The 72089-nt window shown below is 47.7% G+C and overlaps 1 protein-coding gene and 1 pseudogene across 3 annotated transcripts; both read left to right on the forward strand.

The window, feature by feature from the left end:
* The first annotated feature begins 29156 nt into the window (after nt 1-29156).
* LOC144126402 (U2 spliceosomal RNA) lies at nt 29157-29255 on the forward strand (annotated as a pseudogene).
* Nucleotides 29256-34515: 5260 nt separating this feature from the next.
* Nucleotides 34516-52014, forward strand: LOC144125999 (uncharacterized). Of its 3 annotated transcripts, XM_077659860.1 has the most exons (5): nt 34516-35579; nt 36698-36822; nt 46750-46964; nt 47455-47990; nt 49131-51177. In XM_077659860.1, the coding sequence occupies exons 4-5, from the start codon at nt 47494-47496 to the stop codon at nt 50593-50595; spliced, it is 1962 nt and encodes a 653-aa protein (XP_077515986.1). In that variant the 5' UTR covers nt 34516-35579; nt 36698-36822; nt 46750-46964; nt 47455-47493; the 3' UTR covers nt 50596-51177. The 3 variants fall into 3 exon arrangements, with proteins under 3 accessions (XP_077515986.1, XP_077515988.1, XP_077515987.1); XM_077659861.1 differs by lacking the exon at nt 46750-46964 and having other exon boundaries at nt 34554-35579; nt 36698-36809; nt 49131-52014; XM_077659862.1 differs by lacking the exons at nt 36698-36822; nt 46750-46964 and having other exon boundaries at nt 34531-35579.
* Nucleotides 52015-72089: the final 20075 nt, after the last annotated feature.

The following is a 72089-nucleotide window of genomic DNA, read 5'->3' on the forward strand; positions in this document are numbered from 1 at the left end:
ATCGCGAAAAAATTCTGTCGCGATGTCGATGCCGATGTTGTGTCGCAGGGATGAAAGCGGAAGCAACGATTGCTGCCTTTCTCTGTTAGTCGAGAGAGCGATGCACGCTCGCGCTGCCGCTCCCTTTTGGGAACAGCCTTAAACGAGTTGACTCTGGCGTCTTTATTAGCAATGTCCTCCGGGCGTAGTCACTGACGCCGCCCTTTTTCGGCACGACTAATTGGCCTCGGCAGGCTATAAGCTTATCTCTTGGCGAAGACGGGAGGGGTGCTTTTGCGTCTCCTTGTGCTCGCCCGGAGCCATTCTCGCGGATTCGGTGTACGGTGCAGGGTTCCTCCCGTTCTTGCTGCTTCTGGAGTATCAAGGCGGCATCAAGCCTCTGTCGCTCAGTGCTATCGAATTTCTCTCTGCTGTTCCAATAGCAGCTATAACAATTTAATATAAAAGAGATGGTTGAATCAAGGCGTATAGGATGCAAGAACGGCGCTAGAATATTTTGTATTCTGCCCATTTACGTCTCAGTTTCAATACATAAGTAACAACAACAACATAATAATAATAATAATAATAATAATAATAATAATAATAATAATAATAATAATAATAATAATAATAATAATAATAATAATAATAATAATAATAATAATAATAATTGGTTTTGGGGGGGATAGGAAATGGCGCAGTATCTGTCTCATATATCATTGGACACCTGAACCGCGCCGTAAGGGAAGAGATAAAGGAGGGAGCGAAAGAAGAAAGGAAGGAGGTGCCGTAGTGGAGGGCTCCGGAATAATTTCTACCACCTGAGGATCTTTAACGTGCACTGACATCGCACAGCACACGGGCGCCTTAGCGTTTTTCCTCCATAAAAACGCAGCCGCCGCGGTCGGGTTCGAACACAACATAATGTGCGCAAATTGAAATTCTAATGGCTAGAACTAAATGACACCGACCTATTAATTTAGTTTAGATTCTTTTTAAAGGGGACGTCGATGGGCAACCCGTGCTCACAATGCAATTGGCATCACTGATCACATGCAAACATGAACTGCTATATTTCACCTATTAGGAGCATGCTCAGGAATGCGAAAAAATGAAAATATAGTTTGTTTTGATTCATGCAAATACTACAGGATTTATTGTATGACCATGGCATATAATTTTAGAGCTGAGTGCGTGCAGGAAAGTATTTTCTGCTGGGAAGGTGGTAGAGCGATAACGCAGTGGGGTATACTGCGTACTTTGACCACTAGGCTTGCCGGCTGCCCCGCGCGGAAAAGGCTTACAAAACGGGGTTCTTTTTTTTTTTTTCGATCAAGACATAACGATTGACAAAGAACATGTTCCCAAGCAGCCAGCGCGCGCATGCATGGCTATCACATCTGGTACGAATAACAAAAATGAGTACACAGAAAAAGCGGCCATGCACGGTGTTTTATAGGGTGGCAAGCGCAATAGAAAGCAATGATCCGTGGTGGTGAGACCAGTTTCCTTGAACAGAGAAGAGTCTTTCAAGAAAAAAAAAATGAAGTGGACACCTAAACTCTGTATTAAAGGTAGGGCACGATAGAGTAATGGGTAAATTCCCATATATTCAGAAGGTCATTCTCTACTTTATATCTATATATCCCTGGGAGTCCTCCTACCCCTCCTGGCGGAGTAATGCGGCGGTTGAGTGATGAGCCACTGCCCCGCGATGGCAGTTGCGCCCAGCGGTGGGGCTTTTGCGGAACAGGTTGCTCTTCCCGAGCGACCTCTCGCGACCAGTCATTAATTTAACTGGCACCTGCCACGCTGGTCAGTGTGGTCAAAATCCGGAAGGCAGGTTGCCACCTGCCACGGTGGGCCGGTTGTGATGACGTCACAAGGTTTGCCCTGCGCCATGCGTGACGGCGGTCGCCATTTCCGCTTGCACGACCCCTTCTAATGTTAATGCATTAGTTATTGAAAAATATATTGCGACATAACTTTTACAAAAGGAAAAAAAAAACCTAGAGGGTTGTTTCTGGTAATGCCAATGACTGGTAATGCCAATGATCAACGCTGTCTGTTTGCGTTTGGTTCTTCTCGGATTTGCATTTTCTTTTTTTATTTCTTCATTTATATTTGCATTTGATTTTACGCTGTGTTGCGGCTTGGTTTTCCAATGTTAAACCTGCGGTCATGGTCGTACCACCGCCATCAAACAGTTGACGTTTCTGCGCCCTTGCCTCTCGCTTACCCTGCGGTTACAGTTTTTTTTATTCATTCATTACACTGCTGTTAGCGGGACTGAGCTATCACGTCGACACTTTGGAATTGCCTGCTACTTCAGCGTGCAGGTTGCATTTAAGTTCGGCGGCACTCTTTATCTACGCAGTGGCGTCGCTCTGCTCTGCGGAGCCTACCCGCCTTAGCATGCGTCCTTCTTGCCTGCCTTTTCTGAATTTTTTTTTTCACTTTTGCTCGAGACCCTGCCGCCTCTTCTTCCTGCGGCTTACGCATTTTCTTGTGCTTCTGTCCAGCTTTCGCGGACGCGTGCGGGTGACGGCGGTCGATGTTTGCCGCGAATTCGACATTCTTCCTACAAAGGCTAGAGCAGTAAGGCAATGTTTACACAAAGCAAACCAATAGGCGCGAGGTCAACGCAATGCAATAACAAAGATATCGGGATAAGGAAAGCTCGTTCTCATGAGAAAGTTTTTTCCTGGACAGCTCAGTTCTTCGCTAATCTAAGAAAACTGCAAAAGCTTTGTCGTGATGACGCACTCCACAGCTTTCTGTCCGCGAGGCAAATTACGGGTAAGTCACCCTCACCAGGTGTTACGCATTCAAGCAGGGTCGCATAACCCAGGAAGAGCACTCCGCCCCTTTGATCGCTGCAAGCTTCAGGGTACGCGCAAACAACACGTCAGAAAAGCTGAGACAGCGAGGCAAGGAGAGAGAGTGAATTGTTTTAATGAAAGGCGAAAGGGCAGCACCTGCTGCTTGGAGCGCTTGCCTGCTCACAAAATATAAGGCGAATAAAGAACAAAACACAAGTGACGACGAGAGCGAGCGGAGGTCGTTCGAAAGCTGTCGCGAATTCTTTTGCATTTTGAGGTACCTAGCAATGCTTTTTCAGCTCTGCAGCCGGTGAGAGGCGTCCAAAAAAGGCAACGGGTCTTGCTCTGCAGCAACTCACTGGCAGGTCAGAGTGGCAGCGTCGCGTGATCCCGCTCTGCACGCGAAGCGGCTGGCACCACCGTCACTTTCTGTTGATGCTCCCGCAGCTGAGCACGACAGCACCTTCCGTACCTTCTTCCTTTCTGGGCCTCCTTTCCCACTCGCCGCTGTCCAGACACTCGCATCGCGGCTGAATGCGACGCGACGCGACAAAAGACTCGTCCTTTCATGCATAAGGAATGCGCCAGCGCGTCGTTTCCGCTCTGATTACGCGTGTACACCGGCCGAGGCACGAGCACGACATAAGCATACCCAAGAAACAGCAGCGCGCACCGCGTCGCGGGAGACGACCTCCGCATCGTCCACTTCGCCATGCTTTTGCGAGAAAGCATTCACGGCAACGAAAGAATACGATGAGAGCCGACGCGCACCGGGGATCGGGGGGCGAGAGCAGGCGTAGCCCACACGCGCGTAGGCCTTCACCAGAAACTTTCGAAGCGCGGCGCTTGAATTGTGACGCGCTTTTTCCTGGTTGCGCTGGAGGCATCCCGAAACGGAAAGCCACATATGTAAGCGGCGACTATATGACGACGACTCAGACGACGACAGAGAGATCCTAAAAACAACGACGTTGTTTTTTTTTTTCGGTTTCTCATTCGTTGCGCTCGCTTCCCGAACTTGGCAAGTTGAAGGGGGGGGGGGGGGGACACAGGAAAAGTAAGGCGAGGGGGATGGCATCTTCTCGCCCAGATAGCGAGAGCGCGGCTTGGCAGGCGCCTTCAAGGCGTTGTCGCGTCGCTTTCCTGAAAGGGCGCCTTTTCCGGCGTCTCGCGCGACGTCGCAAAATTGAGTTACCGACTCCCTCGTTTCCTCTCGCTCTCTGAATGCACACTCGTACCAAAACTGTGCAGCCCACGGCTCGCTAGCGTGTCATATAGGACAGACGTTCTCGCGATGTTAGCGCGCACCTGCTATAGAATCTCATTTAGTTTGCACGTCTGCTTCAGTAAGGTTCAAAGATGTCTTATGCTGAAAACGGCGGCACCGAGTTGTTCTAAAGAGGCGGCCAGTGATAATATGGCACGAAAATTCTGCGACGCGTGAGCGTGTGCGCTGTTTTCAAGGACTTGCTGCGTGTATATCAAATTGCGGATTTATATGGCGTTGCAGATATCAAACATTCAGTTGTTTGCGCACGCAGAACGGAGCCTGCGAGCGTATGTTCTGTCTAGATGCACGTTGTTTAATGATGAGCTCAAGAGTAATGCGTGGCAGTACGAGACACGAAGCTCGACGTTCTTTGTGATCGGAGCATCTCTGAAAAGGCGTCATTTAAATAGCGTCGAGCCGCGAGGGATAGGACGATATTTCACGTTTTTGTGAAAGCGAGCTTTCTTGTTTGGTTTTAGTGTTGCATGCCTGGGATAGTTTAACGACCGCTTCCGCCTTACAGTTGCCAAGCACAGGAGACGCGTCGCAATTGTGCGAATTGCTATGGAAAACTCAAATGCACCGCGGTCGGTTTCCAACTTCTCAAGGCAGTTACTAGCACCACAATCTACGTGAATATTTATGTCGGCTGTCCATTTAGTGAACTAATCATGGTGCGCTACGAGTACACCGAGTTAGCGTTACGCGGACAAAACGAGTATTGTTGACTCGTATTGACGAGCAGGGGTATTTTACGACAAAGTAAGGAAAAAAAAAACGATGGGGACGCCTAAGCCACCTTAGAAATGGAACGCGACGTCGTTACATTTCACATTTGCCGCAGTTTCTGGTGCAATTTCTGTGTGTGTTCGCGTCATTTTTTTTTTTTTGCAGTTGTCGCTCCATCAACCGCCATATTCAGACTGATAGCTGAAGGTGCAGTATGCTGTGACGGTTGCGACATTTGCATATTTCACATGTTTTTTCCGAATTTTGATTCCGATTCTTTATCTAGTTTACTGTGTATAAACTGGGTTGCTCACAACCCGATGGACATGTTCTGATGACATCACAAGTTCACGTGACCTCTCTCGACCAATCAGAGAATTTCGTAACACCGTACGTTGCCGTAGTTTTGGTGCGGCGACAACTCTAATGCTATTCCATTACAAAAAAAAAAAAGATGGCCACAGTGGTTCGCACATGTTCACTGGCCTCAAGGGCACTATGTTTTGAATTTTGCCGCCGCTTAACGGGGAAGAAATCGCGTAATAATGAAGCCCGAGTAGAATATGAACGAAACAAACGAGCGAAATCGGAGGCCGAGAAGACAGTCGACGTTGTCAGTAAGCTGCCTTTCCTCCTGGTTCGGACCTGCCCAAGCGGCTTGCTCGGGCTTAACGGAAGTGTCCCGCAGGGGTTGGCCGGCTTTGTGCCTATCGACTTATGTCCCGGCTCTCGCGAGCCTTTAGGTATGTTTGCTTCTGTGCCTAAAGACTGATGCGACATGCACCTTGCTATGCGTGCAGTCTTGTGAGGAGAAGCTGCGCGACTTTAGTTCCTTTTTTCCCTTGTCTCATATGTTTAGTTGCCTCGGTTGCTGCATGTTAGCACTGCTCTCTCTCCCATCTTTCTACGCCATGCCATCTCCCACGCATTCGCTGAAATATGGATTTCAGGATAAGGCGGAACTTCCTGTTGTTCTGCGCCTTAATCTTGGCGTTTCGCCGCTGCGCAAGTTATTTTTTTTATTTATTTTTCACTTGCCTACAGAGCACGTGGGATATGTAGGAGAGCTAGCTACGAGCAGATCCTCTGCGACACGGCGCATAATAATGAGCCCGCTGTGACCGGGCCTGCTCGCGATGGCCGAGGTACTACAGGGCCTCAGGAGGCGCACTGCCCCCTCCCCTACTCCCCATTTCCTACCACCCCCTCTCCCGCTCGGCCCCGGGGGCTTAAGGGCCCCGTTGTGGAGAGGAGGAGAGGAAGGGATGCTCAGAGCGGCTCTTTTCGCGGCGCTGTCGCGTCCGGTGTTCTTCCGCCGGAAGCTCGAGCCCTTTGTTTAGCGAGAACTTTAACGCCGAGAGTAATCTGCAAGGCAGTGCCAAGAAACGCGCCGGCTGCCGTACGCCTCCAGGCACGACGAGCGGCTCATATGGCGCCGGCCGCTTGTTTTGTTGGCCGCTTAGGCGAAGAAAAGCGGGCCTTATAATATGCAGATGACTTGTTGGCCTCGAGAGACATCGTCGATGGGTTTAGAAAACTCTGGGACGACGCTGCATGGCTTTTTTTTTTTGTGAGCAAGACCGCGTGAGATATTGACGTTCATCTTTTCACGCAGGACTTGGACTGAGCTTGCAGCGTTCCCACTTTTGTCGAAAAGTTTGTCCTGCGTGGTGGATCGTTCTACCGCTTCTGTATTATCCTTTGTCGTCTCACAGCGTCTGGAAGTCGCGCAGCAGGGAGTAACAAAGCGCGGGAGCCCAGTAATGACACCAAACTGCGCAAAACATCTCTACTAAACACCAGGGAAATATGCGGAGACTACACATGCTGAGCAACAACTGCTTATGATTTTCAACAGCAGTTTCAACATTACAACCCGAATGTCGGCAAAATGTGTCCATCCGTCGGTCTGAAGCCTTTGTTGGCAAAGGGAAAGGGAAATGGGGAGAGGGAAGACAGAGAGTGTATGGGAAACGACGGGTGGGGGAGAGTAGAGTAGGGATGATGTGTCACACTGATTGCTGCACTCGATCGGGAGTCTGGGGCGGCGGTACGGCGCGTCACACGGTGACTAACGGACTCAATCACGCCACCCGCTCGCACGGTCTGAACGCGTCAGCGGCAGAGGCTGGCTACTCCGTCCGGGGGAACACTGATGCTAACGCATACTGTACTGCATCAATGGCATTGATCGCTTAATATTTTTATCAGCATTGTTAAGCATTTTATTACATATACCAGCCCCAAACTTCTCATGTTAATCTATTGCGCTGCCTAGTTTCACATGTTGGTGCACTACCCTATAGCTTGATCGCAGTTCTGTGCCCTCAAACCAGAACGTGGACAATGAAATCCTTGTGTTGTTCATTCCTTCTTTACTGGTCTGGTCTCTGCCATGCTAAATCATCATTATCACTCTTCTGATATGTAGCAAAATCTTACTTCTAAAATGTTTCTATCGATCGCTTCGAGCAGTTATGACTGCCATAGAAAACCAATGGGGAACGCTTCTGAAGAAAGCAAAATAGCTAATAGAAAAAAAAAATGCAAGACTGAAGTCGGGTGATCTACGCATATATTGAGTGTTATTGTGAAATCTTGAATTACATGAATAGATTGCGTTGATAAACGATTTGTAGCTCAAAAATGCTTTCGTCCAGAATTACTGGCTATGAAATCAGTGGATGGCTACAGCGCTCGCACCAGCACATTATGAATGCATGGAAGGTGTGTGTGTGTGTGTGTGTGTGTGTGTGTGTGTGTGTGTGTGTGTGTGTGTGTGTGTGTGTGTGTGTGTGTGTGTGTGTGTGTGTGTGTGTGTGTGTGTGTGTGTGAGAGAGAGAGAGAGAGAGAGAGAGAGAGAGAGAGAGAGAGAGAGAGAGAGAGAGAGAGAGAGAGAGAGAGAGAGAGAGAGAGAGAGAGAGAGAGAGAGAGAGAGAGAGAGAGAGAGAGAGCAAGAAGGTTGACCATGCAGAAGAACGTTTCGGTTGGGAAGGTATGAGAGTCGCCTTTGCAACGGGCCGATGGCGGGCTCTACCATGCTTTGCCACCTTGGTAGGTGGCAAAGTGGAGAGAGGAAAATCCTTTTCTCCACTTGTTTGATATGTGTGGTTGTGCATGGAAGCTCACAACGAGGTTCTTATGCTGTCGCATTGTCACAGCTAATGACAATTGGGTGCCCTCCAAGTCTTTTTGTTTAATTCTTAACCACATTTCAGAACAAGAGTTACTAAACAACTGAGTACAACCCGCAGCGTTCCCGTCCCACACGTTCTCCGTACGGGCATCTATGACCTGATGGTTATCGGGCTTTTGAACTCTCTATTCGGTGGCCCCGGATCACTCGCCTTACGCGTGCAAGAAGCAAAACAGGGCCGCACGTCTGGGGAGCCCCGGCAGGTCGCGCTCTCGCCAGAGCCCGAGCGAGCATCCTTTGTGCTCCCTAATGTGGATCTACAGCAGGCGCGGGCCCCCGGGGACGGGGCCTCCCGTTACGGCGCCAGCCGGCGTTCAAGCGCGAGCTCTCAATCCCGCGGACGCGGGGGCTAAGCCTCTGCTCCCACGCCGTTCGCTCCCTGCGCTAACCGCCAAATGACCCCGTTCATTTTCGTAACCCTTTGCTCGTATACTTCGCTCGGCGTCGCCTTGGCTTTGATCGGCTTAACTTTGCCGCTTCGCGCTCTGTATATATGCATGCGTACATTCTGCCAGACACGTGCCCTTCCATGCATGTTTCTGGGGCGGTAGTTGCTTATGCTCGCGCGCTAATGCCGGGCGTGCCTTTACCCCGGGGACTAGTTTGGAACAAGAGCCGGAGACTTCTGAGCTCGGCTAGAGATGCCGTAGGATCGGCTTCTTGCTCATTTGTTTCACTGTGTCGTGAACTTCGGTCGCTATTAGCTGGGAGGGATTATAGGGTTTGGGTCGCGGGGAAAGCAAAATGGCGACGCACAACAACGGGGCGACAGGTCGGTGCTTGGCGCAGGGCAGACGAAGGGAGAAAGGAGCGTGTGGACTGCCGTCCCGTGATCGCACGCCTCGCCACTGGGTCACGAGAAGGGTATGGGTCAGATTAGCGACTACTAACGGCCAATCCGAGTGTTTTCGGCATGAGGGAACGCCACTCTCGTCGTACTAAGAGAGGCTAATTAAAGGCCTTTTGTCTGCCGTCAGTGAGAAAAAAAGGTAGCGATCCCGCGCAGGTGATCAAACGCAAATAAAAGTTTTGTTACAACGCCACGATAAATTTGCGCAGTTTTGAACGTGGTTAACAATAAGCAAGGAGTTAAACGTCTAAGTGAGGCTTAAACACTTGTACAGCTAGAGCACCGTCATAACTGCCGTAGATGTTAGTAGGCCACGATTTCTGATACTATGCACCTTTCCGAGCCTGCACTACACTGCATTATGCGCTATCGTTAAAATTTGTACCGGCTGACATCATAGATTCGGTTCTCCAAAAGTAAAGCGCTCCTCTCGCATCTTTCATAGCCATTCATTGGGCTCAGAAACAATAAGGGTAGCAATATGTCATAACGTTTCCTTTTTATTTTGGTTGTCAGGTCAATATGGTAGCAAGCATATCGGTTGACACTTTACTGCACAAGACGCTTTTACGTCGGCCGACAATAACAGCGTCGAACTACGAGCTGAGTAGGAAAGTGTTGAGTTAAATAAAGGCAATAAGAGCAGGAGGAAAGTTCAACGCGACGTCTTTCTCGGTGTCCGACGGAGGCTTGCAATCAATCAGAACAAAATAATTTCTCTACACACAGGAAAACTATACCCTGCACATTTGCTTTTGTTCCTGCCCATTTCAGTGAGGACGATGTATTCGTCCACACGCTTATTTTATTTATTGTCTGCCCGCCGGCAGTACAAACACTTCTTTCATTGCAATCGCATCGAATTCCGCGCTATAGAACTTTTATTTATTCCTGCTTCTTTCTTCAGTAAACCCTAAACAAGACAGTAGCAGGAGTAAATAAACCCTAACCAAGACCTCTCCTGTTTCAATAAAGTCTCTCCTCCTCCTCCTAACCAAGACAGACCAAGTTCTGTCTGTATACTTGACCATCGATTAAGTCTCGCATGCGATTCGTTACCGATTTTTGTCTGCAAGTTATTGCTGTGTTCATGTATAACGCATTCCATGTTTCGAAATTCTAGACCACTGGTCCTCTGTGCTGGCTATCCTGGACTCGAACAGTGTGGTGTTCTTGTGTTGATTCAGAGCCGAATCGCTTACACGCATTCGTTGCATTCAGCGACGGCAAGCCCCTTTTATTCATTTCCTCTTCTATTATGCTCCACAAATAGAGTGACGCGCAATATGTTGTTTCCGGCAGGCATTTCTTGTAGTTGAACACAAAGGGAATGCTTTTTCTGACAGCGTAGACCTAATATGTGGAGGCATAGCTTTCAGCACTCGCGCAGGGTTCGTACTGCGATACCAAACTTTTTTCAGAATGTCGAGACAGGGTGCTCCGCGGCTCCTGCACACTCTGTTATGCAACTTGGGCCTGTTGCCGCCAAGTAGCGTGTTCTGATGCACAGTGTTCTTGATAGAGGGAACTGTCAGCACAAGCCCCGCGGACCCTCTCAAATTAATACTTACCGACAGCAGCCTTCATCACCGCCACCTCTTCCGGCATCGCGTTCTCAGCACCACCTCCAGCTGCGTCCGCACTCCCCTTTGCTGCATTTTCTTCGCTTCGACATTGTCGCCCCACCCAAATTGTGTCAAGTCTTCTACAATGAACGAATGCGCACCTTGAAAAAAAATTACATGCCTTCTCGTTTTTCAGATACATACTATCTTCTTCTCGAAATCATTTTTAGGCACTGCAGGCTTTACGGGGATGGGCATGCACAACACACATTGTAATGCATGGTGTAGGTGTTGCTAAACCTATCAGTGTCATCCTTTTGCCCCTGAGGCGAGTGAAAAGCTGGATGTAACAAGGCCACAAGAAAGAAAAAAAATTAAAAATGTGACCCGCACTTTTTAAAAACAGAAGTTGAAAGAAACTCTGAAGTTCACTTAGCGCTTTCGCGTTAGAGGTCATTGTACAAAACATTATGTATAATATCCGGAATAAGCACTGACTTAAAGGTAGAGAAGAAAGCAATGGCGTTCTCTGGGGACCAGGCTAAGTAGCGCCAACCATCCCCTCCTTCCAAGGCTCTTCCTCCTCTCATACCTATCCACCTTTCGGTCTTGAACGGAAGCGCTGTCATTTTTTACTGTCGGTGCGAGTCTGCCAGCAGCTCCGTTAATGCATAGCTGCGGTTTTCGTCTATGGCTGTACCGAGCGCGAAACAAATCGGTTAGACTTCTAAAGGCCCAGCAACAGCGTAGAAGCGCAATGATATAAGGCCTAGCTGCTCGAACGTTGAAGTGCACAGCGCCGAGGCACGCAAACGAGCGGATAGAAAATGGACGACGGCGACGACTACCGGCAGAAATCGGAACCGGAAACGCCGTACGTCGATGTGGAAAAAAAAAAAAGCAGCGGCGGTCTTGAAAGACGGGCGCTACTAAATAAAAATGTAGACCACAATAGAGCGGCTTTATCCGTAACAACGGCGCACAATCGGCCACTGTGCTGAGTCGTGCGGGCCGGGACACGTGTTTCTTTTTTTTTTATTTTAGTATTAATATAATCTATGTGTTGAGCACCTTACTTGAGTAAAACGGAGAATCTTTGAAGCCACTCATACCGCCGCCGCGGTGGCTCAGTGGATATATGGCGCTCAGCTGCTTACTCGAAAGAAGCGGGTTCGATCCCGGCCGCCGGGGTCCAATTTCGATGGAGGCGAAATTCTAGAGGCCCGTGCACTGTGCGATGTCAGTGCACGTTAAAGAACCCCAGGTGGTCGAAATTTTCGGAGCCCTTCACTACGGCGTCCCTCATAGCCTGAGTCGCTTTGCGACGTTGTATCCGCATAAGCCATAAAACCGAAGGCACTCATACTGATCTCGCTCAGAGGATGTGTGCTACACATCATTGCTCTTTCAAGACGTACTCGCGGGGAAGGGAAGCAAAGACTGAGAAGCCCAGTTCACGCTGAGTGTTCGCAACACACTTCGGCGTTGTTGAACTCGCCTTGTCCAAGGGTCGGTCCAAGGGACTCCTTCCGCTCCATCGCCGTGCACTCTTTGTGAGTGTAAGAAGCAACTAGGTTCCAGCAATATGTGTCGAAGTGCTTGATAGTTGCGTGGACAAAAAGTGCAGCCACTCTCGCCTGCCTACGGGGCAACAAAAGATGACAGCGGCGGCTGTATACCTGTAACCGATGATAGCGATAGCGGTCACTCCTTGACTTCCCGAAGGAACCACACTTGCATTCTTTCCCTGGAAAGGCGTATCGCAGGAACGTCTTCACGAGCGCAAAATGACATTGGGAGCCTTACAGAGGCTTGCTAAGGCAGAGACAGGAAGGCTTAGTTCGAGCAATTAATTAATCCTGGTTGCTCTAGGGCCAAGGAGTAAGGTATGAGGACCGAGTGGAAAAATTTCAACTACAAGAACAACGCCGGATATCGCTTTCCGGCTCGTTTGTACGGTGCTTCACATTAGATAGGAATTCTTTTTTTCGCCTTGAGAAGTTAGCTGTCGTTTGGTCGCAATTAAAAGGGACTGCTTGGCTTGGCTGAACTAACTCAGACGGTGACGGACACGAAGACCGCAGACGAGCGAAAATGTTAATCGGATAGGCGTGTACCTTGATTTCCCTCGTAGCATAAGAAGCCAAGGCTGACCTGTGTGTCCGAGAGGAAAGGATTGGCGGGGAACCAGGGACTCGTACACGGCACCTCTAATTGGGCGAAAGGGCAGTGAATCGCGTTAAATGGAGAACACGAAAGAGAGAGAATAAAGTAAAACGAGGCGACATTGATTACAATTCGCAGTGGCAGTCTAAATGATTTGCACACCGTAAAATAGAGAGCCGAAGAAACGGTAACGCGAAGTATGAGGATTGGTCTGGTTTAATGACGTTTATCGTCATTAAACCAGACCGTCAGGGACGATCGTCAGGGACGATAGTCTCGATCACCTGGGGTTCTCTAACGCGCACTGCACAGTACACGGGTCTGTAGCGCATTTCGCCTCCATCGAAATGCGACCGCCGCGGTCGGGATGGAACGCGCGTCTTTGGGCTCAGCAGCCGAGCACCATAACAACTGAGCCACCGCGGCGGCTTTGAAATAAGAGGACAAAATAAAACGGTTAGTGGGAGGTGCAGTTATCGGGAAAAAATGTAGATCAGAAAATAACGGAATGCGATGCACACAGGTAGGTTGGTGAGGTCGGCCCGGGAAACGTGCCTCTGGCTTGAACCGATGGTATAGTGGAAGAGTGGAAGGCCGCATGAAACAGCGCCATGGATGGTGGGAGTTTTGCTACGCACTAGAGGCAAAGTAAGATCTCTGAAAGCTTAACGCAAGTCAACCGGCCTGAAAGCCGCGCGAGTGTAATCTGAAATCTATGCTGACAGAGAAAGGGAAAAGGAAAACAGGAAGAAGTCACTGAGGAAGCGTCCACTAGTGAGAGCGTAGTGAAAATAAAAACACCTTAGTGAAAGCTAACATGGGATGCAAGAAGGGGGAGAGGCTTGGGAAAGTTGAGGGCTTCGGGATAGAAACGAAGCCTAAGAACAGGGCCAGAAAACGTCCTCAATTACAGGTCTCCTTCTTCACTGTTGTCGTGATTGTGTCACGACGTTAGCGGAGACTGGGCTGCGTGCAGTGACCTAGAGTTTTTGATTACGCAATCCTGTTCTCACTCGCCAATGCGGCACCATGCCTTCCCTTTAGAGGGTGCTAAACGCAGCTACCATGCCAATCCAAGTAAGGGGTTGTGCGACAGTGTGCAACGACATGGCCTAATAAAGCGGCGGGTGTTTAAAAAATAGAAAACATGATGGAAAAAGAACGGGAGAAGAAAAGAGAAAAAGAAAAGAACGAGAAAAGAAAATACCGAAAAGAAAATAAATAAAAAGTAGACAGAAAGGAGACAAAAAATGAAAATAAAATCAAGGAGAAAGAAAAGAAAGGCGAATGAATGAACGAGGTAAAAAAGAAGTAAGGAAATAATGGAAATGATAAGAAAGCAGGTCCATGGGCGTTATAGGGCTCTTAGTAATCAGTTATTGCCACCGTAAAGTTTTCGATAGTACACTCTTCCCGCGGCACCTCATGTTTCGTGCTTCTGTTTGCACATACTCCTGAGACGATGCAGCAAAACTAGTGGGCGTTCAGCCTCTCTGGCGTTAATTTTTTAGCTTGAAACGACATTATGACATGTCAGTCATTAAGATAGATAGCGGCATTGGTGATAATAGCGTTGCCAGTGTGACAGAAAGCTCTAGCCTTGCAGAGCCAATTCTAGCATTTCCGCTCCCTGGATCGACCACGTGATTGCGCCAGTGAGACTACACAACTTCCAGTAATATTTGCTTGCTAGGCACATTATTCTTCCTGCAAACCTGACTCAGCTGTCATCCCTTAGTCCACGAAATAGGCTCCCTCTGTTTAGCTTCTCGTATTTTGTTGTGGAACGACTGTATACTTCTTAACATCTGAAATACTGGTGCCAGCTTTTTGGTAGAACCAGTTTTCTTAACCAGACCCGCATGTACTTCGGTGGTCATGGAGCGTAATCATCACACATCATATTATTATGGGGATCGATGCAGCGTGCACAGACTCCACCGCCACCGACAAGAGCATGATTTCCCCGAGCGATGCCCATACAGCTACCACTGAAAAACAGCTAGAAAATGCGGTCACGTCCAAGAATTAGGGCTCTCTCGTCCTAATGTAAGTTCTGCAGCCCGTGGAAAGTACGCAGTTGGGAATTACTGAATGAGTGAAAAGAAATTACACATTCGATTGAACATGCGCACTCACACACTCTCTTTCACGCACATACGTGCGCGCATGAGCACATGTGCGCACGAAATGAATTACACCGAGCATCTATTCACAAAGGCGGCTGTTTACTGAGAGCGATCAATAAGTCACTAGGCGTGTTGTTCGTGTTAACGCGTAGCAGTTGTATTTTCCAACAGGTAACAAAGGGCACTGAATTGTTCACAACCTTGCAGGGTATAAAGGTGTGGCGGAAAACGCGCGCCACTTTACCTCTCCGGCCGAACCCATACACGGTGAGGTGACGACTGAGGCGGCACCGTTCGCGTAGGCGGCCCACATTGCGTGCGACCTCGTGGCAGTCCCAGCGTGAAGACTCTTTGTGCGGGTGTCCCGAATGACACAAAAGCCAAGCGTATCACAATGACAGCCGATTCATGCCTCGACAACCTTGGCCTCAGCGTTTTTTCCCCCTCCAGTGTGAGCAACGAGGGCGAGGGGGAGACTTCTTTCATGTTTCCCTCTTTCTTGTTTATGCCGATTCTCTGTGTTTCCATGCCGCAATGAGAACCTGTTTTCCTCTGAATTAAGTGACTTCGAGGAAGCCACGCAAAACAACGGGCAATGTGTAACCTGAAAGAGCCGCCTCGTGTTTCGCTGGGGAAATTTTTATGAAATAAATATCCAGCCCTATTTTTGTTGCCAGTGTTTTTTAGGACGCAAATACGACAGCCTCCACATTCATGACTGCCGGGGAAAGGCGCTTCGTGAGAGTAACTTTAGGAGTTGATGTTGTTGGTCACGGCAACCTGTCCCTGCATAATCTTCTTATTCATGTCTATATTTTCTTTAGGCCAAAACTGTTCTCGCAGGTCTTCTCAAAACTAATTGCCGCCACCAAAGCTGTACCTAAATGATGATGTCGACAATGATTTCATCAGAACAAGTATGGCAAAAAAGACAATAATTTTTCAAGCAAGCTCTCCTCCGTAAACACCAACTTTTACCACAGCACCACTCCGAAATGAGAAAGCATAAACAGGCATACACTTTTAAAAGGCTAAAAATTCCCCTTCAGATTTACGGCACGCGTATGTGGCGCATTGCGCTATGCTTTCTCTGAGACTAATAGCGAACATTACGTGTAGCGCGAAACATCTCCAGGTAAAAAAATAAATAAATAATAATGAATGAAAAACAGTAAGTAATCGGTAATTAGGAGGATTGAGTCTGTTTCTTTCTCTCTGCCGAAATTATCATTAATTAAGAACTGGGTGTTTTTTCCTTTTGCCTGGATTGTTCACTGTCTTTCCTAAGGATAATTTTTTTTCTTTGCCAGTAGTTACGATGTTGGAAACGAGTTCCGTTCACTTTTTTCTTTCTCGAAGCAAATTATTCTCTAAAATAAAGTTAGCCCAAGAAGGAGCACTTGAATACAAATCTTGTCAGGGTATCAAATGTGAAAGTAGCGAACCCTTCAAGAGAACAAAGTTTCGAATTCAAAACAAATAAAAAGTGACCACGTGCGAAACGCATATGCAGGCGGGCATCTTCTGATCACGTAGTCCGCGTATATTGACGGAAGCGATAGAAGCGCCTCTGAACCTTCGCAGAAGCCTGAACATGGCACTTTTTTGTGACTTTGTGCACGGTGCGATTTCGATTTTACGGTGACTTGCTCCGGTTGCAAACAGTAGATACTTTTAGCGTAGCAGAGACGTACTATCGTATACGCATACCGTTTTAGCGAACACCTGCGCACGCGCAGTGCACGCGAGAAATCAAACCACTGGTTGTAAAGTACCACCTCTTGTACAGGAACACTTCCCAGTCAACAAACCTCCCGATACGGGCACCAGTGCTGAACAGTCTGGAGCGAGGAAAGCCAGTAATATTTAAAAAGCTTCGCTCCTTCAATGAAGAATATCAATCAATCAATCAATCAATCAATCAATCAATCAATCAATCAATCAATCAATCAATCAATCAATCAATCAATCAATCAATCAATCAATCAATCAATCAATCAATCAATCAATCAATCAATCAATCAATCAATTTTATGAGCAAAAGGTGGCAGGAGAAGAAAGATATAGAACAGAGATATACACACATATACTTTTTGAAGCCGCCTCGGTGGCTCAGTGGTTATGGCGCTCGGCTACTGACCCGAAAGACGCGGGCTCGATCCCGGCCGCGGCGGTCGAATTTCGATGGAGGCGAAATTCTAAAGGCCCGTGTACTGTGCGATGTCAGCGCACGTTAAAGAACCCCAGGTGGTCGAAATTTCCGGAGCCCTTCACTACGGCGTCCATCATAGCCTGAGTTGCTTTGGGACGTTGAACCCCCATAAACTATAAACATACTTTTTGATGCAGTGGCGGCCGTCGACTCTACCGTTGCCAAACACATTGAAGGACGATTTGATTTACCAGCAGTTCCACTATTATCCCACATCCCAAGAAACTCAATAAAAAAATGAAAAAGCAGGAGAATTCGCCTTCAGATTCTGTACAGGTTGGATTCCCGTTTCCTTAATTGAATATCCTGCAGGCATAATACAAACGAGCTCAATTTTCACTGTCTATCCTGAGGTTTTGTAAGTTTAGCGTATAAAGACACTTAAGGAACACACACACACACACAAACACGAAAATTTCTTTACAGCAAGATATGGAAGGGTACGAGCTCTCATTGGTGCCGAATAAATTTAGAGGCTCCAATACTTGAAATTGGGTTTTCGTTAAGCTCTCGAATTCCAGATGAATGTGACAATTTTGGAGCGTAGCAAAGAAAAATAAGGCACGAGCAGTGTGTACGTTCGAGAGCGCTCGAACAGTGCCCGGCGGTAAAGGAAACTTCGGATTCCTCGAAATTGAAGCTGAAGCGCTGTGCCTTCGGAAGCACGCAATTTGCTTGGGCGGAAAGGCTAGGCGAGTCTTTTAAATTTGCCCTAATGCCTTCTGGGCAGTTTGTCTTGGATCAAGCAGGCGGTTTCTGTCTCGCTCTTTACGTGTGCTTTTATATAGTTATTGCTGGATAACCGTGGCTCATGGTCACTGAAGCCCAGGCATGTGTCTGCTTTCATTTCTTTCTAGCAGTGCGGGCTTGAATGAGATCGCTCTTGGCGAGCTTACACGGTGTTCCATTTCGGATACAAACCTCGCGCTCCAGTTTTTCTTTTACGGTCCCGAGGTTCCACTACCTCATCTTAATTATCATTCCGTTATCTTATTTCGTAAGAGCACGGCTCAAGCTTCTCATCTTCGGGCGCCGCTTAACGTAATCTCATAAGTCTCGGTCGTCTCGTAGGGTCTGGAGCTTCACCCTTTGCTGCGCCGCTCCATTCTGCGTTCACTATTGTCCCGCTGCTTAACAATCTACGCGTACGAGTCTAATGAGGCCACACTTGTTTGGAAGAACGAACGGTAAGTCTCCTGCAGCGATAATGAACACGGGCTCCCGAGTATCGGCTACATCGTCGACTCGATTTCCCCTTTCCTTGCGATGTTCATTTGTGCGAGCACAAATACGAGAATAATTCTTTTCTTAAGCAATCCCAGTGCTGCCTAATCTCTCAGCCACTTCTTTTGCCCTACGCTTCAACCCCTTCGTTTCGATGATCGCTTTACGGTTATCTGTTAACCTTTTCTTGTTTGCGCGAAACGGCGTAGTCGTTAGGCCTATTCTTAAAGAAGGCATTTTCCCAGACGAAACGAGGCGGTGCCTGCCAAGCGACAAGTGTGGAAGAGATTCGGTCACGGTGGGCAATCCCGCCCACTTATTTCCCGGTGCCACGCTGGTCAGTCAGTAGCGGAGAGCGGGGAGGAGAGAGCGTTGTGCAGCCGTTCCTCTCTGCCGCCACTTTGCTCCGGGCCAACGGCCGCAGACACGCGAGAGAGAGCGTAGCTGACGTTGGCAGTGAAGGGCGTCCCAACGAAGCCACACCAAGAGGGTCGAAGGGCTTACGAGAAATTCCAGCCTCCCTTACGAGGAATTCTGGCCGCCCGGGGAATTTCGACACAGTGCTACGCTGCGCCTGGTGTCGTTCGTAGCTCTGCTTAGCGCTCGAGGCGCCGCCCGCATAAGCGGCGGCTCTGTGTTTGTACCGCTTGCGCGGCAGCCGCTAGGGGTCGTGATTGCGCATTCCTGCGGCGCTCCGAACACGTGCGTGCGAGCCTTTAACCGTCGCCTAGAGGTGACAGACTCACTGGCTGTCCAACACGTGGTCGCAAGTCTACCCAACTAGGCGTTTTATTTATTTATTTATTTATTTATTTATTTATTTATTTATTTATTTATTTATTTATTTATTTATTTATTTCAACATACTGCAGGCCCTTTTCGGGCCCTTGCAGGAGTGTTTAACAAGGCATCAATGTGATCAAACACAAAAATACAGAGATCTTCTGTGATCTAAACACAAAAATAATAGAGAAAATTAAACTGAAAAGAATTTTTTCAATATAGTTAACAAATAATTTCACGGACGTACACTTCACCGCATCTTCAGGCAGTTTATTCCAATAGGATATAGCATCTGGAAACAGGGACATTTGTACAGGTTTCGTCCCTGCTCGTGCCTGCTTTAGCGCTCAGAAGCTTGCGGCATTAGGTAGCAATTGTACTGTACATGCGCGATGCGGACCTACATTGAAGTCACCGAAAAAAAAAAAAGAGGCATGATTTCTCGTTTTACCGCTTGTCATCTCATTAGGAGTAAGAAATCCGTGCTTCAACATTTATTAAAGAGGCGTGCATATAGAGGCGAACGCACGGACGACGCAACCTCGGGATGCTTACGCCGGCTCGCTTCAAGAAGCCTGCAATTTCCACATCGGCGCTTGATTGCAGAGCCGTTAGAACGAAAGGCTTTTGATGGCGGTTTGGGCTGTGCAGTAATGATGTGCGCGTGCCGAGTCTGGCATAACGCATCGCGGGGCGCGTGCCCTCATAACGAGGCCTTTTGATCTCAACCTAGGGCTGAAACGTTCTCGAGGCAGCTTTCATTCGGCCTCCCGTTAGTGCAAAATGGGCGTTACTTTATCTCTATATGTAAGAGCATGAGGTAGGCATGAGACAAAGAAACGGCCACAGTGCATTAGGCAAGCTCTCCGAATGAGGAACTAATATTACGGTAGACAGATGCTTAACGGTATTTTCCGATGTTTGCTGCATGAGTTCATAAAAAGGGACGTTCATATTACTAAACTGAAGGATTCGATTGCATTGCATTACTTGCCTCCTGCGAAGTTAATATTATAGTCCATGTGTATTAGGCCACGTGTCTTAGCTTTCACATTTGCAGTTCTTGTCACGGGCGTCATGACTTGCGCTGTCGTTTCATTATCAGCTGAACTGCGCACACTGTATAGGACAGAGGAGTCTTCTATAGATCTACAATAAAACTTCTCCTGGGCTACCTGCAGCCACCTCCTCCCAGCAAACTTCATAATCTACTCTGCCGACCTGACACGTTATCGCCACTGATCTGGTTTATTTGGTTTATGTGTCCTATATGAAAAAGGAAAATGTTAGAGGCAACGTTATGAGAGAAGAGACGAAGAAGACGAACACGAAGGAGTTGTGTGGGCAAGGCGTTTGTTTGCAGCTGTCGTAGTAATAAACGTTGCTTTTGGTTCAGGTGATTGTGCGAGGGTAGGTAATATCATGGATTCTCACGCAAAAAAAAAGAAAGAAAGAAAGAAGTGCGGATTAAGACTCTTACGTGAGTGGAGTACTCAGTTTTTGGGTTATTGATCCTTGGTATAGCTGGGTTTTTCTGGCATGCCCATACGATATGGTAAAAGTTAATCACTCCACCGCAGAATGCGCAATGTGGATCGTACGAATTTGGAAACGTATATTTGATGTGGTTTATATAAGTATTCGATTGCAATTTTCTTAGAATGACCCCTTGCTCCTTATTTAGATTTCGTGCTGTTCGGCGTATACTTTTTTCGTCAATATCAAGTGTTGGAGTAAATCCCTATGGCCTAATAGCTATTCTGAATAGTTATGTTCCTGCGAATGTTGAGGGTCCTGGGGTAACAGCGCGGGCAGCAGCGAGTGCGTCTTCGTTTACAACATCCGCAGAGTGTCCTGGAGTCCATATGACTATGGATATAAAATCTCTATCTTCTTTAGTTCTGATTATTCTGTTCTGAGGAGATAAAAAAGAAAAAAACACGTAACCTGGTTGCTAACGCAGCTGTTAGCGTGTTACGTCTCCTAACAGCCTTAACCCCTCCTCCTCCTCCTCCTCCTCCTCCTCCTCCTCCTCCTCCTCCTCCTCCTCCTCCTCCTCCTCCTCCTCCTCCTCCTCCTCCTCCTCCTCCTCCTCCTCCTCCTCCTCCTCCTCCCCCACGCCCTTCGCATCACAGCTTTCGTTTCTTGGGCCCCTCCTCCTCTCCATACTTAAAGACGCTAGCTACTGCCCTCAGTCACCGCTGATGAAGGAGCCTAATCGGCTTCGAGACGTTGGGTTGAAGTTAAAGTTTTTGGTTGGAGATGTGCAGTTTATTATAAGTCTTCAAACTCAACCAGGCAGGCAAATCTGTCAAAATGTTTAGTTTTCAATCTACTTCTCCTTTCCGTCAAATTCGCGCAGTTCTCGAACATAACGATACACTTGTGCATTGCTTCGTTGCAGTGGCTGTCGGCCTTTAAGCGGTATTCTTATGCTCAACAAGGCCTTCACTTTCCTCGTATTTCTCGAAACGCACCCCCACTCAGTTTTCCGGATGCCATTTCTTGCTAGCACTAATTACCCCTCGATAGAAAGAAAGAAGGAATGATAGGAGGGATATATATATATATATATATATATATATATATATATATATATATATATATATATATAGAGAGAGAGAGAGAGAGAGAGAGAGAGAGAGAGTAAACTTTACCGCCACGCAGCAAGCATGCGTCGAGCAAGTTTTGAGCCCGAGTCACCAAGGCCAGCTGTTCCTCCAGCTGATCAGAGGGGAGCTGTTCCCGCCATACCATGCGACAAGGGTAAGAATATGGGGAGGGGGAAATGGGACAGGAGAAAAGGGAATGTTCTATGGATGAGCGCAGGGTTATGGGCAATAGGGACATGCAAGAGAGGAACGGAGGCGATAGAGGAAATAACAGGCAGGTATCAAACTGGTAGTAGGGAAAAACCCAGCCAGCAAGCATACAATCATGTCACACAAGATGCAGAGGCGCTTTATTAACATTTAACGATATAGTACGAAAATAAACGTTGTATTAGCTAGGCTAAGCGGGAACACAGCACATGAAGACCGAAGAGACGTCGTATGTTGTCTGCTCAAAACCCTGAGCCGTAAATGCAGCGGTAGCGTAAGTTCGCCCTTGTCTACCGCGGTTGACACACTCGTCATGAACGTAACTTTCTCAGATTCTTGTGAGATAGTCAAATGTCTAGGGGAATCCCCCAAGGCGGAGTAAATTTGTTACAAGGGAGTAATTACTCATTGCCATCCACCCGAACGCAGCCATACGGCTACAAAAGAAAGCTATACAGCTTCCTCAGAAACTTCGTAAAGAAAAATTCGTCCTGGTCCTGGGTTCGAACCCGGGACCACCGCTTCACCGGAGCAGTCGCTCTACCAACTGAGCTAACCGGGGCGACAAGCTTATGGTAGGGCGAGAGCTAATTGATCAATAACTCGAAGTGGGAACAGAGTTGGTCAAATGTTCAGGGGAATCCCCCAAGGTGGAGTAAATTTTGTGACTCGACGGCCCCGCACCAGCGCCAGGCCAATATGTTGGCGGCGGCAACTCGCACCGTCATGTGTGCCACTGGCTAACGCAGACGAGAAACCACCGCCAACATATCGGCCTGCCGCTGGTGCGGGGCCGCCGAGTCGAGGCTGCAGGTGATTTCGTTTGCTCAAACCACGCTTGAGAGCAGCACGATCGTGGCGAGCAAATGCGTTAGTCACGTGGTTTATTTTGTATTTCGCGGGCTTTCTTTGGAGTTGGGGGGGAAAAAAAGACACAAGTGAGTCTTTCCTTACCGTAAATGATGGAATGGGGGTTTCTGAAGGTGTTCGACAACTCTTCAAATGCAATTTGTTGTATATTCAATATTTATTAATTTAGGTAATTAAACTTAATTAAGCTATTAATTAGTTGTGAAATAAAAAATTGCCTATGGTGCGCAAAATGGCTGTCACCAATATACAGCTGGTTTCACTCACCTGTCACTAATAATGTATTTTTTATCCCTTTAGCCCTCAAGTTAGCTGAGACACCCGGTTGATCAGACCAATGAGCGCTTTTTGTGTTATGATTCTCTTCTGGTACCCACAATTATTCTTTCTGAACGACATTACTCAAGAAGGGCCTAGACGAATACTAAGGCCTAGAGAGATACGGTGTAGTACGAACCAGTTGCAAGCACTGACATTCTCTGCCCACGCAAGGGCGCAGCAAAGATATCAACCACCCACAGAATGCGAACGCACAAAGAGCATTTTGTTATTTTGTTTCTCCATATACAGGTTACGGAAACGTCTGAATGTCGCGCACGTAGGCACCGCTCACTTCCCTTTACAGCGAATCGCCGACTGACGAAAACGCTCTGAAAAAGTGTTGTCTAGAAGGAAAGTGTAATAGGATCAAGAGAGCAATGACTTTTGGATATTCTGTCGTTGTGTTTTTCAGTTAGTTTGCTTTATTTTTCGGCCTGCGGTGAAAACTTAAAATCCATACAGACACAGGGCACCACTACTCAGACGGTCAGAAGGTGACTGACCGCAGTGCGGGACTTGCAGGGGTTACCACGTGGGTCATTAATTATGGAGGAATCTTCAACGTGCCCGAAATATCATCCTGTTTGCGGTTAGCGAAACGAAACAGAGTTTAAATGAGAAAAGTGAAGCGAACTTAGTCCTTAAGGGGCATCGCGTGTTCAGTACAACAGTCACGATCACGTTAAGATTTCCACAACGACGCAATTTCTGCATGAGATCTGCATAATACGTATTTGATTTGTTATCCGTTTGAAAGGTCACGATTTGAGAGAAAGAAACAGAAAAAAATTGGAGAGGACACTTAAGCTCCACCTAAAGGGTATGACGAGTAGATAGCCTTATGGGTTAATTCCCATACATGAAGAAGGTCATTCTCTAGCCTTCATTCATAGCTCCCCGGAAGTTCTCATACACCCTTTCTGGCGCATTAGTGCAGCGGTTAAGCGATGATCCACTGCCCTGCGATGGAAGGTGCTCCCAGCGGTGGGCCTTTTGTGCACCAGGTTGCCCTTCTCGAGCGACCAGTCATTAATTTAACTGCCACTTGCCACGATGGGAAATTTGCTCACTACCCGGTGGCCAGGTTGTGGTGACGTTGCAAGGTCACGTGACCTAGGTGTACCACCTGCCTCCTAGGTTGCTTTCTCTACACCACGTGCTACAGCCATGCCCGTGATTCTTCGCTCACAACACCGACGCCGACAACGCCGACACCGGATTTTCTGGTGAACGGGGCCTTTAACGCTGCCGCGTTAAAAAAGGAATGCTGCTGGAGACATCTGCAAATCAGGCGCTCCTGTGCTTCTGTTTACAGCGAGAGATTTTTATGGAACGCCCTCCGCAAATGACTTGCTCCCTTGGAAACGAGTCAGTGGAGACGTTTTAACTTTACTGATGCATCATAATTATTGAGGCAGTACATAGACCGCAGGGTGCTGAGTGATTGACGCTACCTAAAAAAAAGAGGTCACTTTGACATGGTGAGCTGTCTTCGGAAGGAGAACTTCTGACAGTGAGATTTTCAGGAATTTTATTTTGCGCGCAGCATTGTTGGGGTTAGTACGTAATGCAGTGCACAGTAAGCGTGAGGTTGGCGATTCGCTTGCCGCTTAAGACGGCGCTATTTCACGTTCAGGAAATTTCTCACAATTCATTCAGATTAATTTCATTCTACGCGGAAGCGCGCCTGTAAAACAAAAATCACACTGACGCTCATATGTGTGTGTATATTCATGAACGTCAATGTAGCCAAGCGCTGTATTAAAACGATAGGGACCGGAAGGGTTCCGCGGAGTACGCCTTGGCACGAAGCTGACATTTGGTCAGACCCTATTCGCGGAGTCGAACCCTTAGCCCTGATACGTACAATCCTACGAGCTGCTTTCGTTCGGTTTCCTTAATTACCCGCCTTCGATTTTAATCCCGGATTTCAGCGTCTGTCCTGCCTTGATAACCGCCCACCGCATCCTTGAAACTCCAGGTCTCAGCTCCCCAGCATTGCGTATGCATTCAAGAGCCTCGGCATTGAGCGAACACAGCGAGCGGTTTTTTTTTTTTTTTGCATTTAGCACGACAGGTAAGCGAGACACAAAGGGCGGTAATAATCAAGCAAGCTAGAAAAGTTGCCAGTCATTGCCGATTTGGTTTTGTTTTAAAGTAATAAATATGCGCCCTTTTGTCTTTTCTCGGGCTCATACATTTTATCAGCCATGTGTTACTTTAAGTATAAATATAGATTTCTAATAGTGTGTACATGACGCAAGCCAGAACAATGTGGTCGCACTTTATCCGCGCACTGTCTTCTCGCAGCAGTTAACCGCGTCCTGTGCATGCTCTCAGTCTCAACTTTCGTAAGCAGGGAATATAACGCATGTAATGAACGTAAGGACGCTATGATACAAGTTCTCTTTGTCTGATTCCATGCGGTTTTGCCATCCGCCTCGCTGTCTATTTCTATCTGCAGTGAGGGCATTAAGAAATCGAAGTGAGAGAAGAACCAGAATTAAATGGAATTGAAATCAAATTATTATGCCACTCGCCCCTTCATCTCCGTGGATAATAAATCACCATATCAGCGTACTCGCATGTCGCAGTTAAGCCTGCCATTGCAGAAGCAGTCACGCCCAAAACTCTCCGCTCTTGAAATGTGTCCATGTGTAGTGCGCTCAGCGATGTTTATTAACAGCACCTCATATTTACATAACCCCTTCTAGTCCACCCAAATCATGTTTTTAGAAATGTAAGCAAAGTGCCTGATGAGAACTGCGTGGTCACGGTCCTGCAAGTGTTCCACTACAGCGCGGAAACTGGAGAGGATTTAAAGAGGATAGTAATACTAGTAATAGTAGTGCTAGTACTATAGTAGAAAGCATGATGTTTTCAGTAATGTTAGATTGTAGTTTGAAATTAGTAATTAATTAGTGATGAAGATTAGAAATTGGCATATTGAAGTACATAGAATGGGTAGTAATAGATGTAGATGCGTATATGTAGTAGTTTTAATCGGATGAATGCCCAAACATTTAAGAATGCAAATGAGAATAACAGAATGGAAGTAAAATAAAAATAGTGAAAGTGATGAGAATATAATAGAATACAATAAAAATTAGAATAGTACAAATAAGAACAAAAGAAGCAATTACGAACAGAAATGGAAAAAGAATAGACTAGAAAGTGGAATATATTGGCGATTGGAAGACACTTGCTATCGCATTCCCTCCGCATGAATCCGACACATAGTCCCAAAATTTTTTATCACTTTTTATTTTGCTCGAAATTTCTCTCGTCAAGCACAACACTCAGCAAACGCTGAGTGGCAACAGGAATTATTGCTTCTATTATGAGGGTTATCAATATTGCTTTTTTTTTTCTTCAGCCATTTTGTTCGGCCTGGAGCTTTCGCTTTATATCAGAAAGCTTGTCGCTGGTACTCAGAAATAAGCTTGGATTTCGGAGATTATGCTGCAGAAAATTTGGGGTCGTCATTGTGGGTTTTCATCTCGCTCGGTAGCCGAGGAGACTATGCCGCCGGTATTGGAGGAAAAAATGCTATTTGTACATGCACAGTAAAATAAATGGTACAATGGCATTGCACCTTTGCTATTCTGAGCAATATTTCTTTGAGCAGCCAAATTAAAGAAGTTATTGGTCACATCACACTATCGTGTAGCCTGCAGTGGCAACAGCAGTACCACTTTATGTTTGCGATCTAAAATCTCATTTGATCCTTACTCACACATGAACTCCTGTATTGAAGGAGTACAATCTAAGGCAGAACAAGTTCAACATGTAGACGTATGGAGTCCTCATTACGTGCTCGTTACCTCCAGTGGCCTTCTTGGGGTCGCTGATTGCGGAGTTCCTGCAGCTGCACCCCCACGCCATGAAGTAAAAAGCATCTGAAAGAATAAAGTCCCTCACTTGTGGACACTCGCCAATCTGCTCGCTGTGCCTTACCGTTTGTCGCTTCATTGGGGGCTTTCATGTGAGAGAGCTGCCCTTTAGAGGTGGCGTCGCTGCCTGAGAGAAAGAAAAAAAAGTGACTTTGGCACCAGGTGTACCACTCATGTTTACACTATTGTTTCGGAATACTGGCATGTGTGTGGCAAACTGCGATTCTGAGCTGTGAATGTTATCTTGTAGAAAGGATTATTTTATCTTAGCTTGTCAGCGTGTTCACTGTTTTCACCCCTTATTAGTTGATTATGGTAGTAATGTTTTAGAGTGTGGACTTTAAAACACTGCACAGATTTAGTCATCATAAACATGTTGTCATCATAAGCGGGCTACGTCGTGGGCGGCCACAGCAGTGCAGTCAACACCAAGGGACGTGATATTGTACCAGGATGTAAAAACATACTATTCTAGAGAATCCACATTTTCTCTTTCAACATTCGCTTGCTCCATTTCTCGGGTTGGTTGGTGTCTATATATATGTGCACGCACGCGCGCGCGCACACACACACACACACACACACACACACACACACACACACACACACACACACACACACACACACACACACACACACACACACACACACACACACACACACACCACGCACGCACGCACGCACGCACGCACGCACGCACGCACGCACGCACGCACGCACGCACGCACGCACGCACGCACGCACGCACGCACACACACACACACACACACACACACACACACACACACACACACACACACACACACACACACACACACACACACACACACACACACACACACACACACACACACACACACACACACACACACACACACACACACACACACACACACACACACACACACACACACACACACACACACACACACACACACACACACACACACACACACACACACACACACACACACACACACACACACACACACACATTTATATGGGTGAAAGGAATAAGAGTGAGAGCGCAGACATTTACTGCCGTTTCTGAAGGGCAACTTCCCTCCCAAAGTTTCCGCTGCAAATTTTCAGCAACATCTCACATGGTACGGCGTACATTTTTGCACCTAACTTCATGTATGCACCACTCCCAGAATATTCCGGGAGCGCGTACAAAGTGAAAATCAAGACGAAGGAACCTGCTTAACAGCTGCCTAGTAAAAGACCCTCAGTACAATATTTTGAGCGTTTGAATCCGCCCGCACTTTTTATGCGAGCGCGTCGCGCGCATGGTACCACATCGCGCCAGTGGTTCGGCCCCACTCACACTGAACAACGCGTGCGCTCAGCCCATTTTGCACCGGTAATCACGATATTCTCGGAAAACTCAGGTGTAAACATTGCGCCACAACCGACATAAATGAGGCAAGTAGAACGCTTAGACTCGCAGTTCTTTAAGTTCGGCTTCCTCGTGGACAACTCAGCTGGCGATGTTCCAAGGGATGGAGCATGCGTTTCCCTTACCTTCCCAGGAATTTTAGTGGATAATTTTCTATAGCCGTAGAAGATTTTTTTAGCACGCCGTAACATTTAGTTCCCGACAGTACATGATTACAGTACATGATTACTTTTGCTAGGATGCCATATCACGACAACTAAATCATACGCCTCACATTTGACAACGGAGAACATCGATCCAGGGCACCTCTTCGTTTCGCAGTGCTTATAGAACGTTTGATATTTTGAGCGTATAACAAAATACAGATTTACCTGGACTTACACGTCGTAATTTAAACCATGTGATCGCTGACTTGTGAAAACGCATTTCTCTCTCAGTCTTGCTTCGTCGCTGTTAAACGTCTGCTTTACAGAACACACAAGATCAACGAGCTTTTCCTCTTTAATAAAGTTCGCTTTCCTGAAATAGCCCTCAAGGTGGCCGATCTCTTTTAAAGCCGCGCTGCAGGCGGTACATTGCGACGCGCCACAGATGAAGTGCGAGAGCTCTGCACGTGCACGGAAGCGAGCGGGAATGCGGTGGCGGAAAGGGAAAGCACGGAGTGTGCATCCCCAGTTTCTACTTTTCTGCCAGAGATGGCGCTCCCTGTCAGGAGCAGCAGCGCCGCTTGGTGGTGCTTTTGGGGCCTTATGCACACCGCCCTTGCTCAGCATCATTAGGAATACGAAGGCTCGAACATGACTTCCTCCCCCAAGCGCCTACATCACTACGCTCTGAGGTGGTATCCATGGAAACGTCTAATGGGAAGGATACAGCCTGGGTGATCCAGCCAGCCCGTGAGGGTGTTCCCATTTGGGCCCAAGATATTAAACTTATTTTTTGGAAATATGGCGAAGTGCCTGAAGCTTGCTTCACCTCCATCACAGGTTGGCCCGGTACTGCACTGCCTCCGGGATCGGCCTGGGACATTATAGCGCGCGTCTTTTCTTTCCCTATTTGCTCTCCTATCCTATCTTTGAACTCTCCTACTTTCAGAGCGTGGCAGCGAGTGCGGCTCAGCTTGAGCCAGTGGGCAGGCCTGTGCACTTTCCTTTTCATTCTTCCTGACAACAACAGCAGCAGTGTTAGCCTACACACAATCAGCCCTGAATGGCGCTGCATGCAGGCCATCCCATATGCATGCCTCTTCTCGCTTCTGCAGGTGGTCAAGATCTGAGACCGACAGCTCGCGCTTTAGCCCCTTATAGATGTCTTTTAAGAAAAAAAAACAAAAGCAAGAGCTAGTCCGTCCTTTCAAGTTCCATTTTGGCGAGTTGATTTGACTGTTACCTTTTGTTAGGGATACTGATAAGTAACCATGCGTCTTCGTTTTCTCCGAATCCCTTGGAGATTGTTTTCCGAGCTGCTGCTGTTTCAGGAAAAACGGGCGCTTTTCCTTGTTTTTATTTTTCCGAAAAAGTTAGAAAGCGCGCGCGGCGCATCTCGCAGACGCATAAGGCTGAGTGATTATTACTGCGTTGGGTTCAAAGACGCGCGACAAAAAGAACTCGCCAAAACGTGAACAAAGCTCGCATCACCACGGCGGCATCCTCTGCTATAATAAGAGCAATAATTCTTTTATTTCCCTTTTCATTATAGTTTAGCACCCGTCAGTGCCGACCTCATATCTCGCTTCTCGCTTTCACACATTCCTGGAAGAGCCGGAAGAAAGGGAAACGTACGCAATGAGGATTCGGGATAGCGATGTACTATTTCGGGTGAGTTATACGAGCGGCGAGACATTAATTCTCATTTTACCGCAAGATGGCGCGCCATTGTCGTTGTTCCGGGAAGTAAAGCCACTATTGTGTCTCCTACGCGCCTACATATTGCTCATGCCGCATGAAGGAGGATAGCGATAAAAGCTTAAGCCTGTAAGCGGGAGCGGAAGTGCCTTGCACGATAGTTGTGGCTTTTGTCTGTCGCTCAGCGGCACGATTCAAATATATGAAGGCAAAAGGAGACGCCAAGTACATGATATATGTGGTGGTCGAAGCAATAATGACGTCTTTATCTCCGCCACAAAAGGCTCAACAATTACAACCGTACTGAAGCCACGAAGAAGTTTAGAAGAAGCGCGCAGGAGTTGGCTGCTCTGTCACTTTACTATGAATTGAGAGCTTAACGAAATATAAAGAAATAGAAAGGGAGAACATTCGGAACGAGAAAGCTATAAGAAAAAAAGTAATGCTTTTATATACTGCAGCTAGTTAAGCGTGAAGTACATCCCTAACAATTATTTAAGCCTTGATAGCATCTGCCGACAGAATTACGCAATCCTAATCCCACTTGTAGCTTACAACAACTTCAGCCTCTTACGGCTATCTAGGCAATAAAAGAAGAAAAGAATCGGGGAATTCAGTTCTAAGGTATTCTGCGAATGTAATTGATTAACTTCTCTGCTAGCAATAAATGTTTAATCCAGCCCCTCATTTGACGCACCAAATAATTTCTGAAACGTTCAACCTATTTAGTACGCGCGTGAGGGAAACAAAGCCTTCTCCTGCATTGAGACAATGACTTCGCACGTACGCGGCACTGAATTACTGGTAACACACATATTTCCAGACGTTTTCAGTAAAACATGCCGCAGTGATACTCAGCTTGTTTCAATAAATAGATACTCGAACAATTGTTTTTTCATTGCGGATACCGTACATAACATAAGTCGAGAAACTCATAATAACGCAATTAGCTTTGTTTTTATGCGCTGCAAAACAGAAATTGTAAATTGCTGGGCGCTGATTACGATTAACCACAAAATTTCGATTTCTTAACATACAAAAAAAAAGCCAAGGGTTCCTCCCCCCAAGGAAAGCATTTGCACAGGATGTTTTTATCTGTTTAGAGAAGGAACGTAACTAAGTGATTATTTACAGGAGATAATTTTTCAGGAACCAGACTAAAGAATAACATGCCACCAGTAAAAAATGAATCCAGGAGAAGCGCATTCGCGCCTAGTTCTTTGCTAAACGAGCTACTGCGGCGGGTTTTTCTAGTTTTGCTTTAGAAAGTAGAGTTTTATCTCGGCGTTTACGTACTATCTGCCAAATCATGTCTCGTCTAAATTTTTGTTCAATAGCGTTCCTAATTTCAAAAACACCTCTGTCCTTTGTCTGGTATCAGTGTCTGCTCACTGCATAGCAACCGTTTCCGTTCTGGCAGCCTTGACATTGTAGGTAGCATAATAAGCTTTCCGCCCAGCTGCAGGCCTCTCTCTACCTTCAACCATTTTTTCGCGTAGCACTTCGGACGTTATAGATCGTACCACGTTCGCCGCTGCGGCTGGGTTTTTCGCTGGTGAACACTATCAAGTTTTAGCTGCAGTTAACTCAAGGTAAATACCTTCGAAAACAGAAAGGGAGACAGCCGGCGCCGTATATCTCAGTTTTTAGTGCAATTCGCGTGATTTATAGAGGCAGCTGGTTTGGTTACCTCCCGTGGCATGCCATTTCTCTTCTACGTCTTATAATAATAATAACAGCTTTATTTCCATCAAAACGATGGAGGGGCCGTGGGTAAAAGCTGCTGAACAGCTTGACTAGATATTAAATTTAAATGAGTACTGATTATATTCGTTCTCTTAACCGAGATTTAAAAAAAAAAGATGCCATGTGTTTTCTTCAGCTTCATAAAAAAAATTGTTGGTCGCTTTCGAATACGGCTGGAACTCCCAGTTCCCTCATTCTTGTTTCCTGAAACGTGACTTAGGCAACCTGTTTATTAATAAATCCCAACAGGGAATTATTTTTTCCTGAATGTTGTCATATACATATAATAAAAATGAATATTATTTTGATAATTGAGAAAAAATGTCCAGACACCTAATTCAACCCGATGTCTTATTTATTTAGAGGATAATTGTAGTTACACAGGTTGAAGAGTGCGGGCACAGTGGATGTCAGCAGAAATATGGTTTATAAGAAATCGAAAACAGGCAAGCTTAGTTTTTTTATGATTGGGATATTTTAATGTGAAATATCAGTTAACGTAGCTCCGGGTGATTAAAACGTTCTAATATACTATATCAGTCATCAACGGAAAACTAGAGCAAGAACTCTTCCCTGGAGTATATCAAGCACGTTGAACTTCGGTGCGTGCCCTCTGACTCCAGGCTCAAAGAAAGTTTAGCAAAAGCACACATCTATGTAGGCTAAGGAAGGGGTCATTCACCTGTTACAAAGGGAGAAAGGACGATAGCTCGTAGCGGCCAACCAAGATTCTGAAATATGCCCGGAAGCAACAAAAAGAACTACTTACTTCTCCTATCAAGGTGAATGGAAGAAAGGCGGTAGCTAAACAACGTCTCGTTTTATCTGCGGCCGAAAAGGCGGGGGTGTTCTGGGGCACAACGAGGCTTCAAAAGATGCACAACAATGGGTGGTTTTCTTTGTGGTTAGGGTGCAGTGCTCAATAGCGTTGTATGTCGTCAGGCTGGTCTAAAAATACCCCGTGAAAAGCATCACTGTTGTATAGAACGGTGCTTGAAACATTGCTCCATGCTTGACCGGGTCGCCGCGATGTCGAGATAGACGCAACGGACAGCCCGATTCTTCGGCACTGAAACCTGCATCATCCATCAAGGAGTAGATTCTATAGTGAATGACGACGAGAGGAATGCGAGAGAACAGCAATGCCTCTTTATTTCTAGAAGGGAAAATGGATGACGCCCCAGAACCTGAATGGCGGGAAAACAAGAGCGAATTTGCAATCCTCGGTCTGACATTACAAAGCAAAGCAGTCTTCGATGTATGGGGATCGCCGTTGCCTGCAGCAAGGCTTACCGCGCAGTATGCCAGGCCTTTGCCCTGCAGTGGGCGCAGTCAGGCGGATGATCACGATGACGATTTCCATAATTCCATACGAGCGGCTCATATGGAAATTAGTTGGTTCCGTATAACGACGCTCGCCGCAAAAGTGTTCGTGAGACACTTGGTGGCCTCACCCTGGTTGTGAACAGATAATTTTCGTTAGGCATGCACGATTTGGCACCTGTCGTTGAAATATGGAGGCGCCGTAAGCGCTCCAGTGAGAAAATCCCCACATCCTGACATCCCCTGTAAGTAGGAAGCTTTATCAGCCATTGCACACCAGCATTCATTAGACAAGACTTCATCAAGGGCACCATGGGATCCTGACTGAGTCGATGCAGAGTTAAGCTCGTGCGGCAAAAATGCGCGACATATATCCTGACCTATAGAGTGAGTCTACACTAGAAGCAGGCACAACACACAAGGTGGTATTACACTTCGTCGTACAGATGAAGCCGGCTCCGTCCCCAGGGTATGTCTCAGGTAATGGAGCGCGCTTCTCCAGCGCGTGATCCGGGCGGAAAGCGGCCGCCGGTTCCCTTACCACTGGCGCTTAACACCAGCTCCGGCACCCTTTATCGCGACGAACAGAAAGCCTCGCGCCGCAACTCCAGCGGCGTTCGCCTGGCGTCAGCAACGAGCGGAGCCGAATTCACATTAGCCGGACGTAGACGCATTTGCAAATGCGCCGTCGACATCGTCGCGAGCGGGGGCCGGTCGTATCCAGCCGCCGCCGAGAGAGAGGCGCTCCGCTGGGTAGCACTAGTAGCACCATTGGCAGCGCTGGTGTCGGCGACACAGCGGCCGTCGCCGCTGCGAGACCCGAAGCAGCGGGGAATAAGCATTAGCTCCAATTGCATCTCATCGCGCTATGCGAGAGAGCGCGTGCTGCGGGGAAGCACCGGGAAGAAGACGAGTGCATAATGCAGTTGCGGCCACCCGCGTGTCCTCGCCCTTATACGTCCCTCAACCGCCAACGCTGCGAAGTGAAGCGCATATCTTTTGTTCTCGCTTCTTCTCCCGTCTTTCCTCCTCACCCTTCCTTTTCCTCCTTCCCCTCGTTCCTTCTGCTGCGTTCATTTCGCCAATGCGCGCCAGGCCACTGGGAACCCTTACTCATTCACGGCTGTTTTGTTTGGGGTTGGTGTCGCTAACAAAACAGGCGTGGCGCCCGTAACGCGGCCGAAAAGCGAAGGAAAAGTTGCAACTCCTGCTGCTCCCTTTGGAGACAGCAACGACGACGCGTCCGGCGTGGTTTTCCAAAATAAAGAAAAAGTATACAGAAAAAAGAAGCACCTAATTACGGACGGACGGACGCACAGGAAAGGAGCAGGCAGCCGGATGAAAAATGAAAGCGGGGGCAGCCCGTGCGGCGGTTAACAGGAGCAGCCGAGTGGGAACCGGTTGGCTGATAAGCGGGAGGCCGCAGATGCGGCGGCAACGCGCCGAATGCTGTACCGGAGCGCGGTGGCGCTTTTTAGAACGCCTGCCACCGGCAGGGTCGTGCACCCTGCCCCAGCTGGTTCGCCTGTCAAAGGTCAGCCTTCTTTCTTCCACCCCCGGGAAAAGCCGTCCTGCAAGATTCGCGACGGACCAGAAATAGATTCGACGGTCGGCATCAAGACCCGCGGCACAGCGCGACTCAACCGTGATCGAATGAGGGCATGATCGGCAGTCAAGCAGAAGGAGGTAGCGGCGAGTGCACGGAATATCCTAATCGCGCGGGATGTTCCGGAGCCGATCTGTGAAACGTGCCGACCGTGCAAGAACGTGTTCGTGCGGGCGTGTGCTTCGTGTCACGCGAACTTTCGAATAATCACTCGCAAGGAAGACGGCGACGGAAACATCGTTTTTGAACCTGCTTTTTTCTACTTCTTTTCATTCTTCACCTTTTGAGTTTATGCAGCCCTGTCTGGGGTGACACAGGTGTGCGGGAAAATCCGAGCAGGAGGAAGTTCGACCTGGGAACCACAGATGATTTCATTCGCGTGGTTCGTCACCAAACCGATGCTGTCGCAGCCGCGTCATCTCAGTGAAGGCCTCTGCTTGGATATCGACTCCTGTGAACCCGAATTTCTTGGCCGCTGAGACTTCGCCACAAAACCGGCGTTCTGAAACGAACGTAACTCCGCATGAAGTCTCTCGTGGCATGTTGTGACGCTGAGAACGTCGGCAACAAGTGCCTCCCACTCATCTGCTATCCGTGACATACAAGGGCTGCAGACACCCCGAAGACTTCTAGGCATGGCACGACTGGCAGTCTGACACAATGTAATCGCGTTGAGGGTTATGCACTGGCTGCTTTGCATACAACGACCATTGAACGATATCGTACTTGTGATGTCGTGTACAAGTTGTGGAAGACTTTTAACTAAATGGTTCCACGGAGAGTCAGCACAGCATGGTGAACTTTCTGTTTGGTCGGGATAGGAGGAGGTAGGTCAATTGTTTATGTTTGTGAGTTGTCTTATTTGGTCTTTCAAACGTTTCATTATATCAGATTGCCAAAACAACTCGACAAGTGAAGGAAACTCTAAGGGTGAAAATTGTTTTCAAATAAGAAACCTACATGTTTGGTTCGGTTTATGGGGTTTAACGCCCCGAAGCGACTCAATGTGAGAAACCATGTCTCAGATGAAGAGGTATTATGTTTTTTTTTTTTACGACAAGGCAATAAGTTCTTTCTTTTAGCAGCGGGTTTGAATCATAACAGTATGAATAAGATGTCTATGTTGGGTCGTTCGCGCAGTTTGCTAACTACGCTAACAAACTAACAACGCGGAGAAAATTTATTGCCAACATGTATGACTTTCCAAGTATACCCCTCAGATACTCAGTAACGCTATTCAGGCTTGCAGCGTAATTTTATTTACAATACTTGAAGTGTATGTTAGTCATTCACTTATCCATGGTCTCTGAATATAGATCACGTGATTTTTTTGATGCTTTGAATGGCAGCTAGCAAGCAGCTTAGGGCGACTTCGAAGTAGCCAATTTCTACGTGAATAATGCTAAATCTGGCTACATCGGCAACAAACCGTTTCCTTTTTTTTTATAGCATATTTGTGATGTACTTGTGCACATCGTGCTTTGATCTTCTGCCCACTTGGCCGCCGCGGTGGCTGAGTGGTTATGGCGCACGGCTGCCGGCCTGAAAGACGCGGGTTCGATCCCTGCCACGGCGGTCAAATATCGATGGAGGCGAAATCCTAGAGGCCCGTGTGCTGTGCGATGTCAGTGCACGTTAAAGAACCCCAGGTGGTCGAAATTTCCGGAGCCCTTCACTACGGCGTCTCTCATAGCCTGAATCGCTTTGGGACGTTAAACCCCCATAAAGCAAACCAAACCATCTTCTGCCCACTTGCGAAGCCATACCTGTCATACCCGTTATAAAACAAGATCAATTCCACTAATGACTCTGTATATTTGAGCATAAATATTTCTAAACCCTCGAAAAACGACAAAGAAAGAACAAAATGTTCGGCCATCACCTCTAGAGATAATACATGCACTACCGAACTACATTTATACTGTGCTTTACTGCGCCTTTCCAGGCGGTGTAGAGCCTCACTGGAGTAGCAGTCAAGCGTGCTAGCCCACCATGCATCTTCGCGCTGGCAGACAGCGGAAATGCTGCTGAACGGCGGAGGACGTAGCATACTGAAGGTAGAGTGCAGGAGCTTGTTTCAATGACGCGTTGATATGGCGCGTTGCCTCTTACGATAAACAAGCACTTGGCTATCAGCTTGGCTACCTGCGTTCTGCACAAGCACTCATCTGCCAAGTTCGTCTCCTCACCAATCGCGCTATCTCTCGCCGGGGCGAGCAGGCGCGCAGCTGCGGTCATTCCCAGTACTCTGCAAAATACGCTGAACAGCTATTCAGCGGGAGAAAAACGTTTTCCTTTCGTAACGCAATGAAATGTCTCTCGATAAATGGTGCACTGATTGCGTATCTACAGCTCTGATTACAAAAAAAAAAACGTTAAGCCGTGTCTTCGAAAACAGTGAATGAGGGATGGACGAATACCGGGATGGTTTTCAGCATGCCAAGCAGAAGTGCGGCCCAGTTACATCCGACCTTAGTCATGCGTCGAAGTACTTGCAACCAGCACACTGATAACAATAAAGAGGAGCTGGCTTGTATGGATAGGTTGCTGCGTTGCGATAGCAAAAGGGCTTCTTTCGCTGACGCCTGAGCACTTAGATAAGCTAGAAAAGGACAAAAAGTTAAACGAAGGTGTCGACTCCACGCGTATATTTCGCAATAAATGCGCCAGCGTAAAGGCAGTTTGTTGTGCGGATCTCAGAGGCTCGCTAGCGCTGCTATTGACTTCCAAACGGGGATCACGGAGTCCTTCTGAGTCGACGTCACGGGTTTGGATCGTGTGGCGGGAAGGAATGTTCTATTTTTAAAACCGATTTCCTAAGCAATAATTTCATCTTTTGTTGCCTGACAAATATCATCATCATCGGTCTGACTATGCCCCTCATCTATCCAATTAACCCTGTCTTGTGCCAAGGTGGCCGCAGCTGTCACTGGAAAGGGTTAATTGGAGAGATATGGGAGAGGCCTTTGGCCTGCAGTGAGCATGGTCAGGCTGATGATGATGATATTTTGAAGGTGAAAATGCGCATTTATTGCTTAGAAAATCGAATTTAAAAAACAGCATATAACAAATATCAACATAGCCATAAAGAAGCAGAGTCTTTTTTTTTTTAGAAATAACAAATAAAGATGGAGTTTTCCTCAGCGTTACTTTAAAGCTGCTGTTTCGTGTTGCCTCGGATGACCGTGTAACCATCAATTGTTTCTGCATACAACTGCCTCAGTGCTTGAGGAACTAAAACATTTAATACGAAAGCTCTACTCAACGCGCTACCAACCAAGAATCTTGTGTAAAGCCTCGGATCAACTCGGATAAGCTCGGGTTAGTTCGGAGAAGCGTCGCGCAAGCTGTAGCCAATGAGAGGAAGCTCGGGTAAGTTCGGAGGAACGTCGCGCCAGCTGTAGCCAATGGGAAGGCGACCTTGGGGGTGACCTTGGGCAAACCTAGCAGAGCAACCGCCCATACACCTTGAGTCTAGTATCGTCGCCAGACGTGCCGACGACCCAGCAAAGCAAAACAATGAGCCCATCAGGCTAAAGACACGTTTTAGCACGTCTACTCCGTTTAACTACGTCAAAACCCTACCATTTTTTTTTTCGCAAACTGAGCAACGACAGGAACATTTTCTCGAACTCCAGACTCCATGGCAGGCAAGGGTGTGACGATCATCTTTCCCCGTGTAAAGCTCGCTTCTGGAATAGTTCTTCGCGCGACGGCCAAGTTGCGAAGGCGTTTTTTCCTTCAGGCTAGCACCACGATCGTAGTTTTTCATAGTCCAGAAACAAAGCATAAATTAACTTTTTGCTATACTCCCGACATTTTTTTCTTTATGCGGCATGATTTCAATTTTGCTGCTTCGACACCTTGGCTCCTTTCAGCCTGCTTCTCCGCGTCGTTGTTTTCTCGTAATTTTTCTCCCACGCCGTTGCCCGCGTGCACAGGGGGCTGACCACTTCCTGGGTGCGGACATGGCATTGATCCTGCAAATATCCCCCTCCCGCCGTCTCAAATTTCTCGCACCCTCTTGGAGACGCGCAGCCATTATGAACGGCGCCGCCGGGCGTCTTGTTTGCCTATGCGCGCGACAGGTTTTGCGGCCGCTAATGGACTTCTCGCATATATACTGCCACCAGCAGAGGGAAAGAAAAATAAAAGGCAAAAAAAGGGGAAGAAAACGCATTATCGGGGGAAAAACGCGAGACAAAGGAACCTACATCTACCGCGGGAAGCGCAAACAACTCGTGGCTATTTGTCGAGGAAAAATTATGATCACGCGCTAAGCCGAAAGATTTATCGCCAGCAGGTATCAGAACACTGCGGTCGAAACGCGGGGGACGCCCGGTGATGATTAATGGAGGTGGGTCCTCCAGGCGCCCCTCGTTAGGTGTCGGTTGTCCCTAAAATTACGTGCACCGCTATAGTAGAGGCGAAAGTGTGCACGGCACTCCCTAAGGTCCCAACGAGCGACAAAGCAGTCCCCATTTCCGAATGTCCTCTAAAGGTCGCGAACGTCACCGCTAAAACACAGGAGCAGCCAAAAGGGTCGGGGTTTAGATAGTTATAAGAGTGCTAATGTTGGGTATGTTCCCTCTCTCGCATTTCGTGGGCACTGAAGAGGAAGCTACCTAACTTCCAGGAAATCAGAAGCCCGGTACACAATTCATTTCATGCATTGACGCGGTGCCTAATTGCTCACCATGCTTCAGCTCCCGTATACGCTGGGTTATCACGGCTGCCGAATATAGCTGTGCAAGCTATTTACTAACACCTCTTACGTGGGCGATGCTTGGATATTCCGGCTCCTAGCACGATCTGTGATCCGCCTTTCAGTACCGAGAAATCGAGCAGCATTGTGGTATTCAGTACTGCATCGCAAATGTGAAGCTTGCTACATGGACTGACGAAAAAAAAAAAAGGCTGGCAGTTTAGCATTGCTAATCATGAACTACTGTGCGAAAGCACGGTTTTTCGTAGGTGGACACCACCGCCGCGTACCTTAAAGCGCGATTGAGGTGCCCACTGAGCCAGGGAGCCAGTTATGCGCGTCTTTTTCAACTTTATTATCAATGCACGTCGGCGGTTTGTGCTCCAGTGCCACGTTTGAGCAGCAATGTTGCCAACGCCAACGCGTATTGCTCTAATACTGTGTTTCTGCCACAACGTTGTCCACGCCAATGCATGCAGCGCACCTCTCTCTGTTACTTACCGCCACATAGCTCAAAGCGCAAATATTAGCTCTATAGTAGTATCAGTTGATGAAGAAGACGAAGTGCAATGCATAGCGTGAGTGTATGTTGCAGTTTTACACGAGGTGCGTTCGGCTGCGGGGATATATCCTAGTGCTCTCGCGCAGTGGCCAGCGAAGCGGATCTGTTCGATGAGTGAAGAAAGTTGGGCGAGTTGGTATATGTTCATGAATTGCTGCGCTGTTGTGAATCATGATCTGTTCGGGCCACCGCGGGTTCCAACCCCAGTCGTGGATATTTATTTGACTAATTTTTATTTATTTCTTTATTTCACTTAGCACAAATACACAAACATTGCAAGATCTTGCACAGGATTTACCCATCGATGGAGGTGAAACGCAAAGGCGCCCGTGTGCTGTGCGATGTCCGTGCATCTTAAAGATCACCAGACGGTCGAAATTATTCCGAAGCCCTCCACTACAGCACCCCTTTCTTCCTTCTTTCTTTGGCTCCCTCCTTGATTCCTTCCCTTACGGCGCGGTTCAGGTGTCCAAAGATATATGAGACAGATACTGCGCCATTTCCTTTCCCCCAGAACCAATTGTTGTTGTTATTATTATTATTATTATTATTACGGCACGGTTCAGGTGTCCGCCGAGATGTGAGACAGATACTGCGCCATTTCCTTTCCCTAAAAACCAATTTTCAATTTTTACACATCGGAATAGTGCTTTCACACTAAAAAGGCAAAGCGCTGTGACTGAACGCGATCACGTGCACAGTCGAGTTGTGCTTTGCGTGTCGAATCATCTAGCGCGAGTTATCCGAACAACAGGACTCTACTACGGCCGCATGCGCCATCAATATTCAGCGGGGCGAGTCGTATCCGCTGTAGCGCAGCACGCAATTAGACGGAGATGGCGTCGCATCTGGGTCGATCGCGGTCACCCTTTTTACCGCTGCAGATTTTGTTTTTCCCGCCGCTACTTGTTTCCTGGCTAGCGTCCACCGCGGTTCTTATCGATTATTCGCTACAAAATGTTCGGCGCGAGCCACACAGGAAGTGAAGACGACCTGCATAGAAATCGACGATGCGACGACGTCGTTGCAGAACGTCTGCGCTCCGCTCGCGAGGGACCCGCGAAACAAAAGACGCGAATGGGTCGGCAAACGAGGCCATTAACCGCTTTCATCTTGGTCGCGATCTGAAGGAGCTCGCGTAGGCAATTACGCTTCGCCGAAGCGACCGCTAAGTTCGTTTGCGTCGGCGGTCCTCCCGAATCAATAAAAGCTTCACAATTAGGAGTGCTTCGTTAGTGGTCAATTCCGAGTACGTACTGTGCCGACTTAGTTGCGCAAGCACGGGAAGATTAGGTGCATTGTGCTGTAGAGGTGACGCTTGTTTTACGTGCTTAACGTTTGGCCTAAGCGAGGACGGTCGACCGCAGGGGAGCGCCTTTCTTCCCTTCTTGCGGGCAACGGCCCGTACGTGCTCTAAATGCACCTCATAAGCTGCCGCTCTCTGACTGAGTACGTTGTTTACATGAATGCGACAGACGTCTGTCGCATTCATGTAAACGCGGCTACTGAGCGGTGGAAGGAGTGGAGGACTTTGAATGAATTCCGACTTCCTGAGGGTTTTTTAAAGTGCACTTACATCGCACAGTTTAAGGGCGTCTTTGAACTAAGTTTCCTCCGAAATGCAGTCACTGTGGCCGGGTTTGAACTCCGCAACTTATCGGCCTGCAGCGGAACGCTAGGACACTGAGCCACAGCGGGGGGGTTGGAGGGAATCATGCGGACGCCCTACAGGCCGCGTGACCACGTGACCAACACATCACGTGGCCGAGGCAAGGGGAAGAGCGTGCAGTAAGTGATGTTGCTCACGTAGTACGTGGCGAGAATATCTCATAATGATGAAAATTGCTGAGAGCGCCAATCTTCCTTCTTTCGCCTTTCCACAGAGTATGAGGTAAAAAGCGTGATATTGAAAATCCTACCTCAGGTAACGTCTAGGCCGCTTAGAGAGATCATTAATCATTGTAGTAATTGATACGAGAGCTTTGACCATTAACAGAAAGCGAAACGCGTATACCACGACCTCACAGGTGTGGTGTTTATGGTTAGTTTAGTACGGCTTGAATCTTAATTTTGCATTTGTGTAGTGCCCCGCCGCGGTGGCTCAGTGGTTAGGGCGCTCGACTACTGATCCGGAGTTCCCGGGTTCGAACCCGACTGCGGCTGCTGCGTTTTTATGGAGGAAAAACGCTAAGGCGCCCGTGTGCTGTGCGATGTCAGTGCACGTTAAAGATCCCCACGTGGTCGAAATTACTCCGGAGCCCTCCACTACGGCACCTCTTCTTTCCTTTCCTCTTTCACTCCCTCCTTTATCCCTTCCCTTACGGCGCGGTTCAGGTGTCCAACGATATATGAGACAGATACTGCGCCATTTCCTTTCCCCCAAAGAACCAATTATTATTATTATTATTATTATTATTTGTGTAGTGCCGCGCACAGAATAGTGGCAGAAGATATTCAGATAGTGTTCTCAGTATGCTTTGTTAAATGAAGAAAAAAATCCTGAACAGAAGCGGGGTTTGTTGCGTGCATCATAGTTGGTTATCCACCTTGGCATGATGCCGACAGCATTTTCACTTGGCGAGCTTCTGTGCTGCCCAAACTTCCTGCGTGGCAAGGCCTACGTTGCGTCATGTTAGTTTTCCGTTCCAGCGAAGCAGTATGCGTGATATGGATGTGTTAGTTCTGCCTAAAGAGCAGGAGGCGTCCAGTTATGAAAAGAAAAACCCTTGTGCTGGGAGTTCTGAGAAAAACGAATGCCACTTTTTGTTCGTTTCTTTCTTTTTTTTCCTTTTTGTTTTACCAAAAACATTTTGTATGCGCATAGTCAGCGCATATGCGGCTGTTCAGAACCCCCTTACCGACGCTTTCCGCCTGAGTACGGCCTTTTACAAATATTCCTGTCCCCTCACCTCTTTCATTTCATTTCTCCATTCTGCCTGCTGTCCTTTATTTCCGCTGCCCCAGCTCAGGTGCTTCAGTATCGATGGCAGATGCCGGGGCTAGCAAAAATCTTTTCCTTCCTTTTTACTATTATTTTTAATAAAACCACTACCACCACCACAAATATTTCCGCTGAATTCTCTCAGTAAAGTGGCGGTGAAAGCGCACTGAACACCCATAAAAAAAAAGAGAAAAACTTCAGTCAACATTTCAACATGAGGTATTCTAGTAAACAAATGAGGATTAACTTTGCCCAACCTGGGGTTCTTTAACATGCAGTGAAATCGCAGAGCCGTCTTTTTCATTTCATTTTTCGGCCACGAACTGATCTCGCGACTCCTGGCGCCCGAACGTATTAGCCACGGAGTTAAAACGCTGGGTGAGGTGTTTCTTAGGACTGTTTATCTTAATTGCTCATAAAACATTGCGCCACATTTAGATGTTGCTGCCAGATTAAAAAAAAATTGAATTAACGATTAAATATTAAATACTTATTAAACATGCACCAAGGAAACGTTTTAAGGATTAGTGCTAGGGATATGCGTGCGTCCGCAAATAATACTGCAGCGAAACAAAGGGAATGTATAACTTTTCTCCACACGGTATAGTCGAGGTCCTTGGCGGCTGCCAAGAATCGAGGGTCCCAGATTAGGAGCGCCTGAATGCATAAGCGCAGCCGGAATTATACGGCTTTTTATATTAATAGGAGAAGCCTTCTGATTAAGTTGTAGCGAATATTGTCTGGGCAACTCTTAGGCGAATGCAACGCCAGAAAACGAAAGGCAGCGTCGATACTCGCTTCGTCCGCTGCGTGCGATTCCCACCCACAGAACGAAAGGCCCCGCTGCTTTCTCGATGCTGCGTCGCGGTATTTGCTCGATAAACACTCACGGAAAGCGGCATATTGTCATTATATACAGCTCGCCTCCAACCTATGTCCTTTCGGAATTCAGAATTTCAGACGAAAGAAATTGAGTCAACACAACTCTTTAATGTTCTGTTGCTCGCGGTTCAAAACGGAATGAGGTTCGAATGAAACAGACTCGCGCATATGGCCATCCAGCTGTTGCAATTAGCGAGGAATAGTCCGCGGTACAGTTACGAACTCCAGAACAGAGAGCGCGAGTTCCTCCTGGTCCCGGAAGGCAACGCGGACCTCATTCGCTCGGTCTCGAATGATTACTTACTTGCGGATGGCCCGCCTGGCCCGAAAATTACAGTCTCTAGATAGGCATAAACCACAACTCCTTCCGACCGTACCCTATGGGCGGCTCATTTTTCCCGGTCGGCGGCCACGCGCCGTCCACCGCAACGGACCATTGTGTTTCTCGGAGGAACAAATGTCCGGAGACGAATTTCAACCACCAAAGCGAGCGATGGCGCTGAAGAATGGCTTCTTCGCTGGGCAAAGTATGCGCCTTGTTTTCCGCACTAAAACAAACAAAAAAAACCTCCGTGCTTTTCGCTTTGGGGAGCGAACCAACCTTGGTGACTACTGAAAGCAAGCAAACATGCTCCGCATGCCAATCGCAAGTGAGCCCCGCTGCGATGTTTCTGTGCGATTGAGTCTAGCGTGTTCTGCTGAAAACTTATTGTCTAGGTTTCTTTGAGCTTCAACCAATCCTTGGTAACGTGAAGCTGCAGCACGTACATGACTAAATGACGCAAACAGAAACTATACAACGTTACGTGGTGCGGCAGCTTTTGTGAGGAATGCGCGGAGCAATTGGAACTACGAGTGCAAATGATAGAGATTAAGAGCAAGCAGCGCATTCGGCTCCTGTAAAACCACTGCATTGCAAACAACATTTCTTAAACTAGTAGTCTAAATGCCTTGCAAACATAAGCACACAAGACCGGCTTTGAGGCCGTAAAATATTATTCGAATATACTAGACTCCGCTATGTTGTCTGTGTCAACATAGTAGATTATAATTTTATCGAGGAATGCTTGCTTGCGGAAAACTGACGTTGGCGCTGGTTGATGTATGGGGAAGTTGCGAATACACTTGATTTTGCTCTTAGAATAAACGCCTTTTCACTGATAGATTGTCTCGCTGTTTAGAAATACATGCCAGGTTATGCTGTGCTATCCGCCTTCCGTATTTCCCGTGCTATTCGATGTTGTATGCTATCATTCTTTGTTGCTCGTTTTGCACCCATAGAATGAAGAAGCGACGCAGCTTGCCTTTCTTGTGATCATTTTTATAGCTGTTGGAATGTAAAATGGCTTGAGAAAACTCGGCGAACGACTGTAGACGATGTCTGCACAGAAAACAAAAAATGAACGCGAGAGCGAATACTAAAGGGAGAGATGGCACGATCAGAAATAAAAGCGGTCTTCAGCCAATGCTGAACCACCCTATGACTTGTGAGAATGATAATCGATTTTCATTCTGATACCAGATGCGCAGAGTGTCGTAACGGCGGCTTCCTGAATGCAGTATTTGCTTTTTTTCCAGCTCGCTTGCATATTTCTTGCTGATATATTAAGCTTATCCTCCTGTGTGGCATCGACCGCGGTAGACTTATTGCGAGTCACCGTCCAGGTTGCTTTTATTTTCCTGTATTTCGAAAGCGTCGGCATTTTGCAGTTGTTTATGTTGCGGAGGTGCTGTTTTTTTTTCCTTCATAGGACGTGCGCATATCATCATCATCATCATCATCATCATCATCATCATCATCATCATCATCATCATCATCATTTATTAACCCTTAAGGGTCCCGTCAGGGACATTACATAAGGGGGGGGGGGGGGGTGGTACAGGGGTGTTCAGCCGTCATACATGAATATAAATAGAATGAATATAAATATAGAAGGAATATAAAAATACAGAAAAATATAGAAAATATAGAATAGAAAAAAAAGTAGAACAAGACGAAAAAAGACAGGAGTAACAAATTCAAATAATCACGTCATGACAGAGTGTAGCAGAAATATAAACAAAAACAAATTGCAACTTTGGAAGTAGCACAGGATGGTCAGTTAGCAGGGCTTGGAAGCTGGCATAGGGTGCAGGAAAAAATTATTTGTCGTTGAGATGGTCGATTAGGAGCTGTCTGAATCTGGAAGGATTAGTCTCAATGATAATGTGTTCGGGGAGGTTATTCCAGCTTTCTATAGCACTGGGAAGGAGAGATTTATTGAAATAATTGGTGGAGCCGTGCAAACGCTGTATGCTTAAGGAGTTAAATAAACGACGAGATGATCGTACCGGAGCTCGTAGAAGGTTTTCTCGAAGTGCTAGAAAGTTAAAGTACAGTTTGTGAAAAAAACAAAGAATTGAAGTTTTCCTGCGAAAGGCTAATGACTTGATGCCGAGGGATGATTTGAACGCTGTGATGCTGAGCTGAGATTTATACTGTGAGGTGATGAAGCGTGCTGCCCGATTCTGGATGGCTTCGAGTGAATCTATCAAGTAGGCTTGGTGAGGATTCCATATTGTTGAGGCGTATTCTAGTTTAGTTCGAATGTACGTTTCATATGCTAGTTGTCTGGTGGCTGCTGTGGACATGGAAAGTGATCGCCTGATGAATCCGAGTGATCTGGAGGCACTAGCACATAGTTTCGTGATGTGATTAGCCCAGGTTAGGTTGGTTGTTATCTCGATGCCGAGGTACCGGTATGAATTAGTTTGAGACAGCGCTATGGAGTTCAGGGAGTACGAAAAATGAAGAATCGAACGTTTACGTGAGATGTGCATGAACTTACATTTAGAAACGTTGAGCTGCATTAGCCAGTCGGAACACAACTTCTGAATTCGGCTTAGGTCATCCTGTAATAATAATAGCCTGTTCTTGGCTCAGTGACAGGATGTGAAGTGAGCGTGAGACCCTGTCTGGCTAATTTTAGCTGGACAAAATTTTCCTGGAGGCAGGTGGCCTCAACAGACATGTCGTGTCGAAAGCCTTGCGCTTACTTTCGAACTGCTTTGGCCGTCTGCACACGCCAACGAGGAGGCGAGAAACGAAGGTGTGAGCTTGCCGGCAGGCATACCGGGAGCACGTAAGCATGTCGGCGTTGTCTTTGTGGTGATTTTTGCGCGAGCTGTGCAAAATGGAGAGTGGCCATGCTTAAATGAAGTTAGAGCACTGGGGCGCCAACGTGGGAAGGTTATTGCGGACTTCGCAACTGCGTCTTCTAAGCCAAAAGTTAGCTGGGTTCAACAGAAGATCGTTGTTTTCTGATTGTTGAGATATATAGAGAAAAGAAAGCTGTAGTTTCCCATGTGTGGTCCCATGCAACGGTGGTCCCAGGTCCCCGAACCCCAAACCAGGGTGAATGTTTCTTCAACTATGAAGTTTCTGTGGAAGTTGTATGGCTCTCCTTTGTAGTCGTATGGCCGCACTTGGGTGGATGTCAAACACTGATTATTCCCTTATTCCTCTGAATGCCTTGTTCTAAAAAAAGAATGCTGTTTTAAATTTTTTGTCGGCGTCAGGCTTGATATTGATCCGATACTTTGTTCTCGGCGCGTCTCTCCCACGTATTTCAGATGAGAACAGTTCCACAGTGGACGGCTTCCTAACCCACAATGAAGAATGCTTGTCTGTGGATCGCTTGGCTCACCTGGGTGCAGGTTGCGGCAGGTACCACATCTACACCATCCAGTACAGAGGAGTGCAACGTTACGCTACCTTGGACGGCGCCCAGAGAAGCTTACGACGATGTTTCGGACTCAGTGTTCGAGTCACTCATGCAGTGTCCACGAAACCTTCACGGCTGCTCAGAAAGTCTCGTGAGCTGCAAGCCGCGTACCTACGTCGCCACTTGTTCGTGCGCGCCAAACTGCAGAGCCTACAGGGACTGCTGCTGGGACGTGGACTTCGCAAAGGACGAGGCGCAGTCTCCCGAAATTTCCTGCGTAAGCATTCAGATAGGATCTAGCCGAAAAAAAGTGGTCTCCATGATTGTCGGCTGCCTGCCTACCTGGCCAGACGGTGACGTGAGAAACGGCTGTGAGAGCGCGGAGTCGTTTAACGAGACGTTCTACCGCATCCCAGCGACCAGCATCAATCATGTCACTTACAGGTAAGGCATGTGTCTACTTCGCCCTGGGGCGTTCGGTGCTTTGCTTTCTGTTTTGCTTCGCTGGTATCCGATGTCCCAAACTGCGAGAAACCTCGAGCAAAGATTGATTGTGGGGAAAAAAAAAAAAACGAGACACTGAGCCTTCTTCGCAGTCGTCGTGTTAGCGGTGTCGTGTACCGTTCGCTGATACACGTTCGAGGAAAGGAAGCGGACACGTATATCTGAGAAAGGGGATGTCGACAGTTAGCTGGCTGTGCACGTTCGTCTGCTGAAAGGCATGTCGACTGGGCAGGATCTTTTGCGCATTCAGTCTATTAGCTTGCGCATTGCCCAAGACAATGCTAAAAAAATGTACTCTACCTCGTCGTTGAGAGTAAATGTAAGCAAGGAACGCATTGCAGGAAAGGCGTAGCACATTCCATAGGATGGCTCATAGATGGCGTTTGGAGCACTCGGGTATTGCTCAGGTCCTTTAGCTGCCGAACGTGTCCGAGCCTTCTATCGAATTTGTTGTCAGAGCTTAGGCAGTGCTCATGGTTCCCTTATAAGCCGCTCCTTAAACCGCTCACCAAAAAAAGGGACGAATAAAAATGCGCCAGATTAGTTCTCTGTTGACCCCATCATTTGTGCCTTGTGCGTCTGTAAACTGAGCTTCGAATTATATAGTGCGTCCGTCTATTTACAATTTTCATAATTGCAAAAGTTAATCAATGGCTAGTTTCCTAGGGAATTATGGCAGCTTCGCGGGCCTTTCAGGCTTCTTGCACCAGAGCTACTGGGAGAGGCGTTTAGTATGACAGTCGTCATTCCTTTTATAATCGCAAACAAGAAAGTGACCATGAGGATGTTCTAAACAACGCGACATTAAACATGAAAACTGAGAAACAGGAAGTGTTGCGTAAAGGAGTGGGCATGACAAGATAAATTAAGTAAAGGGGAGCTCATGGATGTTACCCCTGCACTTTGATCGCGGTTTACAAACAGTAAGAAGTAACACACAATTATATATGTTCCTCTATTAGTGCCTCTTTTTTTTAGTTTCGACAGTCGGTGTGCTAAAAAAGAAAGAAACTCTGGTTCAACTTCTTATTTATCAATGTGATAGAATGTGCATTATATGCATTATTTTAACTATTCCAGAAATGGTTTCTGCGCACTCTGCAACAACGACGTCACGAACACCACTTTCTGGAACGCGACGTTGCTCAATCCAGAAGCTCCCGTCCGAGTCTCTCTGCCTGACAGTGTGAGTAGCGAGCCCGAGCTGTACCTGAGGCCCTGTGTTGCTGACGAGCTGAACGACACTTGCGCGCAAGGTACCCCTGCAGACGTCTCACGAAAATGTCAAACGTATTACGCCCCAGTCACCGATGTTGAGGATAACCAGCCAACCGTCTACCGAAACGTCTACTGCGCCATATGCAACGGCGCCAATGTGTCGCGCTTCTCCTGTAATAGTCCATGGCACGTAACTAACTTCACTGCGCTAAGACGTCATTCCGGTGGACATCGCAGACCTAGTCCCGCACGCCCACCAAATTTGGCCGCCATCTTCAAGCCTGTGGTACGCACCTCCACCTGCTACGTACAACACGATGACCACTGTTATATCAAGGACCCACCCAGTCTTTATAAAGTTAAACTGAAGCTACATCCCATTCACAGCGATGATAACGAAACTCAGAGTTCTTCCCCACGCAGCCGGGCAGTCGGTCCACCGAACACCTACCACATCTATAACTACGCGACGGTTGTCTGCATGGCACTCTCCATATGCTGTCTCGCGCTCAAGGTGGTCGTCTTCTGCGCTTACAAGGAGGCGCGCAGCTTCTCTTCCAAGTGCACGTTGTGTCTCTCAGTGACGCTGATGATCACCCAGCTTTTGTACCTCCTCACCAGCTTCGTCAGCCTCCAAGAGATCCCATGCGTGGGTGGCGCGCTGCTCGTTCACTATGGCTTCCTGTCCACATTCTTCTGGACTAGCGTTCTGTCGCACGACATCTGCAAGAACATCACCTCCGTAAAGCTGTCGTCCGCTCGCGACAAGACCCTGGCTCTTTACTGCGGCATCTCCTGGGGCGCACCCCTGGTGATAGTTGCCGCAGCTCTAATGGTGCACTGCCTGGCTCCGGAGTCTGTCGTGTCACCCAGCTACGGGACGACGACTTGTTGGATCGGCAGCATCTGGGGCCTGGTGCTGTTCTTTTTGGCTCCAATGGCGGCGCTCCTGCTCTTTTGCCTGTTGGTGTACCTCAAGACTGTCTCCTACATCCGCAGCATCGCGTCAGGCGCGGCCGGTGTGCAAGAGGGCCAGGGGTCGGCCAGAGACGCCGGCCAGCGCAGGCAGCAGCTCGCTCGCATGGCGTTGTTCTGCCGGCTCGCGCTCATCATGGGAGCAGCCTGGACGATTGCTTTCTTCAACGTTTTCGTGTCGGTCGCCGCGACTGACCTCGTTGTGAACGTTCTCGTGGGACTGCAAGGGGTGTACCTTTTCTTCGCGTTCAAGGACTACCGTCACTTCGTGTCGTCGATTCCTGGCCGCAAGAAGACAGCTCTCAGTGGCAGCCACGGAACGTCCAGCTCAGGGGTGACCTCATCGAGATAAAGCTGCATCCCAGAATGACCATGTCGCGCCGTAGCCATCCAAGCTGGTAGCGCCGCGACGTATTACTGCGTTAGCACTATAACCCACATTCGGCGACGGTGCCGCTGTCTGTGTGTCCGGAGCCTCCATCCACCCAACTCCACCTTCCACCCCACCTTCCATTTAGCCACTTGCACCTTTCTACCTTCCACCCACCTCCATCCTCCGGGAGGCTTCCGCACACTCTTCACCCAGTCCTCCCTCCACCCAACTCCACCCACAAGAAGACTTCACCTTCCAGAAGCCTACGCAGCAGCGGAACGAAAAGGTGAAGGGGAAATCAAGTTCAATGATACAATGAAAAAGCGGTAATTGTAGAAAACAATATGTAAAACTAGTATTGCTAACGCAGATTTGCCTCAATTCATATGATAGCCCGTCGATCTTATTTTTATTATCTGAGCTGAGCATTATGAATCTCTTACTGTCACACTGCCCTTTCTCGATGTTCTTATTTTGCGTGTTTCAATTTCACCGTGCCACGTCACTCGCAAGACTCAAAGAATAAAGGAAACACGTCGACGTACTCATATGCAAGAAAGCAAGAACAAAAGACAAGGAAATGAATCATGAGCCTCTTGTTTGTCAGAGGACCATGCAAGTTGATTTCTTTTTTTGGTGGCTTGGGTTTCGGCTTATTGTTAGCCAATTATGCGCTCACGCGGAGCATGTGATTTCAGGTTACATTCCACCCCAGGTGACATTCCACCCGGGCAGCAATGTCTGTGAGCCTTAGGTAACATGGATGGCTTTAAATTAAGAACTAGAACGATACCGATGCCATTTCGCTAAAAAAACGATTTCGCTAGAGCGGTGGTCTGGAGTGAAACACCAACATATCACCATCGCTGATCAAAAGTTATCACATAAAGTTATTAAGGGCTCTCAGATCGATGTCAGTGCTTTACACGTTGTATTTAACTGCCGGAAGTAGTAGTCACTGCCATCATGTTAACCGAATTAGATGGACGAACCGCAACATCGAAATTTATGCTCATGTTCGAACAAGTATATCCTTATGAGGAGGATGCAGACGAAGATAAATTCACTTTATCTGGCCATACGTTAAACTTCTGAGTTACGACTATTAATATGCCTGCAGCATCACACTAGGCATTCGCTGCTTGACATTCGCGTCACAGTTCAAAAACAAAGCTATTGCTTCCCTGTTTACAGACTAGAGACTGAAAAATGAAGCGTCAGTCACTCACCTTGATGCTGCTTTCTCCTGGATTTTCAGTGCGTTTATTAGAACTGCGTACTTAGCTCGTGTTCTTCCAGCTATGAGGAAATGCTGGAAGCTTCTGCTGAGCTGTGCTCGCCGTCTCATACCTAGCATACTTTATCCCTACGAACCAGTCATTATTGACTATGCAATAGAAAAAAAAAACATGAAGAAAAACAGACAGTGATGAATTACATAGGTTCGACATGTAAAACTGCAGAAAGTAGGGCACCGTCGGCCTGGAGGAAAAAAAAAGAAGGACGGCTGTGGGCGTGCATTCAGTGCGCACACTCACGAGCGTTTTAGAAAAGCTAGCGACAAAAACTTCCGAAAACGCTAACTCGTGACACTCTTAACACAAACAGCCTCAACCACCTCCCCCAACAAAAAAGAACTTAAAGAAGCAGCGTAACAAGGGAAATGCAACGCAGACCTTTCTATGGGTTTACGAAGTGAGTAAAACCAGATGACCCTTATTAACCAATGTCATAGTTAAGAGAGCCAATCGAAGTTCACTCGTGGAGAAAAAAACTACACAAAGGGCAGCAACGCACACTACTGCTGCTGAGTACACCGCCTACCTTTCCGAGCATGCCGCGCTAAGCCCGGCATTATCATTACGGAGCTTAAGCCAGAGCCAGCAGCTTCGCTAGCAGCGTTGCACTACGCTTTGCAGAGCAGCGGCTACGCACAGCGAAGCCTAATTGCGTACCGATCGATGCACGTTCTCGAGCCGAAGAGGAATCTTCAGATTTACTGACACGGAAAGAAAGAATAAAAAAAAGTCAAGCAAGGGAGAGAGAGAACGGAAGAGCAATGAAGGAAGGGAAGAAAGTACCACTAGTAAATCAATCCGCGTTCCACTCAGCATCTCTGCAACGTGCAGCCATCGCGATTTGGTCCACCGAAGTCCACCCTCCTCCACCCCAGCGACGACTGCGCCCAACATACACGTTGTTCCCCAAACCGCGCAAATCGTCCGCACTCGTTTCGCGGTCTGTTCCGCTACGCGCGCAGGCGCACGCGTGCGTGAGGAGAGGAGGCGCGCTCCCAAGCCCGTTTCTCCGCTCCTCCTCCTCCCCTTCCCGGCTTCCTCTTTCCTACAGCTCGCCGCTAGCACCAGGCAAAGAAACGACCGAGTAATTGAATTGCCTGGCAAAACTAATTACGTGTTCCCGGCCGGCAAGCTCGGCAGTGAGAGGAATAGAAAGAAGCAGTAAGATCGAGAAAGAAAGAGGACGTTAGAGAGCGGAGATGGCGCCAAGCAGTGCGTAGTAGTAAGTAGCGGTACGTGGCTGCGACGAGATCCAAACACGCTTCGTCCCGGCAACAGAGAGGCAACATATATGCGTGCTTCTGCTGCGCTCATTGTTACAACGTTGCGAATTAAGGGCAAAGCAAACGTTCGAGAAAAGCTAGAAAAACGAAAACAAAATTGGCATAATGGCTTCAATTTAGCGTTGCTGCCATCGCGACATGGTTCCGGGGTAAACATGCACCCTAAACGCCTGTCCCTCGCCAGTCCTTCGCTACATTGTCCACCCTTTCACAGCCTTTCTCTGTCCTGTCGTGTCCCTGTGCTCCGAGACAGCTCTTTCTCGGGTACTTCTATCGCCCTGTCTCGAAACAGCAGGGATGGGGGTGATAATGAGCAAGTAGGAGAAGCAGATGGTGATGATGCAAGCTATCTAATAACCACCGATAATGAGGCGCATTACCAAGCTTGAGCTATTAGCTGACACGTGCATACGCATGCAGGGAGTTGCAAATTGAAAGAAGGAGGCGATACTTGCTCACTGCAGAGCTTGCATTCTATCTAAGCTCGAACATCTGTACTGCGCACAAATCGAGCGCCTCACCAGCGTACGCGCATGAAATTCCGGACGTGTACTTGAGTGCCTCGCTGCCTCGAGTGTGGTTATTTTAGATTAGCGAGTTTTCTCTAAGACCTTAAGAGAGGAGGACGTGGAGGCACAGCATCGAGACGTTGGGCGATTACGCATTCTGTCTCTAGAGCATGCAGTTCTAGATATACATGCTGAAGGGGGCGTGGAGGCACAGCATCGAGACGTTGGGCGATTACGCATTCTGTCTCTAGAGCATGCAGCTCTAGATATACATGCTGAAGGGAGCGTGGAGGCACAGCATCGAGACGTTGGGCGATTACGCATTCTGTCTCTAGAGCATGCAGCTCTAGATATACATGCTGAAGGGAGCTTGGAGGCACAGCATCGAGACGTTGGGCGATTACGCATTCTGTCTCTAGAGCATGCAGCTCTAGATATACATGCTGAAGGGGGCGTGGAGGCACAGCATCGAGACGTTGGGCGATTACGAATTCTGTCTCTAGATCATGCAGCTCTAGATATACATGCTGAAGGGAGCTTGGAGGCACAGCATCGAGACGTTGGGCGATTACGCATTCTGTCTCTAGATCATGCAGCTCTAGATATACATGCTGAAGGGAGCTTGGAGGCACAGCATCGAGACGTTGGGCGATTACGCATTCTGTCTCTAGATCATGCAGCTCTAGATATACATGCTGAAGGGAGCTTGGAGGCACAGCATCGAGACGTTGGGCGATTACGCATTCTGTCTCTAGAGCATGCAGTTCTAGATATACATGCTGAAGGGGGCGTGGAGGCACAGCATCGAGACGTTGGGCGATTACGCATTCTGTCTCTAGAGCATGCAGCTCTAGATATACATGCTGAAGGGAGCGTGGGGGCACAGCATCGAGACGTTGGGCGATTACGCATTCTGTCTCTAGAGCATGCAGCTCTAGATATACATGCTGAAGGGAGCTTGGAGGCACAGCATCGAGACGTTGGGCGATTACGCATTCTGTCTCTAGAGCATGCAGCTCTATATATACATGCTGAAGGGAGCCAGTTCTTAGACGCTATTTGAACCATAATGTGAACACGATGTGATATGGGAGAGGCAGTTAGTTAAGTGCTTCCGTCGCAAAGTGACATTGCCATGACAAAGCGACATGAAATGCTTTAACGCGTCCATCTATTAAGGCGCAGAAGAAACAAATAATACTAGAAATGGGGTGATGGCCGTCGTCTAGATTTAGAGCCTCGATGCAACAACAAGAACAACGACAACAATAAAAAGGACGGAAACAACGAAAGTGAAAACCGTGAAACAAGCCTTCAAACGACAGCCACCATCGATTCTCGCGCGGGATCTAACTGTTCGGGCTTATGACTAAGCGACTAGGGCAAGAGAAGAAATAATAAGCGCGAAAGCACGTGATCTAGCGCAAGCCTCGATGACGTCGCCGTCAACAAGCGCTCTGCATCGCCGTTCAACCCATTTGGCCGATGCTAACGACTTCCGAGTAGCTCGCAGTCGGCATAGGAACGGGCGTTCACTGATTCGCCTGTGAGACCGAAACAAAACAAACGCACGCAGTAAACGGCGCCCAGACTCAAGTCAACCGAAGCAAGAAAAGATAATAAGAAAAGGAAGGCGAAAAGAAAGAATGCGTGGAGAACGGGTAAGCAGTAGGACGCGTTCAAATTGCATCCGTTCAAGAGCAGCATATCACAAAGCCTGGCTCTGATTGCGTTTCAAACACAACCTCCGGGTGAAGCACGGAAGAAGCTTACATTGACGCGACTGCGCGGGCCTACAGGGTCGCTTTTTCTTGAAAAATGGAATCGTCGAATTCGTTTGTTTCCGCGCGCGAATCTGCTAAGTGCCTCCGACTCCCGTCTCGAGAAAACAAAGGAAACAAAGACGCAACACAGAAAGAGAGCCACTCAGGCGCGTTTGAGGAGCGAAATAAGAAATGGAGGGAGTTTTGAAAGACAATGATGTGTAAAAAAAGGCAAGAGACGCAGGGAGCGGATCTCCGCTCAAAGCTTTATAAACACCGAGAGCCCGCTACTGGCGAGGCGGCGTGGCTGATATCGGCGTAGCCTTCCCGCTTTTTTTTAGAGTGTTTTCGTGGAAAGCGGCAATAGAGACACGCCACGAATCAGCCAACCCTGTCTGTCGATACAGGCAGCAAAATAAGCGAGAGGTTTAGGGTTGCGGTAGCCGTTTGAAGGGGATGAAAGGGCGCCGTAGGAAAGGGGAAAAGAGGGAGGGAAAGCGGAAGACCACCAATGTGTGTGGGTGTGTATGGGGGTGGGGGAAGAAAAATTGCTGGAAAATCCCCTGCTCTGCGTGAGGCGAACTCACAGAGAGAACAAAATGAAAATGGAGTGTACGGCGATTGGGAGAAGGGTGGAGGGTGGCTATAGGAGGTTAAGGGGAGGCAGAGCTAAAGGACCATATAGGATGCTGCAAGCAGTCGATGCATTCTCACTCGCTCTCTCTGTTGGGCGGCTCTTTTGCAGTTATTTTACTAGGGACATCGTAACGACACAGACAGAGTAAGGCGGGCGCGTAGGAAAAGATTAGATACAGACACTCGGGCGAGAAGAATAAGCAGGAAAAGATTATAAGCGAGACCGAGGAATGGGTCGGCGACCGTTTGTCATCGGAAACGAGTCGGCGAGCTTGAAATATGAAATGGAACCAATTCTCCAAGGAAAACTCGGGCGTTCCGCTCCTTGCTTCGGCTTGGGAAAAAGCGATGAAGAGAACAAAGGGAAGGAAAAAGGCTGCCCCTCCACGAGTTAAGCGTTTGGTCGGCAGAGAAGAATCTGCGGTTGATCGTTCTAAGCATCGCGCGCGGTCTGAGGAGGACGCCGCATTCTCCGCGTCTTCTCGCGCCGCATCCGTGCCTGCTTGCGCGGAATATGCCGAAGAGGCCAGCGGCCTTTGATGCCCCGGAATGTTTAGGGAAATCTATACGATAGTTGCCCAGATTCAAACGGGGAAATAAGTTGGCTAAATTCTTTGAGATTTTAAATCGCTTGAAATAAGGCAGCGTTTTCACCATTTGGTGGACCGAGTCCTGGGCATATCTTTCGGTAACGCCGCGGAGTATCTTCGAGGAGAAACTTATTCTGAACCTTGTGTCGAAGTTCGCAGGACCTGTTTAAGTGCTCTGTTCTAACTTGTAAATTACCTTTGCAGTGCGATCCAGCAGTGACAAGTTTAATGGAGAGGTAGTCTTCAACAGAAATTGAAGCTTTCATTTATTACTGATGCCCTGGGAGCAATTCTTGCTGCCGTATAATCACCTTACAGATGCTGGCCATGCAAAGTCGTAGTTATGCGCATTTAAAAGCGTCATCCAACTCACAAAAGTATTTGTGATATCTCCACTGAGTTTCCATTATCACGACAAGTTTCGGGTTAATCGGCTCGTCTTCTTGAGCGAAAGAACACTTTTTCCGCAATTTCACACGATAGCGAAAGAAAACACTAAGCTGTTGAGCTCAGACATCTTCCAAAAGTATAACGTCACTTGTTAGGTGTTATTTTCTTTTGTTTGTCAGCAGCGGCACACCTCTCGTTTCTACTTTCGTTTTTTTAGTATTTCCTGAATTTGGAAAAAAAAGATCTAACAATACAAAACTGCACAGAGAAAACTGCACGCTTTCGTTCAAGAAGAACAGCGCGAAAAGACAAGGACCACAGGATGATACACAAAGCGCTGGCCTCCCGCATCTTGGTGTCCATAAAGGTGCTTCAAATTCACTACTTTCTCATAAAAATATCCTATCAGCCACAACCTGGCTGATAAGGAAGGGACACTAGCACTGATTATCAGATAAAAGAAGAGCAACCGCTGAATTTATTCTCAGCGCTTACATAGGAAATCATTGGTTGATGAGCAACACAGTGCGCATCACGTGTCAGGGCGTTCGGCATGACTGAGCGCGATACAAGTATAATTATGGACTCTAGTGTACATGACTGAACTTTCTGTTGTCCTGTTATTTCATGCCTAGGTAATAACGAAAAAAAAAAGTTTGCCACATCTCCGGCTGCAGCTAGGAAGGCCCGTGTTGCAACGTGCTCTTTTCTTTTCCTTTTTTTCAGCCTTCTATTTCACGCGGACTTCAAACCGAGCTGCACGAGCTACAGACTGTGACACATGCCTATGCTGAGAGAGAGCAGGTATCCTTGAGAGCACTAATGAACAAGAGCCCGGGAGGGGGAGAAGGGGGACTAAATTCGCTAGCTATATTAAGCTGCCTCATAGCCACTAAGTCACAAGTTCTGCATCAGGTGGCACGCTGTTCTGCTACTCAACTTGAGACCGCATGCTCGAACCTGCTGAGGCGGTCGTATTTGGACCGCCGTGAAGCACAAAAAGAACTGAGTGCTATGCGATGCAGTGCACTTCAAAGAAATTCAGACACACGAAATTATTTCGTAGCAAGCCACTGCGGATCTGTGACGCTTCAAAATCCATTAATCATAATCATATCATTTTTATTTGTGTTTTTTTATTTAATTAGCGATGTTTTCTTGCATCGCAGCAAAGGAAGACGAAAACATTAGGTTGGTTTTAAAAGCCGTGAAAGGCTTAGTCGCCCTAGGCCTCGCCGGTGCTCTCCTATAAGGATGCATTGCCCGCACTGCGTCCGCAGGCCGCCGCCTCAGTGCGTCCGCGCTCACAGAGTCTGCGCGTTTTCCTTAGAACACCGACGCGTTACAAAGCGAGCACCGCTTCATACAAGTTTCAGAGCTTTCGAGGAGGGAACAAACTTTTGTCACAGTATCCCCCGAGCCTCGTGAACACGCAGTGCCGTTGAAAAACTTCGTAACTAATGCAGGCCGCTCAAGGTGCATAGCGAACCTCAAAGGACGTACGAGAGAACGCGTTTAAGTTTTATTTGCTTCTCGATCGGACGCGAGTACTCGGTCCGTCTCTCGCCGGCCGCATGTCATGAAACGATCAAGAGCGGCCGATTGTATGTGCCGTATACTGCCGGCTGAAAAATCTCCCGAGCTGTTTTTCGAATATTTAGCGGAAGGTGTTTCAGCACATGCCAGAGCTTAAATGACGTTAGCGTGTCTCGACTCACGGCTTTTTCGTATTCTTTTTTTTTTCAGAGCGCAGACTAACTAAATAAGTGATAGAGATGAGACGTCCATCTTGCGGGAAATGGATGTGCGAACAGTGAATTACAAAATTAAACAGCACGAAAAAGACGAAGTAGACTCCGGAATAATAAGTACATAATGTGTTCAGTGTGGAGTAAATTTTTAAAGCGAGAGCACTATTTCACTAGCAAAGCTAAAAAAAAAAAACGCGAGGCATGTGCGAAGCCTCAACCTTTGACCTTTGACGGAGCGCCAGCGGCGGAGGCGTTGCACAGCTGCTCCGTCAACGTGTGGAACCAGCACCATTTTTTATTTTTCCTTTAGAAACACCGTGATGCAGCGATTACGCACGAAGGCAGGGCCACTGAAATAGCTACACAGACATTTAGCGATACCTACACAAAACAGCTGTTCGGGAACTACCGTCGGCAGGTTGGCTTTGTGCTACGTATATACAGGGGGGAGGCGCGCAAGACAGTGAGAAAAGGGTACATCGAAGGAAATAGTTCTGGCGCCGCGTATATGCCGGACAGCAAAACGGCTGGCGACACAACAGACTGCCAGACTTTCCGGCTGTCTTCCGGCGAAAAAGTGAGAGTGACAACTACAGGTGACAACTATCACTTCGCCTCGATAGCTCTCTGTTTCTACAGCGGCGCCTACATTCCTTGGCACTGAAGAGGTCCAACCAATAGCAACCATTCAAGCTTCCTTAGGAGTAAAATGCAAAGATAACGTCCAACAAGCACAGTGGGAGTTTTAATCAGACTCATAAAAAGGAAAGAAGTCTTCAGATCAAACTGTAGCTTCTCTGGTGTTGGCAGAAATTCTATTATTAGGCTGTGAGGTTCACCAGTGTCTCATTTAACAGATGAGCTGGCTTATTTGCCGTATCCAAGATGTGTGCTAGGCACTCGAGAAATTTGCACAAGAGGCGTGTTTCGTCTTCAAGCAGGATTGCTGTTGTCGACATCACTTGAAAATTGTTGACTTGTTCAGCACTTGTTGGTCACAGTTCGAACAGGACAGCGATGTGTGTCCCGTTCTCGTGTCCTTTGTGTCATTTTTGAGCTTTGACCACCCTAACAAGAACAACCAACACGTCGGAACCTCTAAGGAAGTTTAATTGCAGCGAATAAAAAACGCCGTTTATTGAATTTATTTATCTGGCAAGTAATAGGGAAAAGTAGAAATTACGTTGTCCATGGCGGCAGCTTCGGGGCTATAATGCTCTACTGCCGAGAGAAGGCTAATGCGCTCATTACTGATTTAAACGCCGCTTTACCAAGTGCCACTTTTGTATACAGTAACGAACTGTTCGGAGCTTAATTGACAGCCTAAACATATTTTGAGCCTTTTATCCCCTATAAAAATCGCAAGCCGAGCGGCTGGATTAAAGCAGTGGTTTATTCTCTTCTGTAGCGGTTTACTCCGTTATAGCGGCTGTTTGCTGCATCTAAATATTCAGCTGGGTTAAATGCCAAGTTAAATCCTGTTTAAACAGGGAATGCAACAGTCTTCGCATTCCTGTATGGACTAATGGTGTTAGAGGTTGGTTCCACTCCTTCCATTTATACGATTCTCTAAAGCTGCGGAACCTGGTGGCCTGCATCTGGCAAACTCATTTACTTCTTGCAGTGTATGGAGCATAGTTTCACTTACATAACTATTTTTAACTTCTAGATCCTTGCATTTTTATCAAGACTGGCAGTAGAACTAAATTGCGCAAAAGAAAATGTTTTCAGGTGAAAGTGCAGCCGAGATTGCTCCGTTTCGGACTGCGGCGCACTGTCGTAGAAAGCTACTGCTCATTTATATATTTGCAGTTCAACCTCGCTATAGCGAAGTTGAAGGCGTCCGGCGATTACTTCGCTATAGCCGTAGCTTCGTTATAGCTCGTGTTGACCGAGCTTCCAAGGGGAATCGTCGCTCCTTCGTTATATCCGTTATTTCGTTATAAATCGTTTCGTTACGTTACAACAATGTTCGACTGCATTTTTTTTTTAAAGACGAGCCCTGTTTTCATAGCAGCGAATCAGGCGTGCTTTCTATAGTAACTTCAGCCCCCGCGGTGGCTCAGCGGTTATGGCGCTCGGCTGCCGACCCGAAAGACGCGGGTTCTATCCCGGCCGCGGCGGTCGAATTTCGATGGAGGCAAAATTCTAGAGACCCGTGTGCTGTGCGATGCCAGCGCACGTTAAAGAACTCTAGGTGGTCGAAATTTCCGGAGCCCCTCACTACGGCGCCCATCATAGCCTGAGTCGCTTCGGGACGTTAAACCCCTATAAAATTAAACTAAACTACAAACTAAACTACAGCAACGTGACGCGGAATGTTTCTGTGAACACACGCGGTACGCATAGCCGGGCCACAAAGCCTGGCCGCACAAACAGTATTTCTGGCCCCTTGTAACGCTACGATAACAAATCTTGTTTCTTGGAAAGCGAATCTGCACCATCCAGCTTCTGTCATAACGCTTCCATTATTCTTCTTCAAAAGCACAAGCACTACCAGCGTTGCCGCAATTCTTCTAGTCGGGCAAAAAAACGACTGATACGTTTAGGCCCTCCGGATGCTCGAGGATGGTACAACAGGGATGGCTACGTTTCAAACCCGAACAATACTAAATAAAGAAAGCGAGCTCAACAGCAGGGGCGCTTTATACAACAGCGCAGCGTTTAATGGTGGCTTTGCACCATATTACAAAGTCAATGGGCTGGAAGCAGGCTCAATAGACTCTGAAACGTAGTGCAGGGTTTTAGCTTTTTTCTTGTATTTCACTAACCGCGGCGATCGAGGATTTTTGCTTCTTCTGCGTTCCCTGGAGCATGGGTCCCAAACACGAGGCCCTCGGGCCGCAAGTGGCTAGCAGAGTGTTGTTGTGCGGCTTGCTCCCCTACAGGTTGCATCCTTAGTTTTATTTTATTGTTTAATGATTTATTTAGCAAATACTGCCGGGAAGGAGTAGGGTGCAGAAAATGATAAAAAAGAGAAGTGCATTGCAACAGAAGTAGCTAGCGAACAGAGTCAAAAACCCGAACAACCAACGCATAATCGATTACAAAGGCAGGGAACTGTCGGTGACATCAAGCTTGGCAGCGAACGAAGGCATCGAACTTGGCCCAAAACAGGGATAGATATGAGCCCTATGCTTCATTCGAAAGAAAGTCACTCGTTTCCCTCTGTTTTACCCCTTTTGCTCTGTGACGACATTTATTCAACATCCGGTCAGCCATGTCTTAGTCAACAGTTAGTTTTACAAGGTGAGGACCGGGAAGCGTGAATGCAAAAAAAAAGAAATAAATTAATGAACCGAACTGAAAAAAAAAACAAACCTTGCAAGTAGCCCTCCTCGCAAGAAAGTCTGATTTATAAGGTTCGACTTTTATGCTAGAATTCGCTTTTTGCTACATTTCTTGCTTTTGATTTTCCTCCTATTTTTTTCTGTACTCAATTCCTCCTTTCTCCTCTCCACTTTTGCGACTACTCGCCTGCAGTACTCACGAGCTTGACAGTGGGCCGCATGGCGAGATAAGTTTGATAGTGCTGCCCTTGAGCATAGCAGCCAAGACATGCCAAGCAGTGCGAGCCAAATTTTGTTTACAATACTGCAGGCACATCTGCTCTGAGCCCTGTAACGTCCAGGCATAGAAAACAGGGGATAAAGGTTATGAACATACAGGATTTCATCACTGGTGTCTCCTTGAAGGCCGAAATTTGTAAAGCTGGGAGATTAACTCAGAAAAAAAAATGATGGCAGCATATCTGAATAAAGGCGATTTTGATAATTTCTGAATGTCTAAGGATCTCAAACAAGTGCGCAAATACGCAGGTGAACGCAGTAAACGAAGTGAAAAATTCAGAACTGCTCACCATCTGTGATTGTAGAATAACGACCACAGACATTTTAGGTTGTTCTGCCATTAGGCTTAGCTTTTGAACCTATTTATCTTTCAGCAGGCCTCCTGCATCTCTGCCAATTAACGATTTGGTCTTGCGTTGGTGAATACGTTGGAGAAGACCGTTACTTCAAGTATCCTAGCAATTCACGTAATTTTGTGATCAGAAATGAAAAAAAAAGTTCACGCTCTGTATCGCATTTGTTAAGCCAGGACTGTCAGGGTTAAAGGGACACGAAGGGCAACTGCGCACAATTATTGTTCTCAGTAAAAAGTTGATTACCTGAATTTTCCTTGCCATGACGACGTTCGTCCGGTAGCAAAAGGCATATTTGTCGCCGAGAAAATTGAATTAAATAATTTTCCTGCAAGTCTATTCAAAACCCTTGATGTACTTACTGAATCTAACGGGTTGCGACAGCCTCGAAGGAAATGGCGTTGTAGCGTAGCCTCCGAGATCGGCTTACGAAAATCTGTGTAGACGCAGGAATTTCAGGTGCGAAATTCGGCCGGTGGTAGCGACATCTATGTTACGTTTTTTGATCTTTTCTATCTTATAAAAGCTCCGTTTTTGGTGAGAGTAGTGTCTTTGTGATTAGAACGCTGTATCTTATCCATACAGGCCAACTGCTGTTTGTCGAGAAGGGTTTTCTGGTGGGATAGTTGGTGCTTCTCGTTCATGATTAAACTGCGTGTGTGTGTACGTGTTTTATTGTCTTTGTCCCTGTTTCTTTCGCGCAGTTTAATCATGAATGCTATTTGTCCCCAGAGTCCCTTCAAGTCGGGCTTGTTCTTCACTGTGCGTTGGAACCGAACCCGAAACGTGATGGCACTTGACATTTTGGGTACATTTTATTCTCTGTAATTTCATTTTAATAATTGGTTTTTGGTGGAATGGAAATGGCGCAGTGTCTGTCTCATATATCGTTGGACACCTGAACCGCGCCGTAAGGGAAGGGATAAAGGAGGGAGTGAAAGAAGATAGGAACGAATAGGTCCGTAGTGGAGGGCTCCGGAATAATTTCGACCACCTGGGGATCTTTAACGTGCACTGACATCGCACAGCACACGGGCGCCTTAGCGTTTTTCCTCCATAAAAACGCAGCCGCCGCGGTCGGGTTCGAACCCGGGAACTCCGGATCAGTAGTCGAGCGCCCTAACCACTGAGCCACCGCGGCGGGATTTTATGAATTTCATTTTAATGCGAGGGCCTTAAAAACAATAAAAATTAATAAAAGCCGCACACCTGCTGTACATATAATCTTCTTAGTCTTCAACTCCGACCTACTGTCGGGGAAAGTTACTTCTATGGACGTCGTTAACCGTTGTTGCCCGGAACTTCGCTTACGATAACCGCATGTCAATGCTGTCAAACTTACAAGACGAACTTTTGGCTTTTTCACTTGACTCGGCAGCCCACTGCTAAAAGTCCCAATAAAAAAGGAAGAGACTAAGCAATTGACGCCGCTTCCAATTGCGTCGGAAGTCTTGAAATTAAAAGCGATGAAGTTGAGCGCAATTTAACAGCGGAAAGGAGAGATTTGCATATAAAGTAAATCCATTCAAGAAAAAAGGCCGTGGTGCCGTAAGCTCCACCACAGCGATCTCAATGGACCGCATGGAGCACTGCGTTAATCCTAATGCCTCAAATTCACCCGTAAGACGATTTACAAAGCGTAGCAAGTACAGAGCTCAGGCCCAGTGAATCTAGCGGTAGGTGCCAGCCGATGCGAAAGCCATGTGTACAAAAATACACCCTCCAATAGTTTCAGTGTGTCGTGGTTCGATCTCCCAGTGGTTAAGAGTACTTCTTTACTTGGATCACGCATCCAACATATTTTTTCGGTTTTCGATCAAGATTTTGTTAATCAAACCTCCTTATTAGCATTTATGACTGTTTATTACAGCTTAGTTTAGCCCAATATTGGCTAATTGCGAAATGGACGACCATATGCTGCATCGACCGCGTTTCGGAAAAAAAAAAAAGCCTCCCGGAACTGAGGTAAAACAAGATTGGCGCACAGTCAAGCTTCGCTGCTTGTCTCAATTCGGGCGTCAAGAGAAATGGGGTAACGCGCCCGCAGGGTGCGCCTGCATCGAGCACGAGCAGGAAGAGTTTTGCTCTGCATCCGTCCGCTACGTTGGAGAAGAAATTTGATTACGAACGACCCAGTTTACGTCTGGCGCTTCGATATTTGCCCAAGTTTGAAGCAAGAAGCATGCGGGCATACGCATGCGCACGCGGGTCCGCATAGGTGCCTGCCACGACTCGTTGGGGCTGTCCAGCATTTTTTGAGGGAAGCGAGCTCCAAGTTGCCCGTTGAAAATTTAGCGCTCAACTCTCTGCTTCTATTTACTGTTTCGAGAGCGGGTTGCTTGTTGCATATGGAATTTTGTAGCGAAAGCTACATTACGGTAGCTTTCCGAGCCTTTGGCGTGGCGGCGCCGTGACAGTGACTGCGCTGCCACCCTATGGCTGCGCCGCCACGCTGTCACGTGGTTGGTCACGTGATGCGGAGCCACTTCCGGCGTTGTGGCTGATCACGGGGTTGGTCCCGTGACCAAGTTCCACTCGGTCAGCTGTAGCTATCGCGTCACTGCAGGTTTAACCAGAGCTAAACCACCGCCAATTTTTGTTAGGCTTATCCTGTATTTTTACTTAGCGTGTGACAACCCTTCGATTGTTGTATTGCTATTAGTGGTTAGATTGCCAGACATCTCGGCTGGCACGTGTTTCTGTACATTTCAATATTTATCGCCTTTATAGTGATCTGATGCCAAATGCGTATGAAGTTTATGGGAAGATGAGAGCGAAAATTCTCATTTAAATTCAGCCGTTCGAAGAGGAGATTGAAGGATGCATATTAATTAAGGGGATGGGACGTAAACCTCTCAGTGCTTCAGAGCTTTTATGCGTACAGAGAGGCTCTTGCCAGAAATCAACGGACCGAAGTTATGCACTCATTTCGGTGAGGAAGATGGTGCAAGCAGGCGCTGAAAATGAATCACATGTTTAGGGTACGAATAAGTCAGCGTGAATTCGTACGCACTTAGCTCAAACAACTTGCGCCTCATTTCGTGGTGAGGCGATGTGAGCAAGAACTCGAACAATGTTTGATGACGACTCAACTCCGGACGAACTTTGTGCACGGGACGTAAACGGATGACGCGGCTGCTGAAAAACACGCGGCCGCAGCTGTTAGCAAGGTATTAGTCTGGGAGAGCTGGTACCTCGGTATGCGTGGTGCACGCGCGCGAGATGGGGTGGATACAAAGAGAAATACTGACCCACACACAACAACAAAAAAAAAGGCCGTCGTTTAGCTCTGGTTAAACATGGAGTGATGCGAAAGCTACAGCTTGCCGAGTGGAACTCACTCAGTCGAATTGCAAAGTCAGTGTTTCGTCGCTTCGTTTCACTGGGCGTTCCTTCGCCGCACCACGTGACCAACCACGCGACCACGTGACCACGGCGCCGCCACGGAGCTTAAGGCTTTCTGTTTCGTTTTCCGTGACCAACCACGTGACCAGCCACGGCGCCCCTACGGAGCTCAAGAGATGCCACGGAGCTCAAGGGTGCCACGCTGAAGGCTCGAAGAGCTGGCGTATAGTGTAGCTCTCGCTACAAAAAGCGCTGTACACTACGTCTGCGGCAGCGCCGTATTCTGTGTCATTGTCTCTATTTGCTTTCGGTCATTTTCGCTCTGGACGTATACCTCATAAAAGATCGCAGTGGTTCGTAGTGCGAAGTGTTGCTCCACCGAGCTCTGTTTACGTCTAGTCATGTGCGGTGCAGGATCCTGGGCGAGAAAAAAAAATTTGCGAAATGTTTACTTGGAACAGCTGGCTTACCGTCTCATTACACTAATGAAAACAATGCCCGTAATCAATGTTAATGTGAAACAGAACAGTATCAACTCGCACTTAGCATGGAACAGCAAAGCGGTGGGTCGTAGTGGAGCCGAAGGTAGCTTTCGGGGGGTAGTATAGCGATGGAAGCCGCGCCCGCATTCGCTCCCTGATTGGTTGACAGTCATGCTGTTACCTTCACCACGAAACGTTATCTCCGGTGGGGATGATTCACCATTAAGAGGATATATCGCCGAGTAAAACCTGATGCGATCTTCATTACCCAGTCAGTCTGGCAAATGAAAAACTGCGAAACCGACCTGGAGTTAATGAACCACGTCCCTGAATCAGTTATGCTATATCATAAATCCGTTGCAAACGTGATGCTACTCTACCAGAGACGCCGCGGTGGCTCAGTGGTTATGGCGCTCGGCTGCTGACCCGAAAAACGCCGGTTCGATCCCGGCCGCGGCGGTGGAATTTCGATGCAGGTGAAATTCTAGAGGCCCGTGTACTGTGCGACGTCGGTGCACGCTAAATCTTCCCAGCTGGTGAAAATTTCTGGAGCCCTACACTAGGGCGTTCATCATAGCCTGAGTCGCTATGGGACATTAAACCCCAATAAACCTTAAACCTCACTCTACCAGAGTTGCTCAAAAACGGTTCAACTCTTTGGACGACCAATGTTTCATGATGATTTTTTACTCTTCGTATGACCAGGTCCCCGGTGTGGGCCTTACATTGTCCAATACACGCGTTTACGCTGGCTGCTAGAACAACAAACGCAATCACCATGACGTCATAGGCAGACTGCGTGCCAGACAGCGTCCTGAAGTTAGTGGAACCCCTGATGTGGTAAGGATATTTATCGTGCTTTCACGTCTAGCTCGATAAGACCGCGCAGGTTTTGCAAGACACTAAGACAACCAACGACTTGCAACACGAGCGCAACTGTAAAATCACAAAAACCATTAGTTGGTGTGGTACGTCGAGCGCCAACTCGTTGGTTCGAGTTACGGGCTGGTTAGTTCGGCGGTTAGGAAACAAAGAAACGAGAGTGAGAAAAAAGGAGTAATTTAGAGAGCGGATGCTTGATGTGCAGATACTGGCAGTGAGATAGCGAATCTGAGAGAGAGCGAGAGACGAAAGCAAAGGCAGACAGGTTTAACCAGGCAATGGTCGGTTGGTCATCCCACGCGTAGAAAGGGGATAAAGGGAGTGAAAAAGGAAGAGCAGAGAATTGAAAGATGAGTTCCATTCACAGATGGAGCGGGTACATGTGTCCTTCCAACCCTTTTGTCAAATCGTAGTGGCAGTTTCAATGCAATCACTGCAGCTGGTGGTTACTTCTGTCAGCATTATTCCTACTTGTGGCTCTATCAATACAATAACGGTAGAGACAGCAGTCGTAGCAGCACGGACAAAAGGGGTGCTAGTTGCCGAGCAGCTATAGTAGTAGCAGTAGTTTGAGTATTAGCTGTGTTGTGAAGGTGATGTAGCAGATATCTTGAAGTAGTAGTAAAGCAGTAGTTGGTGTGGGACGCTTACCTCAGACTGGAGGTTTCGCAGCGATGATGTAATGCGTGAAAGGCGCAAGAGCGGCTTCGAAGCCCACCATGCGGCAAGCTTTATTCACTGAAGGAATACTAAACGAATGCATCTCGAAGTAAGAAAAGAAATATCGCTAGCCAGAACAGAAGAAAAAAACATGAACGACGGTAAAGAGGTTGAAATTTAGACAATGACATTATCGGTTAGTGCCACCAGTCACGCACAAAACCTGACGTGCGTTTACAAAAGAAAGGCTAAAAGTTGTTAAAGGAATACGGAATAAGTAACAACAAAAAGTAAACAGGCTACATCCCAGAGTGAGGTTGAGAAAAAGTTAGGCTTAGATCACACAAAGAAGCTGAATGGATAAAAGTGGAGTGTTTTAGCGCCATTTCGAATGTATCCGTCGTTTTAGAGCGAAATCTCTACTTCACGACCCAAGCAGCAAAAGCCGATTCACCACTGAAGCCTGAAAAGATCAGCTTCGCTGAACACTGCATGACAGCACTATGCTGTCGCCAGTTTTATGTGGTATTTATCAAACTGAGATTGTGTTCTAATTAATGAACTGTGTACAAAGCTTTTGGCAAGCCGACCACGCCCTGTGTTATTGCTGTTGTTGACCTCACACAATGGCACATACCCACAAGGGGGATTGCCCTGTGTTAAACTGCAACACATTCTCGCGCTGCGCATTGCGCTTCGTCGTCTTCATAAACTTACATCTGCGGCGCGAGCAGATCAAATAAGCTTAACCTCGATGAGAGCTTAAGCTGAGTCTATATTGTCGCCAGACGTGCCGACGACCCAGCGAAGCAAAACCATGAACCAGTCAATATAAACACATGCTTTCGCACGGCCACTCGGTTCAACTACGTTAAAACCCTACCATTTTTTTTATACAAAGACTCCTCACGTTTCAGTTGAAGTTTGCTTTTTGGAGATCTTCTGGCGAGTGAAGAATCATTCCGACAGTTTGGAGGGGAAAATTTATATACGTGTTGTCTGTCATCTTAACGATCTCGAGCATTGCTCGCAATATTAGCGCTCAAGAATTTAACCCTCCAGCAAGCTCGCCGAATGAGCGCAGTAACGACCGACCAAACGTCAGCGGCCAGGACAGAACGGCGCGTTGGAGGGGAATGCGAGGGAGAGGATAGAGAACTGCGAAGGCGAACAGCAAGAGACGACGCGCTCGGAAAAGAAGGAGGAGCCGGGAAGCTGTCGCCGCCGAGCGCGCCATTTAAGCGAGAAAATTCCCGCGCCAGATTTTTACGAGGGCCCGTAAAGATTCACCCTCTTTCCCTTTCCCCTTCCGCTCTTTCTCTTCAACCCGCAACCCCTCCATTCTTGCCACTAAAGCGAAGGCGCGAGGCCTTTCTGCGAGAGTCGCCGCGTGGCCTCCTTAATGAAATGGTTCAAATTACGCTGTGCGCAGATTAACGAGCAGACAATCGTACCGCGAGTGGGATATAACTGCCTCGCGAGAAAAGAAACGACTAACGCCCGCGCAAGTGCGCTGTGGAATCCTCGCCTTAAAAATCGTTTTAACGCGCCTCGTCCTTTCTCAAGACGCGGATATTTAAAAAGAAACAAAGATTAAGAGAAATGGTGAACACAGATTTCGCGTCGCCTTGTTCAGCAAAGCGCCTTCTTGCCTTTTGCTTGAGCTGCTCTCGTGGTGAACAATGTGCTGTACATTCTCTGTCTCAGTAATTGCCGGCTGAGCCGTAAAAGGCCGCTGCGGCTTTGTTTCTGTATAACGTGGACAAGTTGGCCATCTGATATGCGACTGCAGCAAAGTGCGCCCAAGGAATTTAGTGAAGAGGTGACAGGAAGAGCGATAACACTGGCAGCGTAGCGCTTGACAGTAAAGCTGTGCTCGTTTCATAGTAGAAAAGTCGCGCAAAGCAGCCGCTTAGGTCGCGCGCTCTTTAACGAGCTCGTGGGTAACTCTAGTTGACTGTTTTTTTTTGTGTGTGTGAGAATGTCCGAGTAATCTAGTGCTGATTTGCCTGACTGGTGTTCTAAACGAACGCTCTTGGGAAAAGAAATACTTCTGACGTGAGAACAGTGCATTCTAGGGCTAATTAATGCACGTACGTAGCGAAAACTAGCACGCACGCACAAAATGAAAACGAGGAAAGACAAACGCTTAGCGGGGGCCTGTAATACGCATCTCCCGATTTGACCCACTGTCGGCTAAATCGCTAAACATGTACTCAATCGGCCAACTAATTAGAACATTGCAGACAAATATATATCCATTGCAACGACGAAGATGTGTCAACGTGATAGCGGCTGTGCCATCACTGAGCGCGCGCTGCTGGCTGGCTCTAGAACCCGACGGTCGAAAATGGTTCCTCGTCATTCCTCGCGACCTACGAGCTGAACTCTGCGCCTCTTTCCATGCCGACCCCCAGACTGCTCATGCTGGTGTTTTGAAAACCTACGCTTGACTTCGGCACCGGTACTACTGGCGTGGAATGTACAGCTCTTTACGCAAGTACATTCACTCATGCCTTGACTGCCATCGCCGCAAGTCCCCACCACTGCGCCTTTCTGACCCATCGCATCCATTACCTTGTCCTGCCCGTCCCTTTGATCGCGTCGACATCGACTTTCACGGGCCCCTGCCCTCTTCCCCTTCTGGTAACCATTGGCTTATAGTCGCCATAGACCATCTGACGCGCTGTGCTGAAACGGCGGCTCTTCCGGCGGCTACAGCGCGAGATGTGGCTTTCTTCATTCTCCGCCACGGCGCGCCTCGTGAGCTCTTGAGCGACCGCGGTTTTTATCAGAGCTTGTCCAGGTGCTCCTCGCAGAATGCCGCATCATTCACAGAACCTGCACAGCGTACCATCCTCAGACCAACGGCCTCACCGAACGGTTTAACCGGGCACTCGTTCGCATGCTCACCACGTACATCAGTCCCGACCATTCTAACTGGGACCTCGTCCTTCCGTTCGTCAGATACGCATGTAATACCTCCGTCCAGTCAACCAGCGGACATTCTCCGCTCTTCTTTACGGACGCGAACTTACAAGTGTGCTTAATAATAATAATAATAATTGGGTTTTGGGGGTAAGGAAATGACGCAGTATCTGTCTCATATATCGTTGGACACCTGAACCGCGCCGTAAGGGAGGGAATAAAGGAGGGAGTGAAAGAAGGCAGGAAGAAAGAGGTGCCGTAGTGGAGGGCTCCGGAATAATTTCGACCACCTGGGGGATCTTAAACGTGCACTGACATCGCACAGCACACGGGCGCCTTAGCGTTTTTCCTCCATAAAAACGCAGCCGCCGCGGTCGGGTTCGAACTCGGGAACTCCAGATCAGTAGCTTGACACCATTTTTCCCTACCATCCTGATGAACCCAACTGCGCCACTGCATCTGAAATTGCCAAGTATGATGAGGAATGCCGCCAGCTCGCCCGTTTTCTCACGTCCGTTGATCAGAATCGACAAAAAAAAAAGGGCCGAGATTCTGGTTGTCAAACCCACGTACCCCTTCCTGCCGGCTCACTTGTTTGGCTCTGGGTCCCTGCTGTCTCTTCTGGCCTGTCGTCCAAATTCCTCGTCAAATACCTGGCCACGGCCCTTACCGTGTTCTGTCTCAAGCTTCCCCCATGAACTATGTCGTCGAACCATTGACACCCTCCTCTGACGTTCACCGTCGTGGCCATGAAACGGTGCATATCAGTCGCCTGAACCCCTACCGTGACCCGGTGATGTGCCTTGAGTGGCCACGCTGGCTCCTTTCCTCCCCGGGGGCCGTTGCAACGACGAAGATGTGTCAACGCGGTAGCGGCTGTGTTATCGCTGAGCGCGCGCTGCTGGCTGGCTCTAGAACAACTGCTGACGGCCAGAAGAACACCGTTCAGTGCCTGGTTTTTTCAGGGTCATTAAACCTCTTTTCAGCATATATAAAAACATCCGCGTAGCCACAGATGCCTCAAGGAAAAAAAT

This window comes from Amblyomma americanum, chromosome 3, assembly GCF_052857255.1.
Source record: "Amblyomma americanum isolate KBUSLIRL-KWMA chromosome 3, ASM5285725v1, whole genome shotgun sequence".
Lineage (NCBI taxonomy): Eukaryota > Metazoa > Arthropoda > Arachnida > Ixodida > Ixodidae > Amblyomma > Amblyomma americanum.

Bases quoted from the DNA above. Each gene is read 5' to 3' on its own strand.
- LOC144125999 (XM_077659860.1), top strand. From the start codon at position 47,494: ATGAAGAATGCTTGTCTGTGGATCGCTTGGCTCACCTGGGTGCAGGTT. The intron at 47,991-49,130 runs GTAAGGCATGTG...TAACTATTCCAG, and splicing joins ATCAATCATGTCACTTACAG to AAATGGTTTCTGCGCACTCT.